Raw genomic sequence first — 71,223 nt, 5'->3', positions numbered from 1 at the left:
CATTGGCGATGATGTGAAACTAAAATTCCGAAACTCTGCACGACCCTCTGAAGTGTCGGAACATCGATGCTGTCCATGACCTCCTTAATGTCTGTTTATAGCTCTGCATTGGTTTTGGATTATTGCCGTACACCTTGTCTTTCATGCAGCCCCAGAAAAAGGAGTCGCATGTGTTCAGATCCGGAGAATATGGCGGCTAATCGACTTCCATGCCAGTACCCTCTGGATACTCCAGAGCAAGAATGCAGTCTCCAGAGTGCTCCAACAGGACATGAAACACTCTCCTGCTTCGATGGGGTCGGGCTCCGACTTGAATGAACCGCATCTTGTCGAATTCGGGGTGACTTTGGACAATGGGTATGAAAAGATCTTCCAAAACATTCACCGTGCTATCAAGGAATATCGCACCAATTACTCCGTGACTGGACATTGCACACCATGCATTCAACCTTTGAGGGTGAAGAGACATCTCGATCGCAAAATGCGGATTCTCAGTCCCCCAAATGCGCCAGTTTTGCTTATTGACGAACCCATCCAAATAAAAGTGGAATTCGTTGCTAAACCAAACCAAGGCGCATGCGCATACTAATTCCCATCATCCCCACGGCCACCCGCGCAGTTTGAACGTCCTAACGCAAACCGTTTTCAGAAGTTATGACGATTTCATTTCATACAGTTTAATTATTGTCTCCTGTATACGGGGAAATTTAAAAACTTCGCATTCAGATATTCTTTGACTTGTTTGAATTTTGTTTACAAACGTGCTGAGGGACGAAAATTGTGTATTTACGTGTATATGTGCACAGTCATACCATGTAAAAAAACAGAAATTTTTCAATTGTGTTGAGCCACACTCATGCAATATTTTTTTAAATGAGTAAACCGCCGTTTGACTGTGTATACCTATGTTTATCTTCTGATCTATCTGGATTTGGGCTTTTGTACCATTTTCAGGTACGTTGCCAAAAATTGTTCTACCATTAATCCAACTACTTCAGCACCGTAGTTGAAAAAGTATAAATCTAGATAGTATAGAAGATAAATATATTAACACACAGTGAAATGGCGATTTGCTTTCTTTAAAAAAAGAAATTTTTCCGCTTTGTATTAGTATTGTAAAAATTGTAATCACAATAGGCTGCGTTGTGGTATAACATTGTAGGACGACTCTTACCAGGATAACCAAAAAGAGATGTAGTTTGATCAAGATGAGGCCCCAGGGCTCCAAATGCGTCTTATATTTAAATGAAAATCATGATTTTTGACTTGTTTGTTTTGTTTTAGCTGCTCAACCTACCCCACAGAGTTTCCCAGCCAGGTATGCAATAATACTTTTTCCATTTGTATTGTTTCGTTTGTGTACGTTTTCACTGAAGTAAATGAAAAACATTGGGCATAGATACATACCTGGTTCTACGATGATTAGGCAAGAAAAACGCATTTCTCTTCTAGAAATAATATTATTATAGATGTATGAAGTACTGAAACATTCCAAGCTACTAGAAAGGTGTGATATATCCCATTCTTTTAAGCAGATAAGTCAAAAAACTTAGCGTAAATATAGATATCTATCACTTACTATGTACCGAGGTGTATTGACGTTGATGCTTATATCAGAGAATATTTTTATGATTTCGAGATGGCAATTGCCGAAACCGGTAATTATGAACTGTACAGCTTATGTGATGAAGACGGACCTCTACAAATAAAATGCCACAACGTGATGGCGGACTCATTTACAGTCATTATGTCTTCAGTTGCTTTAGACATCTGTCACTGACGGCGGGATACGTTTTATGTTCACCTGTTACGAATTATAAAATAACATGGTCTCGGTATGTGGTCGTCTGAAGTTGTTCTGTTAATCAAAGCCGGTAAGCAGAGTTGTTCTCCGAAAGGCGCTCTGCACAATATTGCGCTAGTGAGAGAAACCCGTGCTAATGTAATTGAGGAGCACCTACGTTACTTGATGAAGTATATTGACCTCAGCGGGAAGGAGTGGTCAGATCTGAAGGTACCTCCGAGAATACCACAGAGAACTGTTACAGGATTTTTCTGTAAACTGTACTTTCCGTTGCTTAACCTCAGAAGATCCCTTAGGTTGTTCGTGAACAGGATATGTCGCAACTCCTGAAACTTGAAAAATGCACAAACGAACATTGATGCTTGCTGCAGTGACTGATAGCTGACTTTCAGATATTAAAGCGTATTGTTCGTAAACGGATGGAAGTAAAATACGTGCCGTGAGCTATTGAAAGTGGAAAAACCTCATAAACCTACTTCTGATACAGGTGTGAAGCTGATATTCATTAGAAGGATTAGAAAAATTCGAATTTATACAGCTATCCCGTCCCTTCATGATATGAGTTCATTCTACCTACTGACTACCCCAGGATGATTTCCAAATAAATTATGTAATAAGACTGAAAGCTTGTCTTACGTGAAGTAAATGGAAAATAATTTAGAAGAGTCGAAAGAAAGGGTCTTCTTCTCTTTTACATTAGCCATTGGATCCAATGATAAAATGATTAGTGGATTGTGGCTCATTATAAACACGTCTCTAAACTGGTGTTCTTCCTTGTTAAGCAAAAGCTTTGAATGCTAACAGCTTGATTGTTATCATACTGTCTTGGCTCAGAAAGAAACCGCGGAGCTTATTGGAGCAAAGTACTCGTTGGATAATATGAGACCCTGAACTTCTCTCCTCCCTCCCCTTTCCCTTCCCTGTTTCCCATCTCATCCCATCCCCTCACTGCTTCCCTTTCTTCTCCTCCCTCTCTCTTCGCCCCACACATCTTTCTGCCCACCTCTCCTCCTTCCCTCTCACCTCCTACAGCCCCTCCTCTCTCAACATTCACACCCCTTCCCTCTCCCCACTCCTTTATCCTAAGCCAAGAATCTCTTTTGGTAATAGGCCAACCAGAAAGCATCCAAGACCAAACACATATTTAGTCTCCCAATAACAGTGTCCGCATTTTATGTTAGCCCAATCACAGTTCTCAATTCGTTCTTAAGCTGTGCCCCTTTCTTGCAAATACACCAGTGCGAGATCTTTCGAAGAATGCTGTTTTACACATACTTAAATCTCCCAGTCACAGATCAGTACTTTCCGCTCATAAAATTAAAACAGCTGATCAGAAAGTTTCCTATGGTAAGATTGGACAGGGAATGACATAATTCTCGTCAATTGGTAATGGCAATTGTACAAATGTCTTTCTTGCAGGTACGTCTGCCATGCACGATCTGACATGTATGATTATAACGAACATACTCAGATACGTAGCTCACATTATGGAAGGTTTTTGTTTTATTCCCGTGACACTTCAGTTGCCTTTCTTCCACGTCTGTAACCAGTATGTTGCAATTACATTTTCTTTATAAATTTACAATCACATTGACTTATTTTTATTATCAAAATACAATTACAATTTCGTAATACATCTACAACCAGGATCTCACATTGTCAAGTTGGGGCACGACATCATTTTCATCCAATGATATGACGATAGTCTGATGTTGAGGGAGTCGGAGCAATGAGCCAAAATACAGATATGTGCAGCTCCAGTGACATGCAGCGGTGAGAAGACACACACACACACACACACACACACACACACACAGACAGACACACACGCGCGCGCGCGCACACACACACACACACGCACACCAAGGCCGACTTTCATTTAGGCAATACACATATGTACCTGCGAACCCCTACAGACATAATAAACGAAGTGAGACATTTACCTTCTTGATGGGTTTTTAGTATCTGTTGAACAAACTGCCTGCGTTTTCTATCTCTCACTTCCTGTTCCTAATCTTCAAAGTTTACTATTCGATATACGAAATCTCACCCAATAGTTTCGCCTTTCGAACCTACCAATCAGATATTATGTCCTATCTTTCAGCTGACGGAATGTTTATCACATTCTGCAGTTGAGCCTATCACTTCATTTTCTGCGGCTAGAGTTATCTTCACCAACTAAAACTTCAAGCAATATTCGCCGCTTCCCAAAGTTCTTCCTCAATAGACATTATTTCATTATCATGTGAATCATTGCCCACAGTTTCAGTGCCAGTAGGAAAAGTAATTACTTTACCAATTAATTTGGATTATTTGGTGGGCATATTGGAAGTGTACTGACGATTTGTTAGAGCCCATCTTCTACAAGAATTTCTGTTTTGTTCTACCCATAAATGTACATTCCCTTGCTGATAAGTACCTCATCATCTCTAAATGGTTATCAAAAGTTTTAACTGCAGCTAGCTTAACAGCATTGGTACAGTTCTAACCTCTGGTGGGATTTACTGGTTTTCCGGAGAAATTCTTTTGTCTACAAGCATTGATAGCCCTGAGGATTTTATTACAACTTTCAAGACCTTGTGTTGCGTAACACTTTTTTCCTGGTTTTAATTTGAAACAATAACTTATAATTATAACCATCATGTTTCCGTGTATCTTACATTGAGATTTATTAAATCATCTCCATAAAATCCGTCTGTGAATCACCAATCGTCCACACCCACGTCACAATATAGTACCTGATCCCTTATACGGTACTAGATATTTTGTCTAATCGTTTATTGAAAAAGTATGCTTCTTGTCTACCTCCTGTCTCCGCTATAATTTACGTTCGTACCACCTTCTTTTTCTTCTTCAATATCATCATCTTAATCTTCATCATCATCTTATCCTTCACCTCCAATACGTATACTTGCCTCCCTGCCTTCTGTATTCAGAAACTGATCGTTTTTTTTATTTAACCCTCTGCCTTCTCCTTCGCTTTTTTCTTCTTTCAGAATAGCTGCCGTTCCTGATCAATCTCTGTAATGGTTGAGAAATGGATTTGATGCATTTTCCAGTACGGACACACATTCAACTAACTATTTGGCGGTAACGATAGCTTCTTACGGATTTTTGGTCGAGATTTCTACATCTGACATCCATGACTAATCTTTTATCCAGTGGAAGTTAGAGGCATGTTCCAGTTGTTGACAACCGCAGCTCGATAGCATCTGTACTGATTATTAACAAACATCTCAATATATATTGCAATACACAACTGCTCATATGTAGCAGGCGATGACTTTATCGTATCTTTCGTCTTCTATTACTTCTAAGCTTCAGTATGGTAGATTAAATACAAATACAGTTAATACGATAATGCCCATTATTTAAATTATGACTGCTTATAACTATAATAATTATATAAGAATTGGATACATTATCTCCCAATTCTTGTTTACATATATCGAGGAATACGTTAAACGACATATTGGGGTTAACATGATCGCTGATAGAGGTTGTAACCGTCCTGTTAAATTGTTACAGGCTTAGTCAGCCGGTGTCGTAATTTTGAAATGAGAGTTCGTATGAATGTCGCGTGATAAATATTTCGCGTAAGGCGCCGTTGCGACACAGGCAAAGGTCAGTTGTGGAAACTAAGACACTGAAAATTATAAGTTGCGCTATTAAGGAGTACACGCAACTGACTACACAAAATAAGAGGGCACGCACATTCTCGAGTGAGTTGTTCAAAATAAGAATTAATACTGTAAAAGAAACGGGTCATAAGCATAGTTACGTCACTACACACTCAGTTACATGCGAACGTACGATCGGGATAGAGAGACGTACGCTCTAGGTAATATCATTCCCTGTGGCCTGGGTGAAAATAGTTGTGTTAAGATGTATTTAATCCCCTGAGAAAGAAAATAATCGGGCATCGTAATTAAATGAAAAGAAAGATCGCAGGTTCTGAACGTCGCGGCAAATATGACCTAATATTGAAATTGACATTGGCGGCCGCGGAGAGAAAGAAATGAACACATTAACGTACCTCTATTGTTGAGCAGTGCAGTCATGAAGATTGTCGCCACCATGTAAATTTTCCATACACCATTAAAATAATATTAATCTCCCAGAGTTACAGGAGCTGAGATCCATGGTATCGTAAATGAGAACGTTGTATTATTTCAGAAGTTGCGTTCAGTATTTAGCACAATTTCACTAGTAATGACCCACACGTCTTATCCCAAGGACATGAGAACAATGAAAAGTAACTATTACTAAAACTAATAAACGAAGAGCGTAAATCGTCTTTTATCGGTCAGTGTTAAATTCTTTCCAAATTATACTTTCGTATGAGAGTTGAACAAAATCGTCTATATATTTATCAATAAGAAAAAATTGTTGAGTTCCTTTATATCGCCCCCTTGGGAGAATTGTCTGAAGAAATGTCAAATTCCGGGCAGTGAGCCCAACCACATCACACACTGGTAGTTCTTTCACTCCTTTACACACGTACTTGAATTGCACTGTTCGTATCTTTTAAGGTATTTCTCATTACAACTTTGCTTACACAGTTCTGGTGCCGGCCATGGCACTTGGCAATGAAAACAAAACATATACTAGGATATACATTAACTTACCTACTACACAAAAAAATTACTAAATTGTCCTTTACATCAAATACATGAATATTAAATTACATTTTAAACAAGTCCATATTTCAGTTCTTTTGATTGGTTTGTAGCGTCATTGTTGCTGCTCACAAATAACATTTTCAGTAGCACGTTGACAACAAAATTACATTTCACAAGTCTTTTCTATTATTCCACAATTACGTTTTTCTTGAAAATAAAAAGTATTCACAAGAACGTCGTATATTTTGGTGAGCCGATCCAGGCTGCAGGGTTAGCAAGGGTATCTGGAGTGATAAGTCTGGTCCCCTACTAAGTTCACTACACGAAGGTAAGCACTCCACATTATTGTTTAGCTTGCCAACGGCACTCTGTCCTAGCGCACAAACACGTATAATGTAGCGGGCTTCATCGATTTACAAAGTCTCCTTTATTTCGAAGTAAAAGGCTTGTGGTATAAAACTTGTTCTCACTTGCCTCTATGCGTATAACTCAAATGTTATTGTATAAATCACTGTCACTGAATAACTCACTGTCATTGGGTAACTGTACACTGTCCCGTTCATTTTTACCGTTCAAAAAAACTGTAGCTCATGAGACCAATGGCTAGGTTTTAATAGTTTATGTCCACGTTGGTTATATGCTCCTGTATCCTCTTTCAAAATCTTATCTGTGTACATACTGCTCAAAATATTTCATTACAGAAGTTGGTAGTTGAATGTGTTCTCAGAAAGTACGTGCCTCTTGTGCTACAGTTCGCAATCGCGATACTATCTTACATCTCACGGGGCATAAGAGAACAAGTTTTCGAGAACAACAGCATTTCCATAACTGAGGATCGTGCTACAAATGCACTTATACATCAAAACGACTATGTACAAAAAATGAATGCACCAATAGGGCGGGCGGCCAGCCGCTGTGGCCGAGGCGTTCTAGGCGCTTCAGTCTGGAACCGCGCTGCTACTAGGGTCGCAGGTTCGAATCCTGCCGTGGGCATGGATGTGTGTGATGTCCTTAGGTTAGTTAGGTTGAAGTAGTTTTAAGTCTAGGGGACTCATCACTTCCGATGTTAAGTCGAATAGTGCTTGGAGCCATTTGAACCATTTTTGAACCAAAAGTGCTTATAGAAATTATCTCCAAATGAGGAAAAATCTGTGCATTAACTACCCGCGAGCTACGGTGGGGGAGGGGGGGGGATTTCATCTTTACGTCATCCAACATTGTAACAACGCATGGTACACACATCAAAAACGAGTAGAATGAAATGAAAAACACATAAATAAACAAAATCACTATCTTAAATTCTGGCTGCTGTACGCAATACTGCATCCTAACACTATGTATGTGTTTGTAAATGTTTCCATTCGTATGTTCATCATTGTATAACTGGTATGTACACAATTTTTTATGTGACCTTAATCATTCATTCCTTTACTTTTTCCGCGATATATCTTCAACTCAGGTTGGAAAAAATATTATAAACGTAAGAGAAAATCAGTGTATCTATTCCTCTAAAGTCAACATGGGTTCTTAGTACTTTCATGCCAAAGAAAGGATACATTATTAAAAATCTCTGGCTCTACTGAACTTCAAGTAGAGTACTTCACAGTGATCTTGGTAATATGTTACAAAGTCCACCGTAAATCGTAGGGACATTGGTGTAACTTAGTTGCTTGTCATCGCTGGTTGAAGTCTCGTAGCATCTCGATGAACGCCATCTGTAAAGAATTATGTTTCTTTCGCCATTACCTAATTTCTCTGCCGGTCAGTTTCCTGCAACTTACCTCGTATATATTTCTTTTTTTTTATTATAAGAGACGGTGTTAAGTTTGCCTCAGACAACGTTTACGAATCGTACCTCAACAGTGCATTTGCACTCTAGCGTGTGTATAAAGTTGAAAACAATTTGTATTTCAGTAAGATCACTCTAGTTTTTATTCATAGGTAATATTTTTAGATGCACTTTACTTAGATTAGGTTGTCGTGCGTAAGGTATATAGCACTCTAAACTTTCGTTAGCAGTCAGGGATCATTTCATCATCGCAGCATACAAAAAAAAAATTAATACCGTTTTGCTCGATGTATTCATAGTTAATGTCTACTGGTGTGAATATGTAAAAAAAAAAAAAATATTTCATCTGCCACATGACATGTACTTGCGTGACCCTGCACTTCTGCAGTACCTTAGGGAGTCCAATATTTTCTGTAACTTAGCCTGATGCACAAGTAGTGTAAAAAAAAAGAAAATTACAGATACTTATTTGCAAGGTCTGTGATAATTGTTCGCTCCAGAATCCTTCGCACATAAACTTAAAACTAAAAATACCACTGAGATCATAAACTGTTCAGTAAAACATTCCAAGTACACCCTGTGCTAACGTTGCTAGTCATCAAATGATGTTTATGTCCTATCTCGCTTGTGTATCGTGTCCACAGTTACTGACAATTGTAAACAAAGGTAGTGAAATTCTCTGATTCAGATATCTGTATAAAATATACTTACTTTACCCTAATCGCACTCCTTCTTTTTTTACCATAGGTTACTTATTTTACTCATGTACATAGGTAGATGTGATGTGTGGTACTTAAACATGGCAAAATTTCCTCAAATCTCTATGGTCATAGGCCCTTTGATTTTACCATTGTGAGGATATGCAGGTAAACAACATCCGTCATGCAAAATATGTACAATAATGCACGCACCAGTATACCTTATTTCCCACTTAGCGTTTTTCTTGGCTAACACAGAAGGTTTCACGTGGACCTTAAGTAATACTTTTTCCCAAACCACAAATCTGGTAACACCATGTTGCTGTTTGTCAAGGTGTTTCTTACGGCGTTGAGCTGGTTCTGTAATAGAGATGAATACCTGTCTTACCTTTTCATTTAAACCTGCAGGTTGTCTTGGCACATGCTTCATCATGATACCTTAGCAAATTTCTACCCTGGTAGCATGGATCGCCCCCACGGCTATCCATGGCCAACATCGGAAAGCATAATGAGGCCACGTTTAGTTTAACGCCCCGTTATTACTGTTTGTTGGTGTTTCGTTTGTCACTTCTATAGTATTCACTCCCGACGTGTTGTTACGCTGTTGCGCAATCCGATCATGATTCTGACCTGAGTTTATATGCTTAATGTTACTTTGCTCTTGGGAATGATGGGGTTCATTACTAATCGGGTACTGCGACTGCACATTTCGTGGGTCAGCGGTGTTATTATTGCTAAATTGAGGCTGAGAAGTACTGTAAATGTTACCCCACTGATTCCCATTATCGTTTCTATTACAATTTCGTTTCCGGTTACCAGGGTAGCCAGAGTAGTTTCTGTCACCATTTTTTCTTTTCTTTAAAATTTTGGTTATAGTCATTACTAAAACTGCCTCCCGAATTCGGGCCTGGCGTATGCGCTGCCGTGAGGGATCGACAAAAGTCGGTCGTGACTCAGCGCGCAAGCTACATTGTTGACGACGTACTGAAGCTGGCGTTGCGAAGGCTGGTTGCCACCATTGCTACGGAAATTATTTTGGTTGGTGTGGCTCTGTCTTGCATCTTCATCAATTAAGTCAATAGAATCCTAGACAGATAGAAAATACTTCAAATTGATTTCAGGTACTTGTACTAGCTTTTCCCGAATATTAAGCGGTAGTTTAGCTTTCAGAATGCGTAGGACATCAGTGTGTGTCACTGGCTCGTCCCAGAACCTTGTCTTATTTAAATATTTATCAAAATACTTTCGCAATCATCCAGATTTTGGATAGTATTGTTCCGGGTAGAATAAGGCTTTTCTTAACATCTTTTGAACGCCATGTGACCAGTACTTTGAAAGGAACGCGTTTTCAAACTGTTCTAATGTCTGACAAGTTTCAGACATTGCCATCACCTGTAACACTTTATCGTCTTGGATGTAACTCGTAACATATTGTATGTATTGCTGTTCCGACCACGTTTCAGGCAATACATTTCTGAATGACTTTATAAAAATTACCGTATGCACAGACTTCCTTTCAGGGATAAACAACTGAAACAGCCAGTGTTTTAAGGATTCCTTTCTAACAAAGAGGGTTCAGCTATCTGCTGTTTCTTTCTTTTATTTTTAAGTTCCTTTATTTTCATTGCTAAGTACCAGGGCCAGCACCAGATCTATGTAAGCAAAGCGGTGGTGAGAAATCCCTTAAAAGACACGAACAGTGCAATTCAAGTACGTGTGTAAAGAAATGAAAGAATACGAAGGGGGCGATATAAAGGAACTTAATTTTTTTTTCTTATTGATAAATGCATAGATAATAATTCGACTCTCGTAGCAAAGATTAATTTGAAAAGTATTTCACACTGACGGGAAAAGAAGAATCACGTTCTTCGTTTATTGGTTTAGATAATAGCTACCTTTCGTTGTTCTCATGTCCTGGTGATAAGACGCGCTGTGTAATTACTAGTGAATTGAGCTAAAAACTGAAAGCAACTTTTGAAACAAAACGACTTTCTAATTTACGATACCGTGGATCCCTGCTCCTATATCTCTGGAAGGTTATTACTTTATTAATTTTGTATGGTGAATTTATATGGAAACGACGATCTTCGTGACAGCTCTGCTCAACAATAGAGGTACGTGAATGTGTTCATGTCTTTCCCTTTGTGGCCGCTAACGTCAATTTCAATATTTTGGTCATATTTGCCTCGACATTCAGAAACTGTAAGCTTTCCTTTATTTAATTACGAAGTCCGATTATTTTCTTTCTCAGATGAATAAATGAATTTTAACCACACTTCTTTTTTACCCAGCCACGGGTAATTGTAGTACTTAGACCGCACGTGCCCCGATCGTAAGTTCGCATACAACTGAGTGTTCTGACGTAATTATAATTAAGACACATTTTCCTTACAGTATTAATTCTTATTTTGTAGCACTCACTCTCGAATGAACGTGCTCTCTCATTTTGAGTGGTCAGTCGGGTGTATTCCTCAATACACTGTTGGCCATTAAAATTGCTACACCAAGAAGAAATGCAAATGATAAACGGGTATTCATTGGACAAATGTATTTTACTAGAACCGACATGTGATTACATTTTCAAGCAATTTGGGTGCATAGATTCTGAGAAATCAGTACCCAGAACAGCCACCTATGGCCGTAATAACGGCCTTGATACGCCTGGGCATTGAGTCAAACAGAGCTTGGATGGCGCGTAAATGTACAACTGCCCATGCAGCTTCAACACGATACCACAGTTCATCAAGAGTAATGACTGGCGTATTGTGACGAGCCAGTTGTTTGGCCACCATTGACCAGACGTTTTCAATTGGTGAGAGATCTGGAGAATGTGCTGGCCAGGGCAGCATTCGAATATTTTCTGTATCCAGAAAGGCCTGTACAGGACCTGCAACATGCGGTCGTGCATTATCCTGGTCAAATGTAGGGTTTCGCAGGGATCGAATGAAGGGTAGAGCCACGGGTCGTAACATATCTGAAATGTAACGTCCACTGTTCAAAGTGGCGTCAATGCGAACAAGAGGTGACCGAGACGAGTAACCAATGGCACCCCGTACCATCACGCCGGGTGATACGCCAATATGGCGATGACGAATACACGCTTCCAATGTGCGTTCACCGCGATGTCGCCAAACACGGATGCGACCATCATGATGCTGTAAACAGAACCTAGATTCATCCGAAAAAATGACGTTTTGCCATTCGTGCAGCCAGATTCATCGTTGAGTACACCATCGCAGGCGCTCCTGTCTGTGATGCAGCGTCAAGGGTAACCGCAGCCATGGTCTCCGAGCTGATAGTCCATGCTGCTGCAAACGTCATCGGGCATGGATGTGTGTGATGTCCTTAGATCAGTTAGGTTTAAGTAGTTCTAAGTTCTAGGGGACTGATGACCTGAGATGTTAAGTCCCATAGTGCTCAGAGCCATTTTGAACTGCTCGTGCAGATGGTTTTTGTCTTCCAAACGTCCCCATCTGTTGACTCAGGGATCGAGACGTAGCTGCACGATCCGTTACAACCATGCGGATAAGATGCCTGTCATCTCGACTGCTACTGACATGAGGCCGTTGGGATCCAGCACGGCGTTCCGTATTACCCTCCTGAACCCACCGATTCCATATTCTGCTAACAGTCATCGGATCTCGAGCAACGCGAGCAGCAATGTCGCAATACGATAAACCGCAAACGCGATAGGCTACAATCCGACTTTTATCAAAGTCGGAAACGTGTTGGTACGCATTTGTCTTCCTTAAACGAGACATCACAACAACGTTTCACCAGGCAACGCCGGTCAACTGCTGTTTGTGTATGAGAAATCGGTTGGAAACCTACCTCATGTCAGCACGTTTTAGGTGTCGCCACCGGTGCCAACCTTGTGTGAATGCTCTGAAAAGCTTATCACTGGCATATCACAACATCTTCTTCCTGTCGGTTAAATTTCGCGTCTGTAGCACGTCATCTTCGTGGTTTAGAAATTTTAATGGCCAGTAGTGTAACATTACTTGTAATATTCAGTGGCTTAATTTCCACAATTGACCTTTGCCTGTGTCACAACGGCGCTTCACGCCAAATATTTATCACGCGACAATGATACAAACTGTCATTTCAAATTTACGACACTGGCTGACTGTTTTTTTTTTTTATCAGTTTAACAGGGTGGTTTCAATGGCGATGAGTGCCATGACCTTTGTTTCACAGAGAAAGTAGTACAGATTATAAGTTGAAATATTTAAATAATTTTTTCCATCCACTATTGTAACTATAACCAATTGTTTTTGTTACAAGTGCGCCAACTGCGTAGCAGATAAGAAAATTATTACCGAGATCTGTCCATAAAATTTACAAATATTTAGAGTAAAAATTTGGAAATGTAGGAAGTTTTGGGTTGTTAAATGTTAAAAATAGTACCAAGAAAATCGACCGGCGAAAGAAAACACGTAAGGTAAGAACAACAGCACTACTACGCTTCTGGTTGATCGTTAATGTGGGATAGAATTGCCTTTTTTCGACATCCACGGCGTAACAGGCATTGTTTTTCAATTTTTTTACGTAGTTTTGTAGATTTGTGTGAATGTATCTCAAGATGGCCGATCATTTTCCCTGATTTCGCAGATAGAAGTCACTTATCAGGCTTCTGTTTAACCAAAGAAATATTTTACTACATTGAATTCCACGAATGAGCGCGACATCTTCTGGGAGTTGTAGTACGAGCCGCAGTAGTAGTGAAGTTCGGCTGCACGCTGACTTAAGGCTATATACAGCTATACTGAAACTAAGATAACAAACCAATTCATCCGGCGAGGAATCTGCTGCTCAGCCTATGCCTAACACAGAAGCGGGAAACATTGCAGATATTGATAACGTAGTCGCAGCGACTAGTGGTACTCAGTCGCAAACGACAGACGATAATATGTCAACTTTGGAAACTGTTCCAGATTCCGCAAATGTACAAGGTCCAGTAGAGCCAGACATTATGCATTTGTTTAGAGTAATGCAGAAAGATTTTATGTCACAATATGTAACTCAGGTAACAGCACAAATGAATTCACAGATAGGAAATGTTACAACAGAGATAGGGAATGTAACAGTCCCAATTAATACATAGATAGGGAAAGTAACAACTTAGATGATCAATGTTACTACACAGGTAGACAATTTCACAACACAGATAGGGAACGTAACCACTCAAATAAACAAGCAAGGCAGTGATGTAAGAAATCTTACTGATATTCACAATAATCTGACAACACAACTGACACAACTAAACAGAGAGGTAGCGGATCAGATAATAGAAGTGGTACGTGAAGATTTAAGTTCCATGAATCAGGATGTTGATAATTTCAAAACCACTTTTAGGATGTGCCAACTCAGATACGTAAGTTAACTGAATATTTCAGTGCCATGAGTGTACAGAAAACCTACCTCATTACAAAGATGCAGCAAGCTGTATATCAAGTTGAGGACATGACAAAACAGCAAAAACAGCGGTTTGAGGACTTTCTAGATGAAAAATACATACACATAAACCGTACTCTAGAAACAGAGTTACAAAAAGCGATAAGTAACACACTGGAACAAGTGTACGCTACACAAGATACATTTGTAGTTAAATTGCAAACTGTCGTAGGCCAGATACAGAAAAATTTGACACAGGACTTACCAGGCTGGCAGAATCAAATAGTCAATCAGCTTAACAGGAAACTTAGTACAATGATAAACGACACAAATACGCAGAAGAAGAGCTTGACAACATAGCCACAGGTAAGAGCGATAGTGCAATTGGTAACTATCCTACTCCGAGTATACATGTGTGTTCACCAAATTGTGAGATGTACGGTAACCAATTGCTAGTGAAATTTTGATAAATAATGAAAGCAACTTCTGAAACAAAAAGACTTTCTCATTTACGATACCATGGATTCCAGCTCCTGTAACTCTGGAAGGTTATTATTATATTAATTTTGTATGAAGAATTTAGATGGAGGCGACGATCTTCATGACGGCGCTGCTCAACAATAGAGGTACGTGAATGTGTTCATGTCTTTCCCTTTGTGGCCGCTAACGTCAATTTCAATATATAGGAGATATTTGCCGCGACATTCAGTACTTGTAACCTTTCTTTTCATTTAATTACGAAGTCCGATTATTATATTTCTCAGATGAATACATGCATTTTAACCACAATTCTTTTCTACCCAGGCCACGGGGAATGATAGTAATTAGAAAGTTCATGCCTCTATCCCGATCGTACATACGCATACAACTGTTATGCTTATGTCCCGTTTCTTTAACAATATTAATTCTTATTTGAATCACTCGCGAATGTACGTGCCCTCTTATTTTGTGTAGTCAATAGGGTGTATTTATTAATAGCATTACTTTTAATGTTCAGTGGCTTAGTTTCCACAATTGACCGTTGCCTGTGTCGCAACGGCACTTCACGCGAAATATTTATTATGCGACAATCCTTCTAACTCTCATTTCAAAATTACGACACCAGTTGCCTAAGTTTTTAACAATTTAAAAGGGCGATTACAAGGTCTCACACTACATTCGTCTTGTTTGAGAAGATAATTACATTACTATTGGCTCTAATAATTGTTTAAAAATTCTGTTCTATGCATGACACAGTTAAAACAATCTACACCATAATGGCGACAGACAGAAAATCACACTTTCATACGATCTTACTTATCACGAACAATATCATCAAAAAGAAAAGTCAAAAGCTATGGCACTTCATCAGGTGTTATGTCGTGCTTACTTGAGAATCTGTAATTAAAGTTTTCTAACTCTTCTCCTATGAATTTATATGCGTATTCGGATTAGATCTGATTGAAGACATAGAATTATGTCGATTTTAGGGTATAGGGTCAGTTGTAGGTTTTGAGTGAAACGCAGCTGAAAAAGAAACCTTAAAGGCAGAAAAACATTCAGTAAATGTTCGGGAAGTTAAAGTCCTCTGCGTTGACTGTAACGTATCTATAGGTTCATTCTACAATTCTGCTCCTACTTACACGTTACATCACCTCTGACTTCCAGTACGACCTGGATGTAAGACTGTGGAATCAACAAATTCACCATTTCATATGCCAATTGTGGTAAGACACGTTTAGAATTAAGTATATCAATTAGAAGTCAAGACGAAATTCTTGTGAGCTTTGACTGTGAATAAATAAATGTTCAATTATACGTTAGAAAATGTGTACAGGCTGAATGTTATTTCTGAAAATAAACACAAGAACAATTAGAAAAAAATCTGTGAAGAAATTGTATTTACTACCCATAGATGAGAAATACTACTATCACTAGGCTACACATCGCTATAAATACCGTCATCATTCTCAGTCAGCTCTCATTAAACATTGTGGTGAGTAGGGAAGAATTTGAGTTACATACTGAACGTGAGAGACAAAAATTCTCGTTGACAACTCTATTACTCGCTTCGAACGTGGTAAAGATAAAGAGTTTGGTCAAGAAAATTTCATTCACAACGGTTCCATATCTGTTGTGATATAAAATGAAAACAACTACCAACTGCAATGCGAGAGTTGTCTGTATATCGAAGAAAGACTTCTCAACGAAGCAGGAGTGCTGAAAGCTGCTCAAACTGACTTAAATAGAAATTATGCGTTTCATGTGTTTCAAGAAATTCAGTATGATCTGAATAACGAACTCATGGGTCACGTGCATATTCCCTGAATTTCAACGCCAATGAAATGAGACATGTCTTTTAAGTCAAGTGTAGCAATAGCGTTGCAGAATGTTATTCGTGTCCTGTCTGCTACGAATCAGTACAAGTTACTCAAGGAGCGATGAACAACGAGATAGAGAGTAAATGAGCTTGTTGATAATTAAAAACATTTCTGCTTCTGCAGCCCACTCAGTATGATACTTAGGATCACAGAAGACGACAGGAAAATTATTTCAAACGCTCGCCATGAATTTGCACTGATTCTCAACAGACAGGAAACTGATTGTGTTCTGGTTAAAGCAGGTACCATGTTGAAAATTGTACTCGAAAAACTGAACTGGGAAATGGTAGAAATTTTAGTTTTGGGAAGAGAAAACATAGTTATGGAACACCATAGAAAATGAAACTTCCTGGCAGACGACAAGTGTGTGACCTACTGAGATTCGAACTCGTGTCTTTTGTCCTCCGCAGGCAAGTGCTCTTCTGCACGACTCAGGACCCGTCCTTAGCTTACTTCGTCCAGTACATCTCTAATCTTCCAAACTTCATAAAAGTTCTCCTGCGAAAGCTGCAACACTATCATTAGTGGTCGAAAGGATGTTGAGGAGGAACAGAGTTCGTGTATCTGTCCGGCACACAGTTTTAATCTGCGAGGAAGTTTAATATCAGCGAACACTTCTCTCCAGAGTGAAATTTTACTTGTGGATTTATAGAAATGGTCTGAGCCCTCCGTTCTGTCATTGGGATTTAATTAAAAGTATTGCGCTAGCGATTAGTAAGTGGAAGTGGCAAATTCAATTCAGCAGGTGACTCGAACCAACAAAACGTGTAATTTCAATTTTTCAGTCAATATCCAATATCTACAGCCCATTCGATGCGATAAACATAACGGAATGGAGGGTATATCTAAATTCGTCTAAATGTCCAGAAGAGAACTATTGTTAATTTTAGCACGAAGAATTCAACAAAAGTGTATGCAATGTATTGCTATTTTCATTCACTGCATTATGAACAAAAAGGACTCATGAGTCATACAGAATTCCAGAAGAGTCCCGTAAACTTAATCCACTGTTTGAGTCAAGATGAAGACACATGGAAAGCGTCTGTTACTGATATGAGAACTGAAATGTGAACGAGGACGTGGTTCCAGAGAAATACGATAGCATACTGTCTGGATATTCATACCTATACTATAGAAATGATTACTTTAATCAATCGGGTATCAAGGAGTCGTACCGATAGCCTGTAAAAGCTGTTTATCATACTGCGTCCTCTCTCCCCGTTCAAACTGCTGAACATCCGGATTGGTTTTTCTCTTCATACCGAGTTGTTTTAATTTCTGAAAAACCGATTCTCTGTATTCTTCAAACAGCATACAATCTGGTGGAGTATTTTTGAAGAAGTATTAATAGTAGTAAAAGTAAAGAAACTTAAATGTTCTAGCACGAGAGATATTGTAGAAAGTGTCCAAGTTCCTTCTCATTATTATCTTAAGTCTTTTATAATACAGCTATAATGTTTTGACAGCATTCACAGAACCTACATTCCACTAACACTCCCCCCCCCCCCCCCTTCCATGTCTGTCTGTCTACCAAACACATACACATGTTCCCAGAAAAGAGTGACTATCGATAGTCAAGTATACTGATAACGCACTTATCTGGATTTTTCGATCGCAGGCCTCCTCTGGAAGCCATATGTAAGTTCTGGAATCTCGTTTCAGTTCACCTCTCACATTACTTGTGTGTACCTTGTAGGAGGCGACATCTTACTGAAAGTTAGAGACTTTTATCGTGTTTTGGAGGGGAGTTTGATTTTTTGCCTAAGACTGTTCATTGCTACGCTTTTTTTGCGGGAACATATAGACCGTCCCTTTGATTGACTAGGATTCTTCTCCACAGAATGTCAGTTAGTGTTGCATGAAATTGCGTCTCAGTTGTTGTGAGGTGCTCGTAGTGGCTTCTGGCGATTTCATTCTACAATGCACAATGCACTACTGTGACTTGGACGCAATAACAGCAAAACTCTTATTGGAAAAGTCATCACCATTGCAGAAATTGCGTATCTGGTGTGTGACTGGGGACATAATGAATGGTTTACGGTCAATTGTACATCCAGAGTCGCGTGTGATCGTCAAGGAATTGGAGAAATTGAATTTGGATTAAGGTCTTGTTACGAGAATATGATCTGTACAGTTTTGATGAAAATAACTACTCTTACTTCCTGTACTAAGAATGAAAATGAGTATAGACAGAATTGTTAAATTTAATGTGAAGTTCGATCAGTGGTGGTGCAATTGTCTTAAGAGATTTTACACCTCATGTCAGTGAGTGAAATGTCAGCGTGTTGTAATGTTTCCATAATAAAATTTATATGTGCAGAATTTCCGTTTTCGTTGTTTCAGTAACGTTTGGTGGCAGGAGGACCAAGACTTCTGGTCAGGTAAATACAGGGTTGTAAACACAAAATCAAATAGGGATAATACAGGAGTAGGTTTAATAATGAATAAAAAATGAGAGCGCGGTTCAGCTACTACGAACAGCGTAGTGAACGCATTATTGAGGCCAAGATACACACGAAGACCACGTCTACCACAGTAGCACAAGTATATATGCTAATCAGCTCCGCAGATGACGAAGACATTGAAGAAATGTATGATGAGATAAAAGAAATTATTCAGATAGTGGAGGGCGACGAAAATTTAATAGTCATGGGGGGGGGGGGGGGGTTGGAATTTGATAGTAGGAAAAGGAAGAGAAGGAAAAGTAGTTGGTTATTATGGAATTGGAGTAAAGAATGAAAGAGGAAGCCACCTAGCAGAATTTTGCACAGAGCATAACTTAATCACAACGAACACTTGGTTTAAGAATCATGAAAGAAGGTCGTATACGTGGAAGAAGCCTGCAGAGACTGGAACGTTTCAGATATAGTTTATAATGGTAAGGCAGAAATTTTGGAACCAGATTTTAAATTGTAAGACATTTCCAGGGACAGATGTGGACTCTGACCACAATTTATTTGTTATGAACTGTAGATTAACACTGAAGAAACTGCAAAAATGCTGGGAACTTAAGGAGATGGCATTTGGATAAAATGAAAGAACCAGAGGTTGTAGAGAAATTCAGAGAGAGCATTACGGAAAGATTTACAGGAACAGGGGAAAGAAATACAGTAGAAGAAGAATAGGTAGTGTCGAGAGATGAAGTAGTGAAGGCAGCAGAGGATCAAGTAGGTAAAAAGACGAGGGCTAGTAGAAATCCTTGGGTAACAGAAGAGATATTGAATTTAATTGATGAAAGGAGAAAATATAAAAAATGCAGTAAATGAAGCAGGCAAAAAGGAATACAAACGTCTCAAAAATGAGATCGACAGGAAGTGCAAAATGGCTAAGCAGGGATGGCTAGAGGACAAATGTAAGGATGTAGAGGCATATTTCACTACGGCTAAGATAAATACTGCCTACAGGAAAATTAAAGAGACGTTTAGAGAAAAGAGAACCACTTGTATGAATATCAAGAGCTCAGATGGAAAACCAGCTATAAGCAAAGAAAGGGAAACATAAATGTGGAAGGAGTATTTAGAGGTTCTATGCAAGGGCGATGTATTGAGGGCTATATTATGGAAATGGAAGAGGACGTAGGTGAAAATGAAATGGGAGATATGATACTGTGTGCGAGAATTTGACAGAGTGCTGAAAGACCTAAGTCGAAACAATTCCCTGGGCGCTGACAACACTCCATTACAACTTCTGATAGCCTTGGGAGATCCAGCCCTGACAAATCTCTAACATCTGGTGAGCAAGATGTATGAGACAAGCAAAATACCCTCAGACTTCAAGAAGAATATAATAATTCCAATCCAGAAGAAGGTAGGTGTTGATAGGTGTGAAAACTGCCAAACTATCTGCTTAGTAAGCCATGGCTGCAAAATGCTGACACGAATTATGTAAAGAGGAAAGGAGGAACTGGTAGAAGCCGACCTTGGGGAAGATCAGTTCGGAATCCATAGAAATGTTAGAACACGTGAGGCAATACTGACCGTACGACTTACCTTAGAAGATAGATTAAGGAAAGACAAACCTACTTTTCTAGCAATTATAGGCTCAGTGAAATCTTTTGACAATGTTGACAGGGATACTCTCTTCCAAATTCTGAAGGTGGCAGGGGTCAAATACAGGGAGCGAAAGGCTATTTACAAATTGGAACAGAAACCAGGTGGCAGTTGTAAGAGTCGAGGGGCATGAAAGGGAAGCAGTTGTTGAAAAGGGAGTAAGAAAGAGTTGTGGCCTATCCAAGATTTAATCCAGTCTATATATTGAGCAAGCAGTAAAGGAAACAAAAGAAAAATTTGGAGTAGGAATTAAAATCCACAGAGAAGAAATAAAAACTTTGAGATTTGCCGATGGTATTGTAATTCTGTCGGAGACAGCAAAGGACCTGGAAGAGCAGTTGAACGGCATGGGCAGTGCCTTGAAAGGAGGATATAATATGAACATCAACAAAAGCAAAACGCGGATAATGGAATGCAGTGTAATTATACCGACTGATGCTGAGGGAATTGGATTAGGAAATGAGACATTTAAAGTAGTAGATGAGTTTTTCTATTTGGACAGCAAATAACTGATGATGGTCGAAATAGAGAGGATATAAAATATAGACTGGCTATAGCAAGGAAAGCGTTTCTGAAGAAGAGAAATTTGTTAACATCGAGTATAGATTTAAGTGTCAGGAACTCTTTTTCTGAAAGTATTTGTATGGAGTGTAGCCGTGTATGAATGTGGAACATGGACGATAAATAGCTTGGACAAGAAGAGAATAGAAGCTTTCGAAATGTGGTGCTACAGAAAAATGCTGATGATTAGATGGGTAGATCATGTGACTAATGAGAACGTACTGAATGAAATTGGGGAGAAGAAGAATCTGTGGCACAACTTGACTCGAAGAAGGGATCGGTTGATAGGACATCACCAGGTTAGTATTGGAGAGCAGCGTGGAGGGCGACCGAGAGACGAATATACTAAGCAGATTCGGAAGGATGTAGGGTGCAGTAGTTACTTGGAGACGAAGAAACGTGCACAGGATAGATTAGCATGGAGAGCTGCATCGAACCAGTCTCCGGACTGAAGACCACAGCAAAGACAGTAGTTTATCAGAGATTCGATTTTCAGCTTCAAATTCTGTACAGTGCTTTGTAATAAGTAAAATACGCTGATTGCCCACCAGGTCTTCAAGCCATCAATTAGAATTTTCGCAACACTTAAAAGGAGTGATAATTTCGTGAAAGAAAGAAGACACTCAGGCCCCATGCACTTAAAATTTATTAATCAAAATACTGGTTGCCTTTGGAAATATGTTATCAGTATTCCATAGTCTGCAAATGTAATACACGCGAATTTTGATCGTCGATGAGAACTGTCATCGTCAATTAATAAACAAATCGCAGAGCGAATTTAAGAATCATAACATGTTCTTAAAGTTGGGTGCAGTCGTTTTACTCTGGTTACCGCGCAAATAGTAGTGGATGGATTCGGTCACAGTTCTTTTTTAACCAATGCTTTGTTTCTGATGTTGCAACATTAAGCAGTGGCGAACGAACTGAATACTATAACCACAATGCATTTGTCTCAATTTAGAGTATGTGCTTACATGGTTTTACACGTAGGCTTCACTTAGGAATGAAGGATCTAGACGTTTTAACTACAACACAAAATGAATACTTAACGACAAAGTTTGATAAGGATGCAAAAAGAAGAAGGTTTACACAAATCCAGGAAGATTGACACGGGGGCAATGTAAGTGTCACGGACACATTGCGCAACAGAAAACCTACTCGTCATAGATTGTGCGGTTGGTCCCGGCGGAGGTTCGAGTCCTCCCTCGGGCATGGGTGTGTGTGTTTGTCCTTAGGATAATTTAGGTTAAGTAGTGTGTAAGCTTAGGGACTGATGACCTTAGCAGTTAAGTCCCATAGCTTTCACACACATTTGAACATTTTTTTTTGAAAACCTACTCATAGCGAAAAATAACGTGACAATAACAAATAATTATTACATTTCCAACACCTCTTCACGAACTGACTTGATAAATTCGTGCGGTATTATAATCTGCGTCCCTGAAGCCTATATGTTTACAAAACAAAGACAGTGTATGTTACTTAATTGAACACTTCACTTTTATTATCCAGGTATATGTGGCTTTGAAAAGTAAACACTTGTATAATTGTAGTGATATAAGGATAAATAATAAAAATAATACTAAAAAATAAATAACAGGATTAACAACGACAAAATAACTTAACACTGTATGAAATTATAAGTATATACAAAAATAATTTTAACAATATGTTTTAATAACTATAAATAAATGTAACACACTTGCAGCATTGAAGTACAGTGCGCTGAATCGAATTTTTTATAAGTTTTCTGATGAAATAGCACTGTTTCTACGCTTCTAATAATATTGTTGCCTACGGATGAACACATATAAGTTTACATATCGAAAAAATAAAGATTCGAAAAATTCTGCATTCTATCAAAAAATGGGGATACACAATAGGGACTGTTTGCTGTGATACGACGGACTGAGCAGTTACTGGGGAGCTACTGAGTTAAAGATTACTATTGCACAGCGTAACTTTCTATTGTGAAACTCTAAAGCGTACCATGATCATCATCTGTGTCCTCTAATTGGAGTATTTACAGCTATTATGTAGAAGACAGTTTGCTGTCAGCCTTTCCATTTTGCTGTAGTTCGATATTTGTTACGGAATCTCAGTATTTCTGTCGACTCTGAGTAAGCTAGTTAGTCTTTCCCAGTGTGTTTAAATGAATGTTTCAAGTTAACGTAGATTTCCCTATATAATGATATTACAGATGAATTTTTAATGTTTCTTCACTGACTCATTAAAGTAAGAGTGGTAAGTTGGATCTACAAACATTTTCTCTCATGTTGAAATGCCCATGTTTGATTTGTGACGTATATCTACCCTATATTATGTACCTTGATTCAAAATACTGAAATTTTAAGAGTCACTAAAGGATTGGAGCAGAAGTGAGATGCCAGAAGTGCTATCCTCCTAGTAAAAACTGTTGAATGTCGTCATAATAAAATCAGTCAGTGACCACTTTTTATAAGTTACGCAGTGCTATGTATGTTATAGTGAACATCAGAGTGAGAACGAGGGTGGAAAGCATTTGGTTTCAACTCAACATTTTCAAGAAGGTAATTAAAGGATACCAATATCCTTTGAATTCAAGATGTGTCCACTGATCAAATACCTGGAAGAATAAACTGAAAAAGAAGGTCTTGTACATGTGGTGCTCTGCGGATTGGAAATATTGTAATTATGCGATATATATATATGATATAACATATCAATTTAGGCCAGCTTACGTGTGTATTAAATGACAGATCTACAAAAAAAGAGGGAATTCATTGTGGAGAATTGTTTAGTTATCCGGTGATTTAGAACGAAATGAAATGCTTATTTGTAGTTCATGGCCTACAGAATAATAGGGCAAGGTTGGTATGTAGTTAATCTTTAAGTAAGATACTAAAGAGGTGTAGCTGAAAATATAAGGGCAATACAATTGTGCGCCTCTAGATACAGATTAACAAAACCAAATATTCTCGAATCAGTATTTCGGTTTGGCGCACACTTAAGAGATTTAATTGTTAGCGAGTAGGTATAGTGCCACAGTTACATGGAGTCCAATTGATTATTTGTATATTATGTGTTTCAGTTTGAAATGCCTGAATGTTCTTTCTAATTCAGTGAACTCTAGTCGACCCCCAATTACTCATTGCCGAATATACAACACGGAAAATATATCTCAGGCAAATCGTGAGTTAATAGCGTGTTTTCGACTAATGTTTTCAAATTGCTGGTGTTACGGATATGTACGTCTGGTGACCTATTTTTGGCATTCATGGTTGAAGATCGTGTAAAGAAGTAGTTGTAAGAGGGAATATAAACGCGAGAGATTCAAGCTGCGGCAGCTGCACCATCTTGCTGGTGCAAGGGAATGGGCTGGTAGGCGTGGTACGGCAAGTCGACGCTGCGTCGATAGGGCCCGCTGCCTCCAGTGCTCCTGTCGTAGTGGCCCGGGTGGTCGTATCCGCCGGAGTGTGCGAAAGCGTGCGACACGTGCGGCGTCTTGACGATCTCGTAGGTGACCTTCTCGTCGCCGCCGCCGGCCACCAGCTTCTTGAGCGCCACCAGCGTGGAGATGACCAACGCGATCTTGGCCACGAGGAGCGCCTTGGCGGCTAGGATGGCCACGCCCTTGTAGGCGATGGCCAGCAGGCCGCCCTTCATCAGCATCGCCATCAACATGAAGCTACTGTACCGCTTCCTGTTGTAGCCATTTCTCCTCCTCCCTGCATACGACAACCATAGCCTTTTTAATGATTTTTGATAAGACTGAAAACAACGATCTAAATACATTACAGTAAGCTGATCAGTCTTGATAGCAGAATACTTTATTCGTTTTAAGCGGTTTCACTCTTTGAAGATCTTCATCAGTTCATTCAGTCTCATGCAGCTATCTGTGAAAACTGTGAGTGGAGCCAAACATTTAGCAAATTCATATTCGTTGACAGCTGAGCAGATGCTGACGTTTGGCTTCGCTCGCCGTTTCCTCATATCGCTAAAGGAGACACTTAATGGTCTCATGATGATCTCCAAAGGCTGAAACCTATTACTGTTAATACAATATTTTGTGATGTAGACTGATTACTTTATTAAAATAGTCCTTTTTACCTCCATGCTCTCCCAAGGAAGTATTCAGTATTCACCTCAGTTATCTTATGTTGGCTGACGTACGTAATAAATGATATCGCTACCAACAGTTCATTCAGTTTACTATACGTTACGTAAAGATCTATGTAGTCCAATGTGTTGAAACGGGTATGAGTGAAATATATCTAAGTATAATATTTCAAGTCCTGTTGTCGTGGTAAATCAGAGGTATTTAACAAAACCATTTTAGGTTCTAGCCAGCGTCACTACAAACTATTAAAACAATTGAACTTACGAGTTTTTGACCGTCTTAGTGGCAGTCTTAACCGTGTCAACAGCTGGATTATAGAGATGAAGATTCCCAATATACTATTTCTGTTGTCATGTGGCTATCGACGTCACATGTCACATACGACGTCGTAAGCCGACTGGCAACCCAAATAATACTGTAAATAGGGGAAGATCATTACTAGAATTCGGACCAGAGGACCTCCGCAAATTCGGTGGGAATATTGATGGTTTACTTTATTTAGTGTTTTATGATTACTAAACTAAATTCTTTCCGAAGGAGCCATGAAGGTCCAACGGTACCGACCGGCCCCCGTCCATCCTCAGCCCACAGGGGTTACGGGATGCGGAAAGAGGGGGCCTGAAGTCAGCACACCGCTCTCCCCGCCGTATGTCAGTTTACAAGACCGGAGCCGCTGCTCCTTAATCAGGTATCTCCTCAGTTTGCCTCACAAGGGCTGAGTGCACCCTGCTTTCCAACGGCGCTCGGCAGACCGGATGGTCACTCATCCAAGTGCTAGCCCAGCCCGCCAGCGCTTAACTTCGATGATCTGATGTGAACCGGTGTTTCCACTGTCCCAAGGCCTGTGGGTGTTTTATGATCATGCAGCCTAATACCCAAAGCGATTTTCTTCAGTTCTATTCTGGCCGTTGGACCCTACAAACTTATAACTTGTTTGTTTTGATAGCCGTTATAGGAAGACAGGAAAGCTACAAAAAAGGAAGATTACGTAAATGTAGAGGGTTATTATGCAAAAGTGTCTTGCTGAATGTCATTCTAAAGACGTCAGTGTTATTGCTTCATTGATATTCCTTCGCCGAATTGGATATCGGGGGGGCGGGGTAAAATTCCTAAACGAATACAGAGGTATGCTACCACCGCAATTAATGCTGACTTCCGAGACAAAATGGTAACTCTTGCAGGAATGACGTTTTTCTGACAGTTATAGAACATATTGAATATTATCTTGAAGTAAATGAGGTAGCGTGGCAACCAGGTGGAAAACATCTTACTTATCTTCTACCTAAGTTTTTGCTAAGCACAGAGTTGAATCACATTAGGTAAGGGCTTCTCTTGGCTTTTTAATTGTAGTAGTAGCTCCCACATTTTGCGAATGGTCGCCCAGAAGTACAACCAAATGAAAGTGAATTTTACCGGCTAAGCATATTATAAGAGTCCTGTTCACTATACGGTAGTGAGCGAGGTAAGTTGCCAAAACGAAGTATCCAAAACAAGGAAATGCAACCATCTGGAAGACTTATGTTCCACGTCAACTTTGAAACAGCCATCAATTTCAATCGAAATGCGGGGTCATCAGGCCCAACACGGTGTCAAAAGGAAGTATGATTCCTGCTTGAGAACTAGAGAGTTAAAAACAGAACTATTAGCAGGTATATACAATGCAGTGATGGTGTAATTGACTTATTTGACTTATCGGCTCATTCTAAAGACTGTGACAGCCAGCATCAGTCTTGCGTTTATGCCCATGTTCTTGTTTCTGAATCGCGTGATACTCTGATAAATTTGTGAGACACATAGTGATGTATAGATATAGTCAGCACTGCCCTGAACTAGGAAGAAATGAATCATACAAACAAAATTGCCATCATAGCCTTGCTGGATGTGGTTGTAACCTCTCACTAGTAATCTGGTGTTGACGTTGATAGTCCACTGCCTCAAATTCAATGTGAGCGATTTCGACTGACTGTGCACGTCTCCACCGTACGTATAACACACGTGGGTCATCGCAGCCCACAAGCTGAAAGAACTTCCCGAGGCGATATTTATGTTACTGTGTTCTCCTTATTTCATGTCTGTATGCCGAGGAGGGAACAACTCATCACCGTCGACGTACTGTCACACTACTTACAGTAAAGACATCAGTAACCACCGCCAATGAACGAACTGCAACAGCTTATATAGCATTGAAAACATCACTGTCGTGCCAACTCTGGTAAAACCCATTTTCAAAGCAAACTGAATGTTAGTAATAAATTTGTAAGTTTCCTCGAATAGATAAATTTCTCAATGTCCTATAATTTGTTTATCATCGGTACACAATGCTCAATTTGCTTTGTTTTCTCTCTCAGATTTATTGCACGTAATGTTGTGTGCATTAAATGAAATCATCGTAATAAAGGTTTGCGATTAAATAATTAATAAATATTTCGGAAAAGTTTCGCGGTCTCAGAAGGAACCCTGGATTTCAGACAGACCTCAGAAATATTCTATTGGCGCCAACGTAAGTGTCACGTAAGGACAGCGATGAAAAGGTAAATTAGGACTCGTGGCATATAGACATTCGATTTTCCTTTGCTTTGCAAGATGAACGAGGAAGGGAATGATTAGTAGCGATACAAGTTATCCTCCGCCACGTACCGTATAGTGGCCTGTGTAAGAAAGGTACTGCAAAATTTACTTAAGTTAAGATTACGTTTCATTAGTACTATCGAATTCAGCTATCTGACTGTCCCCATCAAAATTGAAATAATATATGTCGATTTATGGAACGTTTGATACGGAAAGTGATTTCGTTTGTTAAACGCATATACATAAACAACAATAAACGGTCATCTAAACTCCACAACTTAACGCTTACGATGTACAAGAACACGTTTCATTTTATACAATTATCTATTTCTATATGGGTATATCCTCAATATCGTACGCATGACATGACGGGTAGTGTATTTCAAAATACCAGGCTGCAAACTAAGACAGGCGGCATATTCTTCCCAGCTTCGAATCTTAGTAATTGATTAATGACCATCAGTTTGTTCATTTTTTTGTTTCTGTTCGCCAGATTCATTAAATATACAAATGCATCCATTCATAAACATTGGCGATGTAAGCCTGCAACAAAAAATGTAGAAACACTGAGGGTTTTTATTCGGCAGACTCTGTGATGACTAGCAGTCGGAAACCTTCTCTTCTCAGTGGTACAAGCTACAAGAGCAGAAACTGCACTTCCTTAGATGATATAAAACAAATATAACTCAATGTCTAAGCAAAAGAATTTCAAGACAGTAAAACGCCCTTTCAAGATTTTCGATCCGACATTTACTGATTTAAAATTCATACTGATTTTTCACACAAAGTGAGATTCCTTTCATCCTAAATCCAAACAGTTGTTAAAGGTGAAGAATAAACCATTGTATATTGAACTGAGATGTTTTAGCTTAGAAGTATCATTCTTAGAGGCTGTATGTTATCGATATTAGATGATTATGACTAGTGTAACAGATCAAATTTGAAAAAAATGTTTCTGCTGTTGGAAAACTCTTCTGCTCGTCCTCTAAGAAGTTTGGCATCAAGCTAAAAGTAAACACTGTTTCTAATTTATTTATAAGCAGAAGATTCAGCTGTTTGTTTACACTCCTAGTTCATCATATATCGTAAATTTGAGGCCTGCACTTTCGTGTACACGCACTGCACGGGTAACTTGTTGCCAGCTATTGGGAGAACAACATGTCAGGAAGTGCTGCATGACAATGGTGATATCACTTCAAAGAAGGCCAATGAACGGTAGGAACTCTCGACTTGGGAGAAACAGCATTTGCTCCAATGGATGAGCATTCTATCAGTGCACGTAAAGTTGCACTTGAAACGAATGTCACTTGCTGTACTGTTTTGAAACAAATACATCAACCACAATTACGTCCATATCATTCATAGAAATTAAAAGCTTCAACTTCTACAATTATGTTGAATTAATGTGTACTGCAACTGTGTCCGAATCCTGTGCGGGTAGCGACAATTACATTCGCGGGTACCTGTTTCACTACTAACAGAATGGTCAGTACTGGTTACAATCTTGTATGAGCGGTTCAGAATACATACGTTTGACTTATGTAGAGTCAACAACACTAATTTGTAGCGAAATTGTGGGCAGACATAATTAATGGCTGGATATTGCCCCGTACTTACTCTCTCCACTTCTGAATACACCTGCATGTCCGAGAAACATTTTCTCCGTCTTGTTGGAAGATTTTTCACTTCTAGTAGTGCACGTGCGATAGGTTCCTTGTTAAGTTTACTACAGTCATTGCTGACATAAATTGTTTAGTGGCATTACCGACCTAGATTGTCTATCCCTTACCAGGAGCTCAGAAAAATTTCTTCGCCGCTGTCCTTGTAGGAGCTTCAGTATAATGTTGGCTCATAACATGTTTGACGCAGCCATCGACCAAGAAACATTTACGGGATTTTGATAATTACTTGACAGTTAAAACTGGTGTACCCACTAAACAATTTTGAGAACATTGTTGAAGTAAACTTTATACAGAAAAGCAGCCTGTTGACCAATGCTCTCAGCCAGTTGTTGATTTTGTCGTAATCACCTGCATGGATTCCTAAATGTTGAATAGAGGAGATCCTGTTTTATGAGACGCTCTTCCGCATGATTTAACACCATTTGATTTCTTCTTTGGAGGACTTGTTTATGAAACCTTCAGAGTGACTGAAGAAGATCTCCTACATGAAATTATCTATATCTGTGACATTGTTTGAATAACAACTGCAGAGAAGTTGCGGGGCTCCTGCTTAGGCAACTGCTGTGAGTACAGCAGCTAGAAGAAGTGAATTAAAATTATTGCTAGAATGTGTCTACAGAGAATTTCAGCATTAGCAGAAGACCAACGGTGAATTCAAAATTTCTCATTTTTGTTTACAACTTTTCTATTAATCCATATCTAGAATAGGATACCTCTCTCAAAGAAATACATTAAAGTTTAGTCATCATCCATGAATATTTCTTCGTAACAAAGAAAGTAGTGTTTTGGAGGATAATACACCAATGAATGCTATATGTTCTGGATGTCTGAAAAACATATCCATCAGTAGTTGGTAGTCGTAACAACTAGAAAGTAAAGAATTATAAACACACATGTAGAAACAAAGACTTCTTGAGATGTGGGCCACTTAACTTTTATGGAGAACGATCAGTACTCTGTGGTGCAGGCTGTCTTTGCGCTCACACTCATTGTTGGTACTATTGTCAGACTAGCACGTACAGTTGTGTCCTACATCAGCTTTTCTCTACGTTTCTTTTCTTGAGATTGTGAGATTGTGTTGACGTTAGAACAATGTTAATGACCTCACGAAGTGAGGACAACGATGTCAGTGAGACTGTGTGCTATTATTCTCCGCTGGACGATATCCTCAGCGTCTCATTCTATCTGGAAAAAAAAAATGCATTATTCGAGCGACTTAGAGACCTGGAATACTTTGTAACAATGTCCAGGGATCGTGGTGTTCCTCGCAAATTTCAGACGCTGGATTTGGAGGAACGAATGTTGTAACAAGATGATATTAAAAACCAATGTGAGCGAAGAACTGAAAATATTCAAGGCATGGACCTCGCTCTAGCGCTGTCATTTCACCAAGAGCAGTTACATTATCCATGTACAAGAACTGCATAAAAACGTGGAAACACCGCGAGACATTCATCCTTGTACATAAATACCGATGCTAGCCCCACTGCCGGTTGCGTTGTTGCGTTTGACCACGACGGCACCTGTGCAATGTAACAACGTTGCAAGGACCAGTCGTGGACACGTCACTGTTCTGTGTAGATGTGAGTCCATTATGCCGGACCTAAGTGGATTCGAACGTGGGGATATAGCTTGTGTTCGTACGGTACGTAGTTCCGTAACCAAGTCAGCCGAAATGTTTAGTCTTTCAAGAGGCACCTTAGCCAACAAGTATACCGCATACGGGGAAAGCGAGACTGGTATGATCTGGTAAGTAAGAAAGCGGACAAAAGTGTGATAGTGACGAACGGTCGTTGCAGAAGATTGTGACGAAACACAAGAGAACAAAAGCGTCAAAAGTCACTGTAGAACTTGATGTCGCACTCGCGAATCCTGTCAGCATGAGAACAATACCAATGGAACTCCTTAGGACGACATGGACACGAAGAGCTGGAATTCGAAAACCATTCATCATTGATGCAAATGCCAGTTACAGGAAAACGTGGTGCCCAAGCTATAAAACGAGCACTACGGAGTAATGGAAAGATGGCACTCAGGGGTTCCGTGATAATTTGGCAGCCAAATCATTGTATTCCAAGGACCCCCACTATTACTCTAAAAGAGCGCATTACTATCAATCCTTATGTACCTTTTCTGGCTGATCAGGTGGGGCTCACCGAACAATATTTGTTCGGAAATGATGAGACTGTATTCCAATACGGCAGTACCCCTATACACACAGCTGGCATCGTACAGGACTGATATCGTGAGCACGAGAACGAATTGACGCGTCTGTCCTGGCTACCACAGTTATCGATTCTTAACATTATTGAAAGAGGGTGCGTGACAACTATACACCTCCAATTTTCTTTGTATAAACTTGCCACCATTTTGTACGAAGGATTTTATAAGGGCCTTCCGCGGCCAGAGTCGGTCGACATAAAGGTTTTCTGGGGATGGTAGCGCGTCATAATGTATAAAACTACTGCTGCTAGAGAAAAGCCAAAGTTTCGGCCACGGCTGCAGCGGCCTTCTTCTGGGTCGATGGTTTTTCTCCAGCAGCTGTAGTTTTATACATTATGACGCGGTACCATACCCAGAAAACTTTTATGTTATAAAACTACTTTGAAAACAATAACGGACCTACGTTTTTCCATTCCGAGCGGAGTGGGCGCTGTTTTTAAGACAACGCGTTTCCTACACCGTATTAGACATATTTTTGTCCAACCGTGGTACCTCGGTAACTACTGGCCATTAAAATTGCTACACCACGAAGATGACGTGCTACAGACATGAAATTTAACCGACAGGAAGAAGGTGCTGTGATATGCAAATGATTAGCTTTTCAGAGCATTCACAAAAGGTTGGCACCGGTGGCGACACCTACAACGTGCTGACATTAGGAAAGTTTCCAACCGATTTCTCATACACAAACAGCAGTTGACCAGCGTTGCCTGGTGAAACGTTGTTGTGATGCCTCGTGTAAGGAGGAGCAATGCGTACCATCACGTTTCGGACTTTAATAAAGGTCGGATTGTAGCCTACCGCGATTGCGGTTTATCGTATCGCGACATTGCTGCTCGTGTTGGTCGAGATCAAATGACTGATAGCAGAATATGGAATCAGTGGGTTCAGGAGGGTAATACGGAACGCCGTGCTGGAACCCAACGGCGTCGTATCACTAGCAGTCGAGATGACAGACATTGTATCCGCATGGCTGTAACGGATCGTGCCGCCACGTCTCGATCCCTGAGTCAACAGATGGGGACGTTTGCAAGACAACAACCATCTGCATGAGCAGTTCGATGACGTTTGCAGCAGCATGGACTATCAGCTCGGAGACCATGGCTGCGGTTACCCTTGACGCTGTATCACAGACAGGAACGCCTGCGATGGTGTACTCAACGATGAATCTGGCTGCACGAATGGCAAAACGTCATTTTTTCGGATGAATCCAGGTTCTGTTTACAGCATCATGATGGTCGCATCCGTGTTTGGCGACATCGCGGTGAACGCACATTGGAAGCGTGTATTCGTCATCGCCATACTGGCGTATCACCCGGCGTGATGGTATGGTTACAAGTCTCGGTCACCTCTTGTTCACAATGAAGGCACTTTGAATAGTGGACGTTACATTTCAGATGTGTTACGACCCGTGGCTCTACCCTTCATTCGATCCCTGCGAAACCCTTCATGTCAGCAGGATAATGCACTACCGCATGTTGCAGGTCTTGTACGGGCCTTTCTGGATACAGAAAATGTTCGACTGCTGCCCTGGCCAGCACATTCTCCAGATCTCTCACCAATTGAAAACGTCTGGTCAATGGTGGCCGAGCAACTGGCTCGTCACAATACGCCAGTCACCACTCTTGATGAACTGTGGTATCGTGTTGAAGCTGCATGGGCAGCTGTACCTGTACACGCCATCCAAGCTCTGTTTAACTGAATGCTCATTCGTATGAAGGCCGTTATTACGGCCAGAGGTGGTTGTTCTGGGTATTGACTTCTCAGGATCTATGCACCCAAATTGCGTGAAAATGCAATCACATGTCAGTTCTAGTATAATATATTTGTCCAATGAATACCCGTTTATCATCCGCATTTCTTCTTGGTTTAGGAATTTTAATGGTCACTAGTGTAACTGACCTTCCTCGGTCTGCTGATCGCCTCCTTCGTCGATGTCGCCTCTGGCGAGGCCGCCGTCGTCGCCAGTGAGGTTCGCCGCCGCCCGGACGGCCGCCCGCAGCGCCTGTGGCACGCTGATCTGCAGCGAGTGCGAGCCGAGGAAGTGGCTGGCGGATGCCAGCAGCAGCTCGTCCACGTCGGCCTCTGGACCGTCGCCGCCGCCGCCGCCGCGCGCTACGTCGTGGCCGGAGCCGCCGCCCGCCGCCACTCCCTCTCCTTCGGCCTGGTCACCCGCGTCGCCCTCATGCACCAGCCAGACGCCGTCCATCAGCCGGATCTGTGGCCAGCTGGCGGCCCGCTCCAGCGCCCTCCACGCCCTCAGCTTCAGGCATCGCACCACCTCGTCCTGCGCTCACCGTAAACATAACACTTAACAGACAGCTGCCTTTGCAATATGCAGGAGCGTTTGTGAAACACCCAGACGCTGATGGATGGGCGATCGGACACTGTACTGCCAGCATAATTGCAGACGTATTTATCAAAAGACTGGAAGAAAAATTTTCGGCTCACACATTACGATAAATATGTAGATCACACTTTGGTACTAATAGGTGGGAAAGTTTATGAAAGTTTAAGACATCCAAAATGTTTATCAAGAAATCAACTACTTACATTAAAAAATAAAATTTACAGTGGAAACAAAACCAAACATCCATAAACTTCCTCGACCTTAAAATCAGTAGCAATGAGAAACACCAAGTGCATTTCAATCCAATAATCAATAGACTAATCAACTTACGACTCCAACACCAAGCAATATAAAATGGTCAATCTGACTATAATTTATGAACTGTTTGAGAAACACACGAAAACTAAAAATGAATCCCTGCACAGGGACATAAAATCAACAAAAGAGAAGAAAACCAAACATAAATTAAAATACGTACCGACAATATACACTCCTGGAAATGGAAAAAAGAACACATTGACACCGGTGTGTCAGACCCACCATACTTGCTCCGGACACTGCGAGAGGGCTGTACAAGCAATGATCACACGCACGGCACAGCGGACACACCAGGAACCGTGGTGTTGGCCGTCGAATGGCGCTAGCTGCGCAGCATTTGTGCACCGCCGCCGTCAGTGTCAGCCAGTTTGCCGTGGCATACGGAGCTCCATCGCAGTCTTTAACACTGGTAGCATGCCGCGACAGCGTGGACGTGAACCGTATGTGCAGTTGACGGACTTTGAGCGAGGGCGTATAGTGGGCATGCGGGAGGCCGGGTGGACGTACCGCCGAATTGCTCAACACGTGGGGCGTGAGGTCTCCACAGTACATCGATGTTGTCGCCAGTGGTCGGCGGAAGGTGCACGTGCCCGTCGACCTGGGACCGGACCGCAGCGACGCACGGATGCACGCCAAGACCGTAGGATCCTACGCAGTGCCGTAGGGGACCGCACCGCCACTTCCCAGCACATTAGGGACACTGTTGCTCCTGGGGTATCGGCGAGGACCATTCGCAACCGTCTCCATGAAGCTGGGCTACGGTCCCGCACACCGTTAGGCCGTCTTCCGCTCACGCCCCAACATCGTACAGCCCGCCTCCAGTGGTGTCGCGACAGGCGTGAATGGAGGGACGAATGGAGACGTGTCGTCTTCAGCGATGAGAGTCGCTTCTGCCTTGGTGCCAATGATGGTCGTATGCGTGTTAGGCGCCGTGCAGGTGAGCGCCACAATCAGGACTGCATACGACCGAGGCACACAGGGCCAACACCCGGCATCATGGTGTGGGGAGCGATCTCCTACACTGGCCGTACACCACTGGTGATCGTCGAGGGGACATTGAATAGTGCACGGTACATCCAAACCGTCATCAAACCCATCGTTCTACCATTCCTAGACCGGCAAGGGAACTTGCTGTTCCAACAGGACAGTGCACGTCCGCATGTATCCCGTGCCACCCAACGTGCTCTAGAAGGTGTAAGTCAACTACCCTGGCCAGAAAGATCTCCGGATCTGTCCCCCATTGAGCATGTTTGGGACTGGATGAAGCGTCGTCTCACGCGGTCTGCACGTCCAGCACGAACGCTGGTCCAACTGAGGCGCCTGGTGGAAATGGCATGGCAAGCCGTTCCACAGGACTACATCCAGCATCTCTACGATCGTCTCCATGGGAGAATAGCAGCCTGCATTGTTGCGAAAGGTGGATATACACTGTACTAGTGCCGACATTGTGCATGCTCTGTTGCCTGTGGTTCTGTCAGTGTGATCATGTGATGTATCTGACCCCAGGAATGTGTCAATAAAGTTTCCCCTTCCTGGGACAATGAATTCACGGTGTTCTTATTTCAATTTCCAGGAGTGTATTTCGGACAAATATCGAATAAAATAGACGAAACCTAAAACAAAGTAATCATAAAACTAGCATTCTGAACAAACAAGAATCCAAACACGAAAATTCTTTCTAGAGAGAAAAATCCCAGATTTTGCCAAGCCTTGCAAATACAAAGTTTCGTGTAACAAACTGCGCTAAGTTCTGTATCAGTCAAACGAGACGATATTTTTGATTAGATTCAAATAACACAGGAGAAATTGCTGGAACAATCAATCAAGCTTTTATCTACATCTCAGAACCAAAATCACAAAGCAGAACATGCAGAAATTGCTATACAAAGTACCTAAATGGCATATTATGAATGTCTTGCAACAATTAGAGATATGTATGCACAGAAAAATCATCCAAAAGATATTCTCGGTGAATAAATCGATCTTAAACATATAAATTATCTAAGAAATTATATTGACAACTTGGAAAACAAGAACGGATGAAAAGCACACAGTAAATTGAAACAAATGATAATCATAGGTACAAATCGTAACAAAATTAAAGTATCAGTGAAACACAACTAACTTCACTGACCAGCAAAGGTTACATTGTACAGATGAAGTATCAACCAGGACAAAATGTCATTCTAGCTCTCAAAAGTATTTCACAAAAAATACAAGTTATGTGCCTTATAACAATCTAGCACTGTGTAGATGTAACGATCTTGTACCTAAACATATCATTGTAAATATTAAAAACAGTTCACCCAACACCCAAAAAGCAATGCCTGCTGCTCAGAAAACGTGTTTAAAATACGAAATCAAATCCCTATACTCTAAAATACAAGAGCTAAATTACGAGTTGTATAAGGCACATTTACAACTCGCAGGCACCATTAATAATATGCCAGTTTTCTCCCATCTGATCAACAAGGTTCGTAAAGCACACAAAAACTGCTGTACAAAGAATGGAAACAATTCATAGAAGAAAGATCAACCAACGCAAAAAACTCCAGTCGCAACATAATACCTTTACATACAGCAAAGAAAACCACACTCACAAATTCTATGCAAGATTAGTGAACCTTACAGACACACAGTTAAACAGTAAAGAAAGACAGCTATTGAGAAAGGATTAAAATACAATGTAAATTCAGAAATAGATGAAGATTACTTAGAAAATCCAATTACAGATGCAGAAAGTGTTTTGAAAAGGGAAGATAGGAATGAAAACAGCTGTGTCAACATTGGACTAACTAGAGAATTAGAACCAAAAAAATCCAGAATATAATACCTAGTATAAAAACACAACACAAAAACAACAAAAACACAGTCCTGCAACACCCAGAAAACTTAACAGAAAACTTCAAAATGAAAATGTTATCATTTCAAAAGCAGATAAGGGGAACACAGTAGTACTGATAGACAAAGAACAATACATTGAAAAAACACAAGAATTCATCTCACAAAATAACGTTACAAAATTAAAATCAGAACCAACAAAAAGATTCCAGAGAAAAGTAAAAAAACACTCTGACAAAATATTGACATCATACTGGATAACACAGAGAAACGAAGTTGACACAGATCAATCGCACCGCACTGGTCCTCCGAAGCCAACCAAAAATACACAAACCAAATCTTCCTGTGAGGCCAATACAGGATTTCAGAAAATCCCCCACTTACAGTCTTACAGGATACATGTTAAAATTACTGCCTAAAACTTCAAAGCAAAAGAAGACAGAACCATTAAAAAACACTACACAGCTAATACGACAAACAAAAGATATAAAAATCCCAAGCACAGCAACTCTCCTCTCATTTGATATAGAAAGCATGTATTCCAACATACCAGCACCAGAAACAATAGAAATCATAGATAAGAACCTGAAACCTTATAGTCAACCCCATGATGAACAGATTTAGGAAATACACACATTAATAAAGCTCATAACAGAACAAAATTACTTCCAATTAATAATGAATTTTATTTACAAGAAGACAGATTACCTATGAGGTCCCCAGTTTCATTAGCCTTAGAAAATATTTTTGTAAACGACATCGAACAGATCATTTCCACAAAATTAGTAGCAAAAGAATACAACATATTATATTAGTTCAGGTATATGAATGACATCCTTTGCTTAATAGATGAACCACAAACAAAAATTGAAAAACTACATACTGACATCAACAAGATACACAAAAATATGAAATTCACAATTGAAAGAGAACAGAAGAGACAAATTAACTTTCTAAATATAACAATCAAAATATAGAACAATAAGCAAATATTTGAAATTTACCATAAACCCACAGCAATGGACTTTATCATTCCCCAATCCTCGAACCACCCACATGCATAAAAGCAGGCAGCACTTCGACACATCCTCCATAGACTCAACACAGTACCACTTACCAAAGAAAGCTACCAAAAAGAAATGGACATAATAATGCAGGTAGCACAAAATAAAGGTTACAATAGTTACACAGTCACAAAGCTGAACAACAAAATTAAAAGTAAAATAAAAGCATAATGCTCCAAACCGCAGACAACAACACAGAAGAACCAAACACAAACATGCAGTCCCATAATGACTACACAGTCTAATCATAAAAAGTTGAAGGAAAGCAAAAGATGGTACAAAATGACATACAAACACAAACTCACCCATAAAATCACCAAAATTTTCAAAAGACAGGGAATAAACCTAGGTTACACAACAGACAATTCTATACAAAAATATATCCCAAAACTGACAAAAACAGAGACATATAGCAGAAAGCAGGTATATATCAACTACAGGGTAACACTTGTGAAGGCAGATACTTGGGACAAGGAGGTAGAACATTTCATGTCAGATGTAAACAACACATGAGAGCCTGGAAATATGGGACAAACGAATCCACATTTGCAGAACACCTAGGAGAAAAGACCACAAACCCACCACTAGAGAAGATGACATGAAAATAAGTAGAATCAACAATAAAAAACACCTCCGAACCATGCAAAAAATTACCACGTACAGAAAACCAAGTACACATGCCAAGCAATTCACTATTTACACTAATAGATAAAATAATAGAATAATGCTCCAAAAAAGGATTAATATGATAATACTGTCCAATATAATAATAATAGCACCCAATTTCTTTACACTAACCAAAAAGAAAAAAGAAATCTTGTCGGGTCTATCCCTCTCTCTCTCTCTCTCTCGCTCATACACACACACACGGTATAAGCATCATGAATAGAAGTTAGTCTTGAACATATACTTCGTTAGGTTGGCAACAAATAGGTAAACATACCAAAGAGGAGGAAAAACGTAATGGAGTCGCAATATTTATGTTGCGAAAAGCAGTGTCCGGCGAAATTGTTATATTAAGTGACAAAAGAACAATACTCCACAAAAAAGAGTGAGAAACATGGTTAACAGTGTGAGGAAGGCCAGAAGACAAAGTTGTGATTATATGGCAGTAATAAATGTGATAGTGCGACCTCCGGACTAGATGTGAATAAACGCAGACCAGCAAATCGAAAGTAATTACTTTTTACAAAAAATCATTACGTAAACTGTTTAATAATCTAAAGCTATCAAAACGTATCGTTGTAGATCACACTGATGATGCCTTATAAAAGGAAAAGGCAAAACGTATATGTGATAAATAAAGTAACTAGCAGCAGGAAAAGGCAGTTTTATTTACAAAGGAAGTATTGATATGCTTGCTGCGGAGGATGGCCACACAAACAAACTCCTGAAACTAATTTATCGATCTATCTGGCAAATGATTGTATAGGAGAACATTTTTAAACTGTTTTCTATAAAATCTAAAGACCATAGAGAGTGCCCTGTGAAATTATTTTTCACGTAAATGGATTCCGTGGAAATAAAGGAACTATTGAAGCATAATTACTTAAATTACCGCCATGCTTGCTGTAAACTGAGTCTGCGTAGTGTATCTCATTCCAGATTATACAGCAGGAACAATCGACCAAATTCTATGAACCGTGCTACCATTGTCTACGGAAAAGGACTTTTACGCGTCCTTAAACGCTTACTTACATAATTATTGTATGGAGAGGGTCAGGAAGCAGCAAAACCTGGAACGCGTTCCCAAAAGGTCTCTCTAGGACACGGGAATCTAGTATCAGACTGGAAGGCATAACCTAAATGGACAAATCATATTAGCCGAATAATTGCAGTGACTGGTGTTTGCAAGGTCGACTGCAGTCGGAGGTGGGTGTTAAGGTACACTGAATAATGTAATTTGGTCATACATGTTTTCTACATAAAAAGTATGAAAAAAATGGGTATTTTTAGAACCAGTATTACTAATTTTAATTAATGCATCAAAATGCTTCACCAAATGCATGTTTCGACATAAGTTGTACGATCGACTGAAAGTCAGCCACTACATCCCATGGTCACTTAGAGTACAATTCCTAAAATAGTACGGATACAGAAAGAATGTTGATATACTTCCTCTTGTTATTCTTAGAGAACAACAACTGCTGTCTTTGTACAGACTTGTTGAAAATATATCAATATTGATCGTATACAAGGGAAATCAAGAAACACGAAAGTCACTTTAGCAACATACACAGAAAAACAGCTTGATATTCGCAGCTATCACACACAAGCATAACACACAGCGGAAACTTGAAACAAAATTTGATGGGCCTTCAAAGTAGAGCACAAACAGCAGTTATTTGAACTGAGTGGGACCTAGTGCACCCAGACTTCAATCAACTCCATCAGAATGACCGTTTTAGATGTCGACGTTATCGAGTTGCTAAAATACATGGCATATCTAGTGAGTTGTAAAGGAGCGTTGTGAAAACAACGTATTATTTTCTTAGTAATAATGTATATGAAACAGTATTGTGTTTTGTTGAAACACAAAGGGTGCCATATGATAGAATTTAAAACTTTGGTGCAGGATACTTGTCGCTGCATTGCGAAGCAGCTTTTCTAAGGAAAGGAAGCTCACCTGTTTATTGCAGAGGCCTTAAATCCATCAAGCATGTGTCAACAGGTTTTACAACAGTCTCAATAAGAAATAGAAGCTCTATCGGATACGTAGCTTGATATAGTATAGAAGGAGAAGAAGAATAAAAAGTTGAAATGGTTCGTGGTTAGCAAGAGGGGAAGAAGTCCAGTCAGGTACACGTAGTTGTAAACTCACTTTCTTATCCATTAGGTAAGAATTAGTCGAATGATTTGAATTATAAAAGGAAGAAGTTACTATTTATTTTACACTGACAGTTCTATGTTCATATAATATACGATTTCACGACCAGCGTTTAATCTCTGATGACTTGGATTTCCTGGGATCAGGGCGTGGTTTAAGCCATATTTTGGTGACCAACCTTTCTTCTCCTAGCATCCTCAGAGGTTATCAAATGTTCAAATGTGTGTGAAATCTTATGGGGCTTAACTGCTAAGGTCACCAGTCCCTAAGCTTACACACTACGTAATCTAAATTATTCTAAGGACAAACACACACATCCATGCCCGAGGGAGGACTCGAACCTTCGCCGGGACCAGCCGCACTCAGAGGTTATCCAGACAGAGGTTGTTGACTCATCAAAGAACGCATTCATTAGATTTTTAAAGTACCTTTAAAATGTTATATACATAACATCCTGCGGAAATGGATCCAAGATCCATTATTAGGTAACAGACCGTTGCTCCTTTTCAAATATACGTTTAGAAACGCTATCACCGATATATTATGAAGATCGTATCGACAGATATCGTAGTGATGTTCGGAACGGTTCTTAATTCATCCTTGAGTGCAGAGAAGTAATTTTTAAGACAAAAATCTTGTTTCTACTTTCTGCCTGTAGACTTTCATCATTAACCAGTCTCATAAAAAATTATTTCGTGGAGGAAGGGCAAGTTACATTGTTGCGCTAGAAAGAACCCAAGATCATTTGTAATGAATGTGCTTGGGATTTATCATGCTGCAGTTGCTTTCCAACCCCTGTTACCGATGCAACAGCCTCCAAACATTCTGGTGACATATTCTGCATTGGTCTACAAAACACTAAACCACTGAGTAGGTTATGAATCATTCAGCACTTCATTTACATCGAAAGATGTCAGCGAAAATTGCTCCCAACAGCAGCTATGGAAGTTTCTACCGGCAGTCTTTGATACCCTGCTAGACAAAGAAGTAAAGTACCCAGGAGCCATGTTAGGATGTCATTATGACTTCATACTGTACACACCATCAGTGGATATGTAAATGGTCGGAGTTGATATTCTCTGTGACAGTTGGAATGGCCTTCAAAGAACGTTACTGTTGTTCTTGTTTAGTGCTGTTATCAGGACTCGTAGAGTATATAAGGATCATAAATAGCGTCAAATGTTGAATGATCATTGTGAAAGACACGTAGGTGCCACATAACCGTGTGAGACAGCACCATCAGCAAATGACAGAGTTTGAGAGGGACTTCGTTTTGCGGCTCCATTTCACCAGCAATTTCAATCGTGCAATGTAAATGTGTTGCATTCGGATGTGAGAGTTATCTCATGTTGACTGTACGGGAAATCGACAGCACACATACACGTTGTGAATGTACGGATCTACCACGACTGACCACAACAGGGGAAGATCGCCTGACTGTGCGCCAGGTGCATCATCCTCTCATCTGCACCTGGAGTCCGAGATGGACGCTATGCAACATTCTGTGTCAATCTACACCGTTAGTCGAAGACTAACGAAAGCTGAACTTGGGAGTAACCGCTCCATGAACAGGCTGCCACTAACACTACAACACGGTGGAATCCGGAGTGGAGTGGTATGTCACAGGGAAGCATGAACTACTGATGAATGGCGATGCAATGTGTTCAGCGAGAATCAAGGCTCTTCACCATCGCAGTTGTAGAGACCTGGGCAGAGGTCCCGTTTTTCCAGCATATAGGAGAGACGCAGCGTCGTCATGTGGGGAGCTTTTGGGTGTGGCTTCATGCCACGGCTGATTTTGATTGACGGAGGTCTGACCGGACGATGGTAGGTGACAGACTTCCTGTGTCCTCATGTGTTACCTCTCAATCGAAATATCATTTTCCAACAAAGAAATGCTTGTCCATGCATGGCACGTGTCTCTATGAACTGTATGCATGATTCCAGAATGAGATTTTCACTCTGCAGCGGAGTGTGCGCTGATATGATGTTGAGACAAGACTGTGGCCAGCAGGATTCCTAGATCTGTCCCCAGAAGAACATGTTTGCAATCAGCTCTGAATCCATGTATGTCCCAGCCCAAGGATTCATAATATCAAAAACCAGTTTCCACAGTCATGCACCAAGTTGCCTCAGGAAGGGATACAGAGTCTGCATCCACGCCAGAGAGCTATCATTGTCATATAAAAACATATTATGTGTCAGGCAGTGTAATTGCAACTGTAGTAGGTTCTGTACCATGCAAACTTACTCAGATTCAAAACGCTGTACCTTACAAAATAATGAGGTTGTTCTCTGAAGTTGGTTATTTGTACATGACGCTATACCGGTGTGTATGACGCCCCTAACCTCCTTCGATATTCCGAAGATGAATTCTTTCGAAACACGTAAATAAAGTTGACATAATGAACATCAAGTGACTAAATATTGTCCAGTGACGTAACTGGAATGCACTAAAAAAAAATACAAATTTTTAAAATGTCTCTTAAGTAGCTTTACTTCACACCTCTAAAAATAAATAATTTAGTGATTTAAGAACTGAAAGAATCCTTTTTCTACCACAGTTACTGCAAACATCACATTTGAATTTAGTAAAGAAAGGGCCAAAAGAGTATAAAATAGAAAAAAACTGTAGTTTCGGCCAAAGGTAACTACAAAAGGAAGTTAGTTCACTTACGACTTCGTAAGTATGAGAAGTTCTAGAACGTAAGTTTAAGTTCCTGTCATCGTTTAGAGTTAAAATTTCCGCTTTGGTTATAACTTGAACCAATTGGAAACGACCTGCTATATTCTGACTGTTCGGAGCTCGGAAACTAATAGCAGATGTCACAGTTCGCGCATTTTACCACAAACAGCATTTAAATGAGCAAAGTTACCTAAAAAATCACTGCATACACATATGTCAAAACATATCACCCATATATTACGTAAATATACTTACAGTCGCAATCAATATAATAAAGAGGTGAAATTAGAAAACAGTAGTGGTAAAGAAATAATAATATGGCAAACAATATCAACATGAAACTTTGAAACCACTCACTACAAATTACGTTTTTTCAAGGACGCATATCTGATAAAGTTTCTCAGCAAAAAATGTACTACATTCAAATTGATTAGAACTGCTTTCTAGTTCCTCCCTGCGAAGTTGCTCGTACGTGCGTGTGGGATGTGCGATGTTGTAAGCAGCTGGGCGGTGGCGGTGGCGTAGGGGAGAGAAGCGCACTACAGTGATTTCCCTTTCCACCTTAAAAAGTGGAGCAGTGTACAGTAAGCAGAAGCAAGCTCGTGTATCCATGTGAACTGGAGTCGGGTATCTTCGTCTGGTACCTTCTACATATCTTCTGTACTTTATCTGCTCTGAGTGCTTGAATATTTTGTTATAGCTCTTAGCGCAAGGACGATGTTTTGAGGCCTGTGGTACCATTCTTTAAGGTAAGCGATTGATTTCGTTCCTATATTTCGGTTATCCATGTTACGTAAGGACTGTCATTTGCCAAACGTTTAACGATAATTTCTATAAACGAATGTACAATACGACTACTGCGCGTTTGTCGTGCAGTACCGACCACCTGTTTGTCTTTCAGTAGAGGACAGAAATAAATTCAATTTTTAAATTATATTTTCTTGTTCTTACTCCCTTTCAGATAAAATGATAAAAAAGTATAAGGAAAATGGAATGAAGAGTGTGTGAAACTGGCTGTGAGAAAGGTTCTGTTTAACAAAATGACCACGATGGAGGCAACTGAAGCGCTTTCAAAAATTAGAAAAGAAAACGATTGCCACCGAAGAGAAGAGAATAGAAACAGAAAAAATAATCTGAAAGGGAGTTGAAGACAGCTGAACATAAGTCGGGTGTCCCAAAATAAAATACACAAGCAAAGGGTGGTCATGGGAAACCCATTACAAAACGCCCAAGAAAACTGCAACTTACTTGAAATAATAGGTTAGCAGAAAAAAATTGTTCAAATGGCTCTGAGCACTATGGGACTTAACATCTAAGGTCATCAGTCCCCTAGAACTTAGAGCTACTTAAACGCAATTAACCTACGGACATCACACACACCCATGCCCGAGGCAGGATTCGAACCTGAAACCGTAGCCGCCGCGCGATTACAGACTGAAGCGCCTAGAACCGCTCGGCCACGTCGGCCGGCAGGTCAGCAGAATAGACCGAATTATTTGTCTGAAGTCATTTGAAGAAGACTGGATGCTGTGCACCAAGTATAGAGGCTGGCCACATGTTGGCGGTGTGGATCAGGAGAATATCATTTGTAGTATTTGCTATCTCTATAAAACGGTGAACCAAACAGTGATGAACTGAGCTGACATAGTAACAATAAATTCTGATGCTGAAGGGATCTATTATTAATCTATATGTATCAGTGCAACGTATTATTAACAACCGATATTATCACAGATAAGACAATCGCCGATACTGCAGGACACATTGTTCAAGCCTTGTAATTGTAGTTCTTTTACGTCCGATGTAATTAAATACTGTAAATAAAAATCATCACGCCCGGCACTTATTAAAACATGTGTTGAGGTAAGAGAATAGTATATTAATATTCCGATTAACCAGCACACAGCAAAGTCAAAAAATGTAATATGGCCGATACTGCACGACACTCCCCTAATTACAGTACATGCGTCAGTAGTACACTGCAACTGTTATACCCTCTTGTCTGGTGCAGGATGCACTTGGTGGTAATGTTATTGCTCCGTATACTTTCTTTACTTGCAGGCTACTTGGAAGCCACTATACGGATCCAACTTCGTACACGCACGACGAAAACACTTTTCAGCTCAACGCAGGAATCAGTTTCAAAAACACAGGATTTGAAAATGTTTTAAAATCAGTTGAACTAGCAGATTGTGAATTTCGTTCGTTTTGGAAATCAAAACATTCGCTAATTCACAGTCCGGTACATAACTTTAAAATGTTGAAAACTGGTCAATTTTTTTTATAGCGACTGTTAATTTCTTTAGCGCGTGAAACCTCATTAAGTTGAAAATGGCAAATTCTAGAATACGTAAGTTTTAGCAACTCACGCCACAGCGATTAATTTAGTCCCGCAGACAAAAATCACTGCTCACTTGGGTGTTCATTTTAAATTCAACTTGCCGCACTCCACGAGGCTCCTACTACTTAAAACAGCACCCTAAAACTGCGAGTAAAACATAAACTGAAAAAGGCGTATAACAAATTTGGTGGCTCTGCAGCATACAGCAGTGATTGTAACAACTGCGTAAGGTTTAAGAAGCATTCACAGCCGCGTAATAAAACTGCTTTTGGATTGCCTTTATCATAAACTGGTCGTCCTACAGGGAGCATTGAGAATAATATTCGTGTTCTCTACGGGGGGCAAAAGGACCGTGCTCTCGACAGAAGAGCTCGAAATTTAGAAAGCGAAAAAACAAGATCCAACAAAAGTGCTCATTGGGTAGAGTGATTTTGTGTTCACTGTCTACATGGTTTTGTTTAGAAACCGAAAAAACAAAATCTAACAAAAAATGCTGAATGAGCAGAGCGATTTTTTGTACAATGACTACTTTCTGTTGATTGGCAGTGTTCTATTCAAATTACTGCGTGTCTCTCTTATAAATATCTTCCCTTTATCTTTACATCAGTTTCGTGAATCCACATTAAGGGAAGTACCTTTATCTGTTGTCATTCATTTGACTTCTTTCCCTATTTATTTTATTATTTTTATATTATCCTGTGAACTCCATCAGCTTGTCCTTATGTATTTCATTATATTTTTACCTAAAATTCGCCACAAGAGCGTATCAGAATTATTGTCACTTAACTATTTCCCTTTCAACGGTATAGCTTTGGTTGTGTTTTAATTGATTGCATTTTATTACTGTTGCAGATTTACACATCTGGCAATCCCACAGCTGGCTTCTCCGATTGTATTTTTCTTTTTATTCCATATCGCACAATTATATGATAGAAGAATACGTGTACGCCCACAGTAGCGGCATTTGGCAAGCTTTCGACACGAAAATTTTGTGGCTACTGTAGGTTTTATTTTTTTAATTTTTTAACATTATCGCTATTAACAAAATGACTCTAGTACATACATTTCATTTATGTGTGATGACGCTGAGCTGATTTTATGTTTATCTTTCGACGATGCCACTATTGCTGCATTATATTACAGCGTGTTTTTAAAACAAGTTGCCTCGTCATAGTTAAAGCGCATTATTTTCATATGTATGTTAATAATACTTTTCATTATGGCTTATTTTATTGCTTTAAGCTGTTGTAATTGTGTTTATCCCACGTTTTGCTGCAGATCTGAAGATGATCATTGCTGACCCAAACTGGTACTCTGTGGACATAACATGGTGTGATCGTAGACGGAAATAAAGAAATTCCTTTTACTCGAAACAGTTCAAAATTTTTTCACTATGTCCAACTGAATACTCAGTCCACTCCGTATTCGGAAGGCAAGTGTTCAGTATTACCCTGCGTACGTTTTATTTCAACGTAAACCTGACCGGCTACGCACTGCACACATGCGGCGCTCTCTCTCGCGCTGTTCCCTCTGACTGATATCACAATCGCTCTCACTGTTCGTAACCCCAATAGCAGGTCTCTTTTATACTTTTATCAACTTTTTTACAAGGATTATCATAAAGCTAAATTTATTCCATACCCCAAAAATGTGAAAAATAAACATTTTAATACAAAATTCGTATCATAGCTACGAAGTTATAATAAAAGGAGTTGTCATGACGTTAGAGACTGGAAGCGGACGTTCACCTTGTCAGGTGCCTCAAATATTAGCTTTTGGTGGAATTGCTTTATCCAAAATGTCAGCTTGCGTCATTTAGGGGTGTATTAATAGTTTTGATTATAGTCTAAAGGAATTAAATATCATTCGTAACTGGAATTGATCAAACGATATTTTCTTTTGTATGCATGGATTTTGATTGTCCTGCTTACTTTTATTGAACTGGTTTTGTTTCTGTCATCAGAGTTAGGTTTCCTATCAGTACAACACGAAAAGATGTCTTGGTGAACGATTTGAGAAAGAAATAATAGAAACCTACCAAAAATAGCACAATATGTTCTCAGCATCTTCTAGGAGAGGACATAGCCGGAACATCAGTTTCGTGAATCCACATTAAGGGTAGTAATAGACGGCAAATCATCGAGTAAAACTGAAGTGTTATCAGGTGTTCCCCAGTGAAGCGTCCTGGGACCTCTGCTGTTCCTGATCTATATAAAGGACCTGGGTGACAATCTGAGCAGTTCTCTTAGGTTATTCGCAGATGATGCTGTAATTTACCGTCTAGTAAGGTCATCCGAAGACCAGTATCAGTTGCAAAGCGATTTAGAAAAGATTGCTGTATGGTGTGGCAGGTGGCAGTTGACGCTGAATAACGATAAGTGTGAGGTGATCCACATGAGTTCCAAAAGAAATCCGTTGGAATTCGATTACTCGATAAATAGTACAATTCTCAAGGCTGTCAATTCAACTAAGTACCTGGGTGTAAAAATTACGAGCAACTTCAGTTGGAAAGACCACATGAATAATATTGTGAGGAAGGCGAGCCAAAGGTTGCGTTTCATTGGCAGGACACTTAGAAGATGCAACAAGACCACTAAAGAGACGGCTTACACTACACTCGTTCGTCCTCTGTTAGAATATTGCTGCGCGGTGTGGGATCCTCACCAGGTGGGATTGACCGAGGACATCGAAAGGGTGCAAAAAAGGGCAGCTCGTTTTGTATTATCGCGTAATAGGGGAGAGAGTGTGGCAGATATGATACGCGAGTTGGGATGGAAGTCATTAAAGCAAAGACGTTTTTCGTCGCGGCGAGATCTATTTACGAAATTTCAGTCACCAACTTTCTCTTCCGAATGCGAAAATATTTTTTTGAGCCCAACCGACATAGGTAGGAACGATCGTCAAAATAAAACGAGAAATCAGAGCTCGAACAGAAAGGTTTAGGTGTTCGTTTTTCCCGCGCGCTGTTCGGGAGTGGAATGGTAGGGAGATAGTATGATTGTGGTTCGATGAACCCTCTGCCAAGCACTTAAATGTGAATTGCAGAGTAATCATGTAGATGTAGATGTAGATGTAGAAACACTGGAATGCAAAAGCGGCCTTTTCACATCACATATATCTCTTCTCGATAATTCGAATTGTATAACAAAAAGAAGTTACATTAGCAAAACATAAGAGGCAGACATTCGTGGATCCACGATACTTGCTTCGTTCATCGCCAACACCTTCCATCATAGTGTAATATGGTCTCAAGGTGGTCACATTTTGACTGAAACCTGATGCCTTTGGAAATAAATATTTTACTGCGGTCACCACTGCTTTTAATTCAATTTTACAATATATCTAAGCCTGCAGACATTTGTATAAAGTGAAAATAAGTGAAAAATTACCAAGCACAATTAACAATGCCTTCACAACCTACAATTAAATTGACCTTAATTCAGATTTGGTGAGTGCTACATAAAAAGTAACATCACATAAACGAAACGAAGACAAAGTGTGATCTGGTATACTCTACTTATGTAAACAGCAACACGAGTATAAATATGCCATATTTTTAACAGATGTGCATGACGGCATCATACCATGTTTTCATTAATATTTAGTGTTGTATGTGAGAATTTTATGTAGGGTCGGAAAGTAACCAGCATTGGGAGGGGCTTATTACAGCAAGTAATGGTATTAAAAAGAACTATTGTAATTTAAATTTGTAAGAAGTTGTGAACTTGAATAAGGTGGTATCGCTTCCCGAGGATTTTAATAGGTGGCGCTCACGCTCCTCGTTGTCTTGTCTTACCAGCAGTTGTTCGGAGCGTTCGTGTGAGCCCTGTAGCTTTTGGCTGCGGTTGAACCTAATTTCTGGACGGCAAAGTAACCCCGACGTTTCAGATCTTTGAAATTTTATGAGCGATAAAATTCTGAGCATCGTGTGGGGACCTGGATGCATTCACCCCAGCTTCAGGTTTAAGATTTCGTGACTGAAAGACTTTAGCTCTGCCGGAGTTCCATATCTCCTGATCCACTTTCCCGGACAGTGAAGCAGAATCACTTACAATGAGATGACAAAAGTCATGGGAAAACGATATGAACAATACAGGTGACTGTAGAATCGCGTGCAGACGTTATAAAAAGATGCTTTCGTGGAGCCGTCATTTGTACTTAGGTGATTCATGTGAAAAGGTTTCCAGTTACATCTACATCTACATCGATACTTTCCAACTCACATTTAAGTGCCTGACAGAGGGTTCATCGAACCACGTTCACAGTTCTCTGTTATTCCCATCCCGTATAGTGCGCGGAATGAACGAACACCTATACCTTTCCGTACGAGCTCTGATTCCCCTTATGTTATCGTGGTGATCGTTTCTCCCTGTGTAGGTCGGTGTCAACAAAATATTTTTGCATTCGGAGGAGGAAGTTGGTGATTGGAATTTTGTGGAAATATTCCGTCGCAACGAAAAACGGCTTTCTTTTAATGATGTCCAGCCCAAATCCTGTATCATTTCAGTGACAATCTTTCCCATATTTCGCGATAATACAAAACGTACTGCCCTTCCTCGAGCTTTTTCGATGTACTCCGTCAGTCCCATCTGGTAAGGATCCCACACCGCGCACCAGTATTCTAAAAGAGGACGGACAAGTGTAATGTAGACAGTCTCCTCAGTAGATCTGTTACATCTTCTAAGTGTACTGCCAATAAAACGCAGTCTTTGGTTAGCCCTCCCCAAAACATTTTCTATATGTTCCTTCCAATGTAAGTTGTTCGTCATTGTAATTGCTAGATATTTAGTTGAATTTACGGCCTTTATATTTGACTGATTTATCGTGTAACCGCAGTTTAACGGATTCCTTTTAGCACTCATGAGAATGACCTCACACGTTTCGTTATTTACGGTCAACTGCCAATTTTCGCTCCATTCGGATATCTTTTCTAAATGGTTTTGGAATTTGTTTTCATCTTCTGATGACTTTATTAGTCGATAAATGACAGCATCGTCTGCAGATATTCTAAGACGGCTGCTTAGATTGTCTCCCAAATCGTTTATATAGATAAGCAACAGCAAAGGGCCTATAACACTACCCTGAGGAAAGCCAGAAATCACTTCTGTTTTACTCGGTGACTTTCCGTCAGTTACTACGAACTGTGACCTCTCTGACAGGAAATCACAAATCTAGTCTCATAATTGAGACGATATTCCATAAGCACACAATTTCACTAGAAGCCGCTTGTGTTGTATAGTGTCAAAAGCCTTCCAGAAATCCACATATACGGAATCTATCTGAAATCCCTTGTCAATAGCACTCAACACTTCATGCGAATAAAGAGCTAGTTTTGTTTCACAAGAACGATGTTTTCTAAACCCATGTTGACTGTGTGTCAATAGACTGTTTTCTTCGAGGTAATTCATAATGTTCGAACTCAATAATATGTTCCAAAATTCTGCTGCATATCCGTGTAAATGATATGGGCCTGTAATTAAGTGGATTACTCCTACTACCTTTCTTGAATATTGGTGTGACCTGTACAACTTTCCAGTCTTTGTGTAAGGGTCTCTCGTCGAGCGGACGGTTGTAAATGATTGTTAAGTATGGAGCTAATGCATCAGCATACTCTAAAAGAAACCTAACTGGTATATAATCTGGACCAGTAAACTTGTTTCTATTAAGTGATTTAAGTTGCTCCACTACTCCGAGGATATTTACTTCTACGTTACTCATGTTGGCAGCTGTTCTTCATTAGAATTCTGGAATATTTACTTCGTCTTCTTTTGTGAAGGCATTTCGGAAGGCTGTGTTTAGTAGCTCTGATTTGGCAGCACTGTCTTCGATAATATCTCCATTTCTATTGCGCTGAGAAGGCATTGATTGTTTTTTGATGCTAACATACTTCACATACGGCCAGAATATCTTTGGATTTTCTGCCAGGTTTCGAGACAAAGTTTCGTTGTGGAAACTGTTTTAAGCATCTCGCATTAAAGTCCGCACTAAATTTCGAGCTTCTGTAAGATATCGCCAATCGTGGGGAATTAGCGTCTGTTTAAATTTGGCAGGTTTGCTTCGTTGTTTCTGCAACAGAGTTCTGACCCGTTTTGTGTACTAAGGACGATCAGCTCCGTCGTTTGTTAATGTATTTGGTATAAATCTCTCAATTGCTGCCGATACTATTTCTTAGAATTCTAGCCACATCTAGTCTGCACTTATGTTATTAATTTGGAAAGAGTGGAGATTGTGTCTCAGGAAGGGGTCAAGTGAAATTTAATCTGCTTTTTTGAATAGGTACAATTTTCGTTTATCTTTGGAGGATTTGGGGATTGCAATATTTAGTCTCACAACGACAACCCTGTGTTCACTAATCCCTTAATCGGTTTTGATGCTCGTTATTAACTCAGGATTATTTGTTGTTAAGAGGTCAAATGTGTTTTCACAAACTTTTACTATTCGCGTGGGCTCATGAACTAACTGCTGGAAATAATTTTCGGAGAAGGCGTTTAGCACTATTCAGGATGATATTTTATGCCTACCTCCGGAATTAAACTTGTACTTTCGTCAACATATCGAGGGTAAATTAAAGCCACCACCAACTTTACTTCTATGAGTCGGGTACGTGTTTGAAATCAGACTCATATTTCCTTTGAACCTTTCAGCAACCATATCATCTGAGAGGGCTAATAGAAATCCTTGGGTAACAGAAGAAATATTGAATTTAATTGATGTAAGGAGAAAATATAAAAATGCAGTAAATGAAGCAGGCAAAAGGGAATACAAACGTCTCAAAAATTAGATCGACAGAAAGTGCAAAATGGCTAAGCAGGGATGGCTAGAGGACAAATGTAAGGATGTAGAGGCTCGTCTCACTAGGGGTAAGATAGATACTGCCTACAGGAAAATTAAAGAGACCTTTGGAGAGAAGAGAACCACTTGTATGAATATCAAGAGCTCAGATGGCAACCCAGTTCTAAGCAAAGAAGGGAAGGCAGAAAGGTGGAAGGAGTATATAGAGGGTTTATACAAGGGCGATGTACTTGAGGACAGTATTATGGAAATGGAAGAGGATGTATGTGAAGATGAAATGGGAGATAAGATACTGCGTGAAGAGTTTGACAGAGCACTGAAAGACCTGAGTCGAAACAAGGCCACGGGAGTAGACAAAATTCCATTAGAATTACTGATGGCCTTTGGAGAGCCAGTCATGACAAAACTCTACCATCTGGTGAGCAAGATGTATGAGACAGGCGAAATACCCACAGACTTCAAGAAGAATATAATAATTCCAATCCCAAAGAAAGCAGGTGTTGACAGATGTGAAAATTACCGAACTATCAGTTTAATAAGTCACAGCTGCAAAATACTACCGCGAATTCTTTACAGACGAATGGAAAAACTGGTAGAAGCGGACCTCGGGGAAGATCAGTTTGGATTCCGTAGAAATGTTGGAACACGTGAGGCAATACTAACCTTACGACTTATCTTAGAAGAAAGATTAAGAAAAGGCAAACCTACGTTTCTAGCATTTGTAGACTTAGAGAAAGCTTTTGACAACGTTAACTGGAATACTCTCTTTCAAATTCTGAAGGTGGCAGGGGTAAAATACAGGGAGCGAAAGGCTATTTACAATTTGTACAGAAACCAGATGGCAGTTATAAGAGTCGAGGGGCATGAAAGGGAAGCAGTGGTTGGGAAAGGAGTGAGACAGGGTTGTAGCCTCTCCCCGATGTTATTCAATCTGTATATTGAGCAAGCAGTAAAGGAAACAACAGAAAAATTTGGAGTAGGTATTAAAATTCATGGAGAAGAAGTAAAAACTTTGAGGTTCACCGATGACATTGTAATTCTGTCAGAGACAGCAAAGGACTTGGAAGAGCAGTTGAACGGAATGGACAGTGTCTTGAAAGGAGGATATAAGATGAACATCAACAAAAGCAAAACGAGGATAATGGAATGTAGTCAAATTAAATCGGGTGATGCTGAGGGGATTAGATTAGGAAATGAGACACTTAAAGTAGTAAAGGAGTTTTGCTATTTAGGGAGTAAAATAACTGATGATGGTCGAAGTAGAGAGGATATAAAATGTAGGCTGGCAATGGCAAGGAAATCATTTCTGAAGAAGAGAAATTTGTTAGCATCGAGTATAGATTTAAGTGTCAGGAAGTCGTTTCTGAAAGTATTTGTATGGAGTGTAGCCATGTATGGAAGTGAAACATGGACGGTAAATAGTTTGGACAAGAAGAGAATAGAAGCTTTCGAAATGTGGTGCTACAGAAGAATTCTGAAGATAAGGTGGGTAGATCACGTAACTAATGAGGAGGTATTGAATAGGATTGGGGAGAAGAGAAGTTTGTGGCACAACTTGACTAGAAGAAGGGATCGGTTGGTAGGACATGTTTTGAGGCATCAAGGGATCACAAATTTAGCATTGGAGGGCAGCGTGGAGGGTAAAAATCGTAGAGGGAGACCAAGAGATCAATACACTAAGCAGATTCAGAAGGATGTAGGTTACAGTAGGTACTGGGAGATGAAGAAGCTTGCACAGGATAGAGTAGCATGGAGAGCTGCATCAAACCAGTCTCAGGACTGAAGACCACAACAACAACATCATCTGAATTGGGAGGTCGGTAAAAGGGTCCAATTATTATTTTATTCCGGTTGTAAACAATGACCTCTGCCCATTCTAACTCACTGGAAGTATCTACTTCAATTTCACGACAAGATAAACTACTTCAAACAACAACAAACACGCCACCGCCAACCGTGTTTAGCCAATCTTTTCGGACCACCGTTAGGTTCATCGCAAAAATTTCGGCCTAGCTTATATCCGGCTTTAGCCAGCTTTCAGAGCCTATAACGATTTGAGCATCAGTACTTTCTATTGGCGCTTGTAGCTCTAGTACTTTCATACCACAGCTACGACAATTTACAACTGTTATACCGACGGTTCCTGTATCTATGTTCTTCCTATGTCCACGCCACACACCCTCTACTACCCGTGTAGCAGCCTCCTGCGTATGGTAGACACCTGACCTATTCAGCGGAACCCGAAACCCAACCACCCTTTGGCGCAAGTCGAGGAATCTGCAGCCTACGTGGTCGCAGAACCGACTGTGATGATGGCCGCACGACGAGAATTAACACGTTTTGCAGGCGGAATGGTAGCTGGAGCTGTTGGCATGTGAAATTCCATTTGAGAAATCGTTAGGGAATTCAGTATTCCGAGATTCAAAGTGTCAAAAGGGCACCGAGAGTACTAAATTTTAGGAATTTGGACAACGCAGTGGCCAACGGCCTTCACTTAACGAGCGATGGCAGCAGCGTTTGCGGAGAGTAGTCAGTGCTAAAAGACAATAGCACTACGTGAAATAAACGCAGAGACGAATGTGGGTTGTACGACGAACGTACATGTTAGAACACTGCAGCGAAATTTAGTATTACTGGGCTATGGCAAATGAGCGACGCGAGTGCTTTTGCTGACAGCACGATATCGCCTACAGTGCCTCTCCTGGACTCGTGACTATATACACTCCTGGAAATGGAAAAAAGAACACATTGACACCGGTGTGTCAGACCCACCATACTTGCTCCGGACACTGCGAGAGGGCTGTACAAGCAATGATCACACGCACGGCACAGCGGACACACCAGGAACCGCGGTGTTGGCCGTCGAATGGCGCTAGCTGCGCAGCATTTGTGCACCGCCGCCGTCAGTGTCAGCCAGTTTGCCGTGGCATACGGAGCTCCATCGCAGTCTTTAACACTGGTAGCATGCCGCGACAGCGTGGACGTGAACCGTATGTGCAGTTGACGGACTTTGAGCGAGGGCGTATAGTGGGCATGCGGGAGGCCGGGTGGACGTACCGCAGAATTGCTCAACACGTGGGGCGTGAGGTCTCCACAGTACATCGATGTTATCGCCAGTGGTCGGCGGAAGGTGCACGTGCCCGTCGACCTGGGACCGGACCGCAGCGACGCACGGATGCACGCCAAGACCGTAGGATCCTACGCAGTGCCGTAGGGGACCGCACCGCCACTTCCCAGCACATTAGGGACACTGTTGCTCCTGGGGTATCGGCGAGGACCATTCGCAACCGTCTCCATGAAGCTGGGCTACGGTCCCGCACACCGTTAGGCCGTCTTCCGCTCACGCCCCAACATCGTGCAGCCCGCCTCCAGTGGTGTCGTGACAGGCGTGAATGGAGGGACGAATGGAGACGTGTCGTCTTCAGCGATGAGAGTCGCTTCTGCCTTGGTGCCAATGATGGTCGTATGCGTGTTTGGCGCCGTGCAGGTGAGCGCCACAATCAGGACTGCATACGACCGAGGCACACAGGGCCAACACCCGTCATCATGGTGTGGGGAGCGATCTCCTACACTGGCCGTACACCACTGGTGATCGTCGAGGGGACACTGAATAGTGCACGGTACATCCAAACCGTCATCGAACCCATCGTTCTACCATTCCTAGACCGGCAAGGGAACTTGCTGTTCCAACAGGACAATGCACGTCCGCATGTATCCCGTGCCACCCAACGTGCTCTAGAAGGTGTAAGTCAACTACCCTGGCCAGCAAGATCTCCGGATCTGTCCCCCATTGAGCATGTTTGGGACTGGATGAAGCGTCGTCTCACGCGGTCTGCACGTCCAGCACGAACGCTGGTCCAACTGAGGCGCCTGGTGGAAATGGCATGGCAAGCCGTTCCACAGGACTACATCCAGCATCTCTACGATCGTCTCCATGGGAGAATAGCAGCCTGCATTGCTGCGAAAGGTGGATATACACTGTACTAGTGCCGACATTGTGCATGCTCTGTTGCCTGTGTCTATGTGCCTGTGGTTCTGTCAGTGTGATCATGTGATGTATCTGACCCCAGGAATGTGTCAATAAAGTTTCCCCTTCCTGGGACAATGAATTCACGGTGTTCTTATTTCAATTTCCAGGAGTGTATATTGGCCCTAGACGACTGGAACACCGTAACGTGGGCAGATGAACCCAGATTTCATTTGGTAAGAGCTGACGGTAGGGTTCAAGTGCGGAGCATAATCCATGAAGCCATGGACCCATATTGTTAACAAGGCACTGTGCGGGCTGGTGGTGGCTTCATAATTGTGTGCGCTATGTTCACATGGAATGGGCTGTGTCCTCTGGGGCAACTGAAACGATCATTGGTTGGTAACGTTTATGTTCGGCTACTTGGAGATCATTCGCAGCCGTCCATGCACTTCATGCTGCCATACAGCCCTGTCATGTCACCGGGGCACAATTGTTCACTACTGGTTTGAGGAACATTCTGGACAATTCGAGCGAGACATTTGGCTTCCCAAATCTCCCGACGTGAATCCCGTCGAATATTTATGGGACAGAATCGGGAGGCCAGTTCGTGGACAAGTTCCGGCACCGACAACGCTTTCGGAAGTATGGGAAGCTATAGAGGCAGCAAGGCTCAATATTTATGCAGGGCACTTCCAATGCCATATCGCGTTGCTGCACTGAGCCGAGCGAAAGGAGGTCCGACACGATATTTTGAGGTATCCCATGACTTTCGTCAGGTCAGTGTATGAACTTTGACATTAACATATAGCCAGGAATTGGATGCCGATTCTGATAATTTGAGGAACATGACAATGCATTATCGCTACTCATGTAATCTTTACTTACGTACGATGTTATTTCGATATTTTTAATGTGGAATCCCACACGCTTTTCCTTAACCCTAGCAAAATTCCCTAACAAACATTGAAGGAAGACGTCTTAAAATATTTTCTCCGAAATAGGTAACTTACTGCACGCTGTCCCGCCGCTGATCACCTAATAAGGAGACGAAGTTTTCATCTTCATGTGGGGCGGACGCCTCACGCTGTTCCACTCCTATTACTGGGATGTAGTAGCTGGCGCAGCTGATCCGTGCAACAGATGTGCAACGTCCGCCTGACCTCGGCCTTCTCCAGGTCACGGTTCGCTGACCGAGAGAACCAGCCAGCTCTGTACTGCCTGGAGCACGAAGCTCTGCCCGGCGGACTGACTGCCAGCTGAACGATGAGATACTGTTGTAGGCGCATAGTTATCGTCTTCTCTCCGCTCTCGCACTTTTATTTATTAGGTCAATAGCTTCATTTTCTCTCTCAGTTGCGTAGCCTCCCGTCTGTATTGAATATCTTTTTTTTTTTTTTCCTTTCAAGTCAGGTTTCGAGTGGTTTGATACAGTCTCAGATTTTCTTCTCATGTGAATTTCTTTTCACCTATATTAAATTATCGTATCCGACCTCCTCTATATCTGGTTTTGCATATTGCGTTCATGGCCTCTACCATATTAACTATTCCTTGCTGACGTAGCAAGTCTCCCATTACCCTCGTCCTTTCTTTTGATAAGTATCTTCCACAGACTACTGTCCACGTCTATTGATTCTAGTACTTCATTTCGTATTTTACTATCCACTTAATCGCAGACGTTCTTCGATGGCATCACATTTCAGATGCTTCTATATTTTTCTTCTCGTGATCTGATGGTCCACATTTCTTTTCCATACGTTTCTGAGCTCCGGGCACACTTCCTGGGACATCTTCCTCAGTTCCATATCAATAGCCGATGTCAGTAAAGTTTTTTAGTTGAATATAGCTTTCTTTGCGTGTGCCAGTCCTCTTCTTTGGTTTGACTATACTGCGTAATCTTCCATCAAGACACTACAATTCTTCCACAACTGTGTCGTTCCCTGTTTCAATGTCAAGCAAGACGTCAATCTCCTTACTACTACTCTTCGTCACCTACGTCTTTGCTCTGTTATCCACTAACCATATTATGTGTTACGTGCGCTACGCATTCCTTTCAACATGTCTTGTACGTGTCTGAGATCCACATGGAAGTCCTCTGCGAACTTTTGTATTTATATCTATAAGCGATGAACTCGTTTTGTTGTACCAAATTAATAGTAGTATGGCAACATTTCTTTCTTTGTGATTTAGTTGGATGCTTTTAGGAGTTTCTAGTCAGAAAATTGCCATGCGATCCACCATATTCTTTCTTAGGAAATGATCAATTTGTCTGTCTCCGTAGCTGACGAGGACAACGTGGCAAATGCCCTAGCCCGATTTCCCAGAAAGTTCGATCAGTGGGAGAGGAAACAAAATAAACGAATACGTGTCCTGGCTTATCCGTAGATACTCAACTGTTTCTGAGAAAATGGTGTTCAGAGTTTTCGAGACACTTTGTGTGCCTTTTACCAAGTATATAGTCCTAACGAAGCGTTGGAAAAGTGGCTATCATCGCGACTTTACGGTTTTGCGCCCTGTGATCGAAACCAGATTATTACTCGTATATTATGTCAATTGGTGGTAGAGGGGGAGAAAGCAAAGGAAAGGGAAGGAACTCATGGTATCAGCTACATCGGGACTTTATGGAGAATCAACGTATACGAGTGTGCCGGTCCGGGACTCGAACCCAGGATCTCCTTCTTATTACGCAGTTGCATTACCCACTGCACCATCCGGACACAGTGTTAACTGCAAATGTGTGGACTATCTCGGCATGCTCCTCGGCCGATTCACACTCTCACGTAGTGCCTCTGCTTACCCGCAGTTCCCGTCTACGTCCTCTGTGCTCGCTAATTTTAGATTCCTACTGGAGGTCGAACGTATACGTACACATGCGTTGATGTCCGCCCCGACAGCTGAGTGGTCAGCGTGACGGGTTGCCTTCCGATGGGCCCGGGTTCGATTCCCGGCTGGGTAGGGGATTTTTTCCGCTCAGGGTCTGGGTGTTGTGCTGTCTTCATCATCACTTGATCCCCATCATGCGCGCAGGTCGCCCAGTGTGTCGTCGAATGTAATAATACCTGCACCAAGGCGGCCGGATCTGCCCCGCAAGGGGCCTCCCGGCCAATGACGACAAACGCTCATTTCCATCTACCTTCACTGGTGGTTGTGGATTCATTGTCCATCGAAACGTTTTTCTTTTTTTGCATATGAATAAGTTGTGTTTGTTCTTTCCGACATGCTACGATTTCTGCTGATGTCACCGCGCGCTAAGAGACATCTAAATTACGTCGATAACTTGATCGTCTACCTCTGAGAAACGGCCGAGTATCTATAGATGAGGCGAGACATGGCTTCGCTTATTTTGACTTTCCATTGAGCGAAGTTCCTGAGAAATCTAGTGATGGCAATTGCCATGTTCCCCTCGTGAGGAGTCACCACGGCTGACTGCCTTGCGAAGGACCCGGGTTCGATCCCGCTACTGCCAGTGACTCTTCTGGAAAGAGGTGCATTCAGCCTCATGGTGTCAGTTGAGGTTGTACTTGACCCGGTAGTAGCGTCTCCAGCACATGAAAACTGACAACGGCTGGAAGATTGGTGTGCTGACACCACGCCCCTCCACACCGCATCCAGTGACGCAACTGGCAGAAGGTGATACGGCTGAATTAACGTTTACGTAAATGACCAATTTATGACGTTTCATGACAGTGATTCAGCATACCTAGGAATATTTGACCACATAACGTTCTCGCGGGCATGCTGCCTGATTGTTGGAATTCTAGACACAATATTTCGAGAAGGTAACATGCTAACAAGCGTCGTACCAGACGGTCGGAAGAGCTAACTGTCAACAGGTGGTTACAAGACTTCTACTGTAGATTCTCCATATTAAACGCTTCACTATGTATGAGATCCACAGATAAATGCCGGAAATTGTGGTGTCACCGCCAGACACCACACTTGCTAGTTGGTAGCCTTTAAATCGGCCGCGGTCCGTTAGTATACATCGGACCAGCGTGTCGCCACTGTCAGTGATTGCAGACCGAGCGCCGCCACACGGCAGGTCTAGAGAGACTTCCTAGCACTCGCCCCAGTTGTACAGCCGACTTTGCTAGCAATGGTTCACTGACAAATTACGCTCTCATTTGCCGAGACGATAGTTAGCATAGCCTTCAGCTACGTCATTTGCTACGACCTAGCAAGGCGCCATTATCATTTGTTATTTATCTTGGGATGCATGTACAGTCAGACCGATGTTCACCAATTATGGATTAAAGTTAAGTATTTCACCATCTGCGACCATTTTTCTAAGTTCTAATTTCCTTGTCAATTTCCAGACCTCACGCCAGCCTGCGTGAGCTTAAAAGCGTGCCTTTCGGCTTCCTCCAAATCCCGTGAATTGGCACCTGCCAATTCACAACAGAAATGCCTTCCTGAAGTCAAGCAATACGGCATCAAGCTGGGCGAAAATGTCTACAGAGCGGTGGATCTCACACGTAGCGTAGCGCTTAATAAATACGAGCTTAGAGAGTATCGGACCAGATTTGCGAGCGAATTTAAGGCTTCCTTGCAAATAAAGATCAGTATGTCGCTGTTAAATGCACAGTGATACTCACAAGAACACGGCAAGACCCATAATCAAATGTCACACAAACCGCGCTCAGAAAGGAGTCAAAATTAGCGACAGGTATTTCGAGAGTATGCGAAGGAGGTGTAGCAGCAAGGAAGGAAGATTAGGGTTTAACGTCTCGTCAAAGCGAGTTCACTAGGGACGTTACTGTTTACAACATATATGCACTGGAAAGACAAAGAAACTGGTACACCTGCCTAATATCGTGTACCGCCCCACGAGTTCGCAGAAGTTCAAATGACTCTGAGCACTATGGGACTCAACAGCTGAGGTCATAAGTCCCCTAGAACTTAGAACTACTCAAACCTAACTAAGCTAAGGACATCACACACATCCATGCTCGAGGCAGGATTCGAACCTGCGACCGTAACGGTCTCGCGGTTCCAGACTGAAGCGTCTAGAACCGCTCGGCCACTTCGGCTGGCCATCGCAGAAGTGCCGCAACACGACGTGCCATGGACTCGACTAACGTCTGAAGTAGTGGTGAAGGGAACTGACACCATGAATCCTGCAGGGCTGTCGATAAATTCGTAACAGTACGAGAGGCTGGAGATCTCTTCTCAACAGCACGTTGTAAGACGTCCAAGATATGTTCAATAATGTTCATGTCCTGGGAGTTTGGTGGTCAGTGGAAGTGTTGAAACTCAGAAGAGTGTTCGTCGAGTAACTCTGTAGTTATTCTTGACGCATTTTGACACTGTCCTGCTGGAATTGCCCAGGTCCATTGGAATACACAATCGACGTGAATGGATGCCGGTTATCAAACAGGATGCTTACGTACGTGTCGATTCACAGAGTCGTATCTAGACGTATCATGGTCCCATATCACTCCAACTGCAAACGCCCCGCACCATTACAGAGCCTCCACCGGCTTGAATGGTCCCCTGCTGATATGCAGGGTCCATGGGTTCAGGAGGTTGTCTCCATACCCGTACACGTCCATCCACTCGATAAAATTTGAAACAAGAGTCGGCCGTCAAGGAAACATGTTTCCAGTCATCAAGAGGCCAGTGTCGAAAATGGCTCTGAGCACTATGGGACTTAACATCTGTGGTCATCAGTCCCCTAGAACTTAGAACTACTTAAACCTACCTAACCTAAGGACATCACACACATCCATGCCCGAGGCAGGATTCGAACCTGCGACCGTAGAAGTCGCGCGGTTCCGTACTGAGCGCCTAGAACCGCTAGACCACCGCGGCCGGCGCCAGTGTCGATGTCGACGGGTAAACCCGGGACGTAAAGCTTTGTGTTGCGCAATCATCAAGGGTACACGATTGGGCCTTCGCTTCGAAAGCAAAAAAAAAAAATGGTTCGAATGGCTCTGAGCACTATGGGACTTAACATCTATGGTCATCAGTCCCCTAGAACTTAGAACTAGTTAAACCTAACTAACCTAAGGACATCACATAACACCCAGTCATCACGCTTCGAAAGCCCATATCGGTGATATTTCACTGAATGTTTCGCACGCTGACATTGTTGATGACCCAGCAGTGAAATTTGCAGCAATTCGCCGAAGAGTTGCACTTCCGTCACGTTTAACGATTCTCTTCAGTCGTCGTTGTTCCCATCCTTGTAGGATCTCTCTCCGGGCGCAGCGATATCGGAGATTCGATGTTTTACCGGACTCCTGATATTCACGGACACTAGGTCGTACGGGAAAATCCCCATTTCATCGCTTCCACGGACATGCTGTGTCCCATCGCTCGTGCGCCAACTATAACAGCACAGTGAAACTCACTCAAAACTTGATAACCTGCCATTGTAGTAGCACTTACTCAGTTGTCTGTAATGAAGAGCTGTTTCTAACAACTTGGCACATGTCGAGTAATATCGTGATAAAATTTTAAGGTGCTGCAATCATTGGCAAATGGATTTAAATTTACAGAAATGTAAAATTGTGTATTTCACAAATAATAAAAATCGTTGTATACTCGGATTTCAATTTCAGTAATAATTTTGTGTGTTTCCATGGCGGGCCACAAGTCTTTTAAACGGACTGCACTTCGGCGACTTGTGTGTCCTTCCTCTATCAGTTATCCAACTGGGGATACGGGATCTAGAGTTTAACGTGGAATCTGAACCACGTGTCGGTCCTGGCGACTCCTGACATCATTGAGAGGTGAAGGCCAGAACAAACGCAGACTGAAAATTTCCTTGGTTCAGCCGGATTTAGATCCTTCACACTTCAACACTAGATCGCCAGACTGGACTTACTATTTTAATCAGTCATTATTTATATCAGTCAACTCAAAGTAAAACATCCTAGTATAACAAAAACATGAAATGGAATGATCACATAGGAGCATTCGTATTTAAAGCGGCTGCCAGTTTTCGGTTCGTTGGTAAGATACTGGAAAAACGCAGTTAGTCTACAGACGAGATTGCTGACAAAACACTCGTGCTCCCGATGCTAAAAAATTGTTCAGCTGTCTGGTACTACAGGATAACTGGTGATATGAAACGAATGCTAAGAATGTCAGTTTACTTACAAACATACATTTCCCGACGCCATCACTTCCATTCATGATCTTTCCTCTGACCATAGGCCTATATTAACGGAACGAGACCTGATACGTGTTATATTCGCAAGTACTCTCTGTCATGCGCTTCATAGTTGTTTTCAGACTATGGATATAAATGAAGATGAAGAAACAATGTTAAGATCACACTGATACGGAATTTTCTTGTTTTAATTGCGCATAACGGTCTGTAATATTATTCGTGAACTATGTGTGCAGTACCTGCGAGTCTTCACACTGTCGGTATGCACGCACGGCCATCCCTAGTCCAGTAGTGAAAGCTCCATCATCATCCCCGGTAAAGGAAACAGCTGCCACTGGAACGTCAAAGAGCACGGCGGTCGCCACCAACGTGCCTGCTGCAGTCAACACCGGTCGCCACATGTCGTCTCTGTGTGTCGCCGCCGGTAGCACCACGCAACTGTGGCTCTGGCTCGGTCGATAGTATTTTTATGTGGCCTACGTGGTGGCGTGTCGGTCACGATTACACGACAGGGTGGGAGACAATGCGTTCTGCGACCGACGCCCCGCCTCGGTACTCGTCACGGTCACTGGAGCAACACTAGTGGTTGCGTGGCCGCGTATGGCTACAGTTATTAAAGCCTTCACCACTGTCCGCGAATGTGGTCGTTCTCTACGTAATCGCTGCCGTAGGCGTGTTTGGAGCACCAGGTACGCGGTCCGGATGCGGACTCACGCATCGCAACGCCCTAAATACTCGCGATTGCAGAGCTGCAGTTGTAATTGTGCCTTCGTCGTCACGGTGAAGGTTAAGTGTCGTGATGTTTCCAAGGTGCATGCGGTCTCATTTTTGCCAAACACTTAACTGTCCCTCTACTTTCTTTTCGTGTCCCTCTTAGACACTTAGCAACTTCTCACATTTGTGTCATCAGTATCAATTATTGTGGAGGTTTTGACATTTTTACGGCTGGTTTATTTATGGGTACAGCAGCGCTTCTCGAGATCTTTTGGTCACGAAGACTCAGCATCCATATCCTATCACATCATAAATCCATGAAATTTATTTACGAAATCACGACTTACGTCTTGGAGGTTGAAGCCGTATCATGTGATATGTCGCGTGCAGTTAAATAAATTGATGATAATGTAATTCGGTCACAGACGGCAAAGGGCTTGGAAGAGCAATTGAGCGGAATGGACAGTATCTTGAAACGAACATAGAATAAAAACATGAAGTAAAACCAGGGCAATTAAATGTATCTGAATTAAACCAAGTGATGATGCGACTGAGACTGACAGATAGTGGGTGAGATTTCATCTCCGTTTGTTGTTTATTTCTTTTATCGCATTTCCTATGTTTTAATCACATTCGTTTCTATCGATCTTCGTAAGGGCGCTTACAGCCTCGACGTTGATCTTCTCTAACTCACACACACCACACAGTCACCCACACACACACTCACATTCACACAGAATATTAGATTAGGAACTGAGACAAATGACTTATTTCCTTGTTCAGAAAAATAACTATTATTGGCTGAAGATGAGACTAGAGAGTCTCACGTAGTGTGCGCACTTGCGATCATGTATTCACGCCCCTTACAATATTTGTATTCCAATATTCGTGTCTACGTTAGAAGCGGAGCCCTATCGTAGCATGGCTGCATGTATTCGCCGAAGGTGCACACCAACTTACGACTGATGCGTTACCCTCAGTTCCTTAACAACTTCTGAGGATGTCTCAAAATGGTGGTACAGATCAATAAAGCTTCTGCAACTGTTTTTTCCCACTGTAAAATCACTAGATCTACGTAATTCAATCTGAAAACCTGAAAGGCAATAAAAGCACATAAAAAAGTACTAACATATGTCAATACAGGTTGCATTCCGTCAGATCTTGCAAAGTTATGGAACGAATTTGGTTTCAAAATTTTTCAAGTAACCACCGAATGGTAACTACAAAATACGTAAGGGCGAAAATAATGTCTTCGAGAGATGTAGCAACTTTTAATGAGTTAAATTTACTTATTTTAGCCAACTAAGTAAAGAAAAAATAAACAGAATTGAATGATGGCAGCTGACACCATATATAAAGCAGAATTATAACATGTACCCTAAAGTTGTTTACATCCTGGATTCCGGGAGCACTCCTCGAAGAGCTACTTCTATATGATAATTAAATAGAGTGCAAGAGTACTGCTACCGAGTGTGGCGTCGCTAAGTGGAATCGTACCGTTATAAGTTTCATCTCTACTTCCTTTACCAGGCAACTCTCTGCTTCTGGAATGAGTTTCGCGAGTCTCAGTAACGCAAGTAAAATGAAGTAATATAAATTTCCCATTTTTCGAATTGATCGAAGCCCAGCTTTGAAAACCCACTGCAGGTTATCACAAGCACTCAACTCTAGATTTTATCTTGAGCTTACTACCCTTGTCGTCCTTCCAGTCCTTGTTTTCATCTACTGCAACATAATTGTGTTAATAAAAGTAAATATATTTTTCTCTCCCATTAAGACACTTTTATATGATAATCATTCAGCAATACATAAATACGAAAACAACGTATTTTGAAGTTACCTATGTAACATGTAACTGCTAAAATCAATTTATCCTCTGTGCTTAAAAGTCCGCACCTAGGATGTAAACAAGTTTGTTACGTAATTCGTGAGTGGTGTGTGACTTGCTCCTCAACATCATTTCTTTTTCATTATCTTTGGGTTTCTCGTTTGGTCAGTCTCCTTTGCTTCATCATACACATCGGATACTTAAGCACCACCATTAAGGCTTCTTTCACTTAGTTCTTGTATTCTTTCCTCACCATAATTTTCAGTGTTTATTTGCCTCCTCAAAGATATTTGCAGTTTTATTATACCCATCGATCTGATCAAGAGTTTAGTCTTCTCATTTATGTTATGTTCCTCTTCTAGTGAATATGATGTGCAGATTTTGAGTTTATTGGTACGTTAGTCAATTTGCTAGTTTCTTATCAGTTTCTCTGTATGTTCTTCACATAGTTACCAGGTTGTAATCTGCGTCCATGTATTCTCTCAACTGCAATTTGGTTGACTCCTTTTTAACCGTTATGTAGCCCAGGCAATCTTTTCTTAGCCCATTGCGTTTTTAAATACATTAATTTCGCCTCACACAAATGAATAATAATAATAAACGGTCGTTTCCATAAAGTGAATGATTATCGAGATGCATGAAACACTATTACTCGGGGACTGATGTCTGTATAAAGATGTGCTCTACCAACGATCTTACACTTCACGCGATGATAAAAAAGGGCGGTAGATACTCCAGGAAATCTTTCATCATTGCCATTTAAGATTAGCCATATTTCTCTGCGCACTGCAACGGAAAATCAAAACAGAAAACATTTCTTCGCGTATCAACATTTATTTACATACGGTTTATTTAGACTGACTAGGTAAGTGCTTTAAGGCTTTCTCTTCCACAGGACCAGGAGTAATACATATCAACACACACACTTTCAATAATACACATATAGCCTACATGAAGTGAGTCTTCAGGTTTTCGCGGCGCAATGACTGCTCCATTAAGTTTCGGGAATGCAGCCGCATGTATTCTGCTTCTTCTTCTAATATTTCGGCTGTATACCTTTCAGCCATCTTCAGAGAGAGCCGTACGACAGTCGTACGGCTCTCTCTGAAGATGGCTGAAAGGTATACAGCCGAAATATTAGAAGAAGAAGCAGAATACATGCGGCTGCATTCCCGAAACTTAATGAAGCAGCCTACATGAAGGCTGCAAAACGGCTGCTTCTGCTTCCCCACAGACAAATTCCCTCCGGTGGACAACTCTGGTCCGTGAAGGCAATTAGTGTAAAGGCTGAACACTCAGCCGACGATTTGCTCCATGCACTTTCAATGGGTTTTGCGATAGTGGACCGCTAGATGCCTGGTGTCATGTTGCAGACACTCGTCCACATCTACCACATGGTTTCCAACAGAAAAATCCCGGCTGGCCCATTCCGCAATATCGACAGGACACTCGTGGTGGATAATGCGCGACGGTCACATATCTGTGCGTAGGGTTTCTGTTTGGGGAATGCATCTTGAATCACCGCCATCCGTCACACCTGTGATCCGTGCCGGCTCCAGTTGAATCTTTGGCTCGTTTATTTGTTGGATTTACTGGCACTTCTCTAGGTGGTGTAATTATAGTGTTGGGATTCGTCTCCGACTGTTTGTACTAGACAGCGCTTCTTGCCCAACGGTAGGTAATACTTACCTGTCTGTTCACTCGTTTCTTGCCTTGCATGGCTCTCTGAGATATGTTGCTGTTTAGTTTGATGGAACATTTAGCATATGGTTTATTCAGAGTGCATTGGTGTGTATTTAGTTTACCTTATGTGATTTTGGACCAAGTTGTGGCGTAAAATTGGCGGATCATTCATTACTTTGGTGCAGTTTTAAAATTCGTTGCATCTCATTCATTATTTTGTGGAAATATGTGTTTTTCTTAAAATGAATTTTTGTGATTTTAGAGACAATTTTTAATATATGTTTGAATTGTTTTAGATAATATTGTGCAAGCTTAAAACTTTGACGTACTTCTTGGTTGCTAAAGGGTTATCCTAAGTATAATCAGTTATAGATGTGAGGCTTATACATTCTTTAAGACACTGATTGCATTAACGGTCCTTCGCGAGATCTGCATTGGCTAGGCCTTACATTTAAAGTATGTTATTCTGAACTTCAATTTTTTCACTTCGTTTTGTCTGATTTGAGTTACCTTTGGCCTCTTAGCTACATTGGCGAGTGGTGGTGTGAATTTTTCTTGTTTTAAACTCGTTTTTATGTTGAAACGTATAAAAGCATTTCTAGATGCGTAGCTGCCTTAATAATTCTATGGCTTCTTAGCATTAGGTTCTGATGGCGCATTTTTGGCGAATAATGTTAGAATAGGTTTGAGTTGTTTCGGCTTAATTTATATGTGCTTAGGCTACAATATTCTTTTTGACGGCTTTTGCTGATTGTATTCCTGACGTCCGGGCCCTCGTGTGATTGCAGCGTGCTTTCAGCGAGCGGGAGGCCTGTTGGTGTGACATCGCGGTGTTTTTGGTATCGGCTGGTATCTGGAGCGGCGCCGTATCTGAGTGGTGCGCAAGTTTATTTACGTCTTAAAAATTTTGGAAGGTGACTCTCAACAGCTGTCAAATAATGTATAAAATGCATTTTTGACAGTCAGCCGCTTTTATTTCAATCCCAAATATCGACCGGTTTCAGCCGTGGACCATCTTCACGGATAAGGGTTAAATGGTTTAAGGCACGAAATTACATTTTTCATATCTTAAACAATGTGTAGCGCATATTATGAACATCAATATATGAGACAAGATATTTAGAAGCACACATACCAATAACAAGTGTACACACAGCAGTACTCAAGAGAAGTTCGCCATTATCACTATACAGTCCTGATCTTCTCTTCAGTACCTTACTTATATTTTTAGTATGTTTGCTTCTTACAGTCCTGTGTTGTATATTGATATTCATGACATGCTCTACACATTATTTAGGTAATGACAAATTTAATGTTGTGCCTTAAACCATTTTAACCCTTACCTGTTGAGTTGGTCCACGAATGAAACCAGTCGATATTTAGGTTCAAAGTAGAAGTGTTTGATGGTCAAACAAGCATTTTATACATCATTTTATGTCGGCTGTCTACAGATTAAATTGTATTTAATCAGTCTTTCTGTTTCCCATCTAATGGTTATTATTTTAACGCTCGCCTTTGTATGTAGACATCATGTTTTCATTTTGTTGTGAGCTTTAAATTCAGTCAGTTATACTTATTTCACTCTGATTGGTAGTGAATCTTATTGTATAAGTTTCCTACAGCAGTTTATTGTATACAAAATTTTCCCTTAATCTGAAGATTATTTTTAAAGTCCTAATTTTTAGTAATTAATGTTTTAACATAATGTCACCTTGTGTCATGTAAATATTGTTTCATTTTTTAAGACATTTGTGTATTGTTCCGCTTGTCCAGATTTAGATCGTTTGTTAAGGCTATTTGTGCCTACCTACCTTAATGCTAAGACTGCCTGTTGGTGGATTGCGAAATATGTTTTACAGAAGTCTTTTATTTAACTGTCATTAACTATTGCTGTAAAGCTACAGCCTTGAAGGCTGACATAGTTTGATCCTTTTTTTAATTAAAATTTTTTAAATTCCATTGTAGTGCCATTTATTTTAGTTATTGGTTAATCTTAAGTGGTGAATTTCAGAGCATATTTAAATTTGCACTTATTGTTCATGCACCTTGTTAATGTATTCTTTTTATTAAAAATTAATATGAATTTGTAAATGACAGATGATGAAAAGTGTGGGATTGCCCTTCCAAGTCTTGTTTTTTCATCCCGCCCTGTGTTCAGGGCTGTCAACGACAAACACCAGAAATTAGAAGAAACAGACTCGTTCCTGTCTTGCTACCAGGAGCTCGGTGTTACACGAATGGGCATAGGTTTGTTTGACTCACTGGTGTGCGAGAAAAGTTTTGAAAATCTGAACTGACTGATACGTGTAGGTAAACGCCAATCACCCACTAAAGCTAACTTAAAAAATTTAGGAACAAGTATTTAGTAGAGAAACTAGAAATATACCCGCAGTGACAACGAAAACATGATTAGACTATCTATAGCTCGAACAGATCCAGTGATAGAGTGCAGAGTACACTCTGCTGTGCGCTTCAAGTGGTTTGTAGATTGTGTGTGAACGTAGATGTAGATATAAGCTGCTAGTGCCTTTTTAAAAATGGTTCAAATGGCTCTGAGCACTATGGGACTTAACATCTTAGGTCATCAGTCCCCTAGAACTTAGAACTACTTAAACCTAACTAACCTAAGGACATCACACACATCCATGCCCAAGGCAGGATTCGAACCTGCGACCGTAGCAGTCCCACGGTTCCGGACAGCAGCGCCTAGAACCGCACGGCCACCGCGGCCAGCTAGTGCCTTTTTACTGCAGTGCTGGGTCGAGAGATGGAATCCATTTGCATCACTGCTAACATAGCGTCCATTGAAAGAAAGAAATATGCTTCACTCTTGGTTTGATTATTGC

At 41.0% G+C, this 71,223-nt stretch overlaps 1 protein-coding gene across 1 annotated transcript; it reads right to left on the bottom strand.

Annotated features, from left to right (window-relative positions):
- Positions 1-24,305: 24,305 nt before the first annotated feature.
- LOC126252489 (uncharacterized) lies at positions 24,306-33,962 on the bottom strand (the record flags this gene model as incomplete). The annotated part of the gene is made up of 2 exons (XM_049953384.1): positions 24,306-24,984; positions 33,752-33,962. Coding segments are annotated over 2 exons (606 nt in total), but the record flags the coding sequence as incomplete, so codon positions are not given.
- Between the last annotated feature and the right edge of the window lie 37,261 nt (positions 33,963-71,223).

This window comes from Schistocerca nitens, chromosome 4 (assembly GCF_023898315.1).
Source record: "Schistocerca nitens isolate TAMUIC-IGC-003100 chromosome 4, iqSchNite1.1, whole genome shotgun sequence".
Taxonomy (NCBI): Eukaryota; Metazoa; Arthropoda; class Insecta; order Orthoptera; family Acrididae; genus Schistocerca; species Schistocerca nitens.
Note: the sequence above shows the minus strand (reverse complement) of the source record. Positions and strands in the feature narration are given on the sequence as shown.